Source organism: Nicotiana tomentosiformis, chromosome 9 (assembly GCF_000390325.3).
Source record: "Nicotiana tomentosiformis chromosome 9, ASM39032v3, whole genome shotgun sequence".
Lineage (NCBI taxonomy): Eukaryota > Viridiplantae > Streptophyta > Magnoliopsida > Solanales > Solanaceae > Nicotiana > Nicotiana tomentosiformis.
The window spans coordinates 83,031,767-83,103,855 of NC_090820.1; the positions used below are offsets into that span (position 1 = coordinate 83,031,767).

The 72,089-nt window shown below is 39.8% G+C and overlaps 2 protein-coding genes across 5 annotated transcripts; both read left to right on the plus strand.

The window, feature by feature from the left end:
- Positions 1 to 17,380: 17,380 nt before the first annotated feature.
- LOC138899099 (uncharacterized) lies at positions 17,381 to 17,863 on the plus strand. The gene has a single exon (XM_070185216.1). The coding sequence runs from the start codon at positions 17,381 to 17,383 to the stop codon at positions 17,861 to 17,863; it is 483 nt and encodes a 160-aa protein (XP_070041317.1).
- A 7,702-nt stretch (positions 17,864 to 25,565) lies between these two features.
- Positions 25,566 to 38,593, plus strand: LOC104117114 (OVARIAN TUMOR DOMAIN-containing deubiquitinating enzyme 7). Of its 4 annotated transcripts, XM_018777941.3 has the most exons (13): positions 25,584 to 25,738; positions 25,985 to 26,314; positions 26,416 to 26,522; positions 26,783 to 26,858; positions 30,129 to 30,278; positions 30,442 to 30,503; positions 33,350 to 33,434; positions 33,546 to 33,692; positions 33,813 to 33,933; positions 35,518 to 35,651; positions 36,041 to 36,138; positions 36,725 to 36,866; positions 37,942 to 38,593. In XM_018777941.3, the coding sequence occupies exons 4-12, from the start codon at positions 26,838 to 26,840 to the stop codon at positions 36,852 to 36,854; spliced, it is 948 nt and encodes a 315-aa protein (XP_018633457.1). In that variant the 5' UTR covers positions 25,584 to 25,738; positions 25,985 to 26,314; positions 26,416 to 26,522; positions 26,783 to 26,837; the 3' UTR covers positions 36,855 to 36,866; positions 37,942 to 38,593. The 4 variants fall into 4 exon arrangements, with proteins under 4 accessions (XP_009626399.1, XP_033517424.1, XP_009626398.1 ...); XM_009628104.4 differs by lacking the exon at positions 25,985 to 26,314 and having other exon boundaries at positions 25,566 to 25,738; positions 35,527 to 35,651; XM_009628103.4 differs by lacking the exon at positions 25,985 to 26,314 and having other exon boundaries at positions 25,569 to 25,738.
- The last annotated feature ends 33,496 nt before the right edge of the window (positions 38,594 to 72,089 follow it).

The window sequence follows — 72,089 nt, forward strand, 5'->3', positions numbered from 1 at the left end:
TTTGTTCTTTTCCATACTTGACTCGTGTTTCTTACTGTGCAGGCCATTGGTATGTTTCGAGTCGATTTTGGCCATTGTGAGGCCGAGCTCCAGAAGGTCTCAGGTGAGAGAGATGCCCTGCGGCTTCTTTGCAGTCAAAAGGACGAGGCTATAAAGGACCTCCAAGCGGATTTGGCTAAGGTCCGTGAAGAAGGGGTCGAGCTTGATAAGCAGGTGAGCCTCGTTCTGTTAAAGTATGGGTCTGACTCAACCGTGGAAGCTAACCCTTCGTTGTCTCAGTTGCAGCAAAAGATCGAAAAGATCGGGTTACTTCGAGAAGAAGTCGATCAAATCCGAGCTGAATGCAATCGGTGGAAGGAGACCCTCGACCGCCTGGCAGCGGAAAAAGAAACCATCTTAACAAAATTATTATCGGCCGATGTTTAACTTCGAAGTGTCAAGCAAAAGGGGTCGGTTCAAGCTAAGAAGATCGAGGAGCTTGAAATACGACTTGCTGAGGCTAAGGCGGAGGTTGAGTCGTCGAAAATCTTGGCGGATAAGTCCATTGCTGTATATCGGGCTGATGTTGAGGCTGCTCAGATGGAAGCCCTGAAAGTGGCGAAGACCGCCGATACTCGAGCTCATTGGGTTGCCAAACTTGCTAAGTGTAGGTCTCGGAGGGAGACCCTCGAGGAGATACACGCTCGAGGTTTCGACCTTGCCGAAAAGGTAAAAAAGGCAAAAGAGCTCGAAGCGGAAGATGAAGCCTTGGCTTCTGACGATGATGATGATGATGGTAGCAAAAGCGGATCCGAGGACAAGGAAGAGCTAGACTAGGAAGCTTAGTTTCTAATTCTTGATGTTTGTACATTAATCTCGTAGGCAAATTTTGTATATACACGTGTAATCAGGTCGACTTGTTTTTGTTTTGTGAAGACTTTTAATCGAATGTTGACCTTGTAGTTTCTCTGATTGAGCAGATTTGTAGCCCCTGGGTTTGCTTGTTGAGTCGATGATTCAAACTTTGAAGAACATAATCCGTAGATGTAATGTAATGGTTGAGTGTGGCCCGTAGGCTTAATATTCGAGTGATTATTTCGAACTTAGAATGAAAGTAGCCCGTAGGCTTAATGGTCGAGTGAGAGCTTGCTCGAACTCGGAATAACAGTAGCCTGTAGGCTTAATATTCGAGTGAATGTTTTGAACTCGAGATAATACGGCCCGTAAGCTTAATTATCGAGTGAGCGCTTGCTCGAACTCGGAATAATAGTAGCCCATATGCTTAATGGTTGAGTGAATGTTTCGAACTCGAGATAATGTGGCCCGTAGGCTTAATGGTCGAGTGAGTGTTTGCCCGAACTCGGAATAACAGTAGCCCGTAGGCTTAATGGTCGGGTGAATGTGTCGAACTCGAGATAATGTAGCCCGTAGGCTTAATGGTCGAGTGAGTACTTGCTCTAACTCGGAATAACAGTAGCCCGTAGGCTTAATATTCGAGTGAATGTTTCGAACTCGAAATATAGGTAGCCCGTAGGCTTAATGGTCGAGTGAGTGCTTGCTCGAACTGGAATAACAGTAGCCCGTAGGCTTAATATTCGAGTGAATGTTTCGAACTCGGAATATAAGTAGCCCGTAGGCTTAATGGTCGAGTGAGTGCTTGCTCGAACTCGGAATAACAGTAGCCTGTAGGCTTAATATTCGAGTGAATGTTTCGAACTCGGAATATAAGTAGCTCGTAGGCTTAATAGTTGAGTGAATCTTAATTCTGGTTGAACAATAAATCTCAAGTCATTGCACATGTGTTTATGTTTGGGCCAATCTATATGAGCATGGTTCATTTTGATCATTTGGCTCTTACAATTTTTCCTATTGGAATCCTATTATTGTGAGATGACTTTATTATATCTGAACTCGATATATTTGAGGGCCCCGATGCCCCCCGGTATTCGAGGTCTGTCGGAAAGAGGCCTCGGATATTGTTGAAAGTGCAGCACGATCGATGGTTGCCTCATTAAAAACCTTGCCGAAAACCCCATTTGGGAGAAAATCGATCTAAGGAAAAAAGAGTGCAACGCGTGCTCTTGATTGGAAGATCTTCTTCAGCTCTCGTTCGAACTTCTGCATGGGTTAGTTAGATGAATATGGAAATGTCGTGCCTTAACAGTAGTACCGTTTTAGATGTGATACATTCCAACTTCTTGATAGCTGTTTGCCGTTTATGATGCCGAGCATATATGATCCTTTTCTAACGTTCTCGAGCACCTGGTATGGTCCTTCCCAATTTGGTCCCAATTTTCCTTCGTTTGGATTCCGAGTATTGATGGTGACCTTTCTTAACACTAAGTCCCCGGGCTTGAAATGGCGGAGTTTAGTTCTTCGATTATAGTACCTTTCGATTCATTGCTTTTGGGCGGCCAGTCGGATGAGGGCAGCTTCTCGTCCTTCGTCCGATAATTCAAGGTTGGTGTTCATGGCCTCGTTATTTGATTCTTCTGTCATGAATCGAAATCTGGGACTATGTTCACCGACTTCGACTGGTATCAATGCTTCGGAACCATATACTAAGGAGAACGGGGTCGCCCTCGTACTGGATTTTGACATTGTTCGGTATGCCCAAAGGACTTCGGGCAGGATTTCTCTCTATTTTCCTTTCACCTCGTTCAATCTCTTCTTCAGGTTTTGAAGAATAGTCTTGTTCATTGATTCGGCTTGACCGTTCCTACTGGGGTGGTATGGTGTTGATAATATCCTTCTTATTTTGTGATCTTCGAGGAATTTTGTGATTTTGCTGCCAACGAATTGCTTCCCATTGTCGCATACTATTTCGGCGGGTATCCCGAATCGGCATATGATATGATCCCAAATAAAGTCTATGACTTCTTTCTCTCTTATTTTCTCGAACGCCTGCGCTTCAACTCACTTAGAAAAATAGTCAGTCATAAATAAAAGAAATTTGGCTTTACCTGGGGTCGACGGCAGAGGGCCAACGATGTCCATCCCCCATTTCATGAATGGCCACGGGAATAGGACCGAGTGAAGTTGCTCCCCGGCTTGATGGATCATTGGTGCAAACCTCTGACATTTATCACATTTACAAACAAATTCTTTCGCATCTTTGCCCATATCGATCCAATAATACCCCGCTCTGATCACTTTTCGGACTAATGTGTCGGCGCCAGAGTGATTGCTACAAGTGCCCTTGTGTACTTCCCGGAGGATATAATTGGTATCTCCCGGACCCACACATACCGCCATCGGTCCATCGAATATTCTTCGATATAGTGTTCCATTCGCAGCCAACGTAAATCGAGCAGCTTTAGTCCGTAGGGCCCTGGAATCTTTAGGGTCTGAAGGGAGCTTTCCATTTTTTAAGTACTCAATATACTTGTTTCTCCAATCCCAGGTCAAGCTAGTAGAATTTATTTCGGCGTGCCCTTCTTCGATTACCGATCTTGAAAGTTGGACGACAGTCCCCGAGCTCAAATCACCTACCTCGACCGACGATTCCAAATTTGCTAGAGCATCAGCCTCATTATTCCGTTCTCGGGGGGACATGTTGTAGGATCCATTGTCTGAAATGGTGTAAGGTGATAAGCAGTTTGTCCAGATACCTTTGCATCCCACCTTCTCTGACTTCGAAGGTTTTGTTTACTTGACTCACCACCAGCAAAGAGTCACAGTGCGCCTCAATGACTTCTGCTCCCAAGTTTCTAGCTAGTTCGAGACCTGCAATCATGGCTTTATACTCGGCCTCGTTGTTAGTTAACCTGATAGTTTTAATAGCTTGCCTAATAATGTTACCCGTGGGGGGTTTTAAAACTATGCCTAACCCAGACCCCTTTATATTCGAAGCACCGTCCGTAAAAAGGATCCATACCCCGGACGATATATCTGATTTCAAAAGGAGTTCCCTTTCGACTTTGGGTATGAGGGTTGGCGTGAAGTCAGCCATGAAGTGTGCCAAAATTTGAGACTTGATGGCCGTGCGAGATTGATATTCGATATCGTATCCACTGAGTTTGATGGCCCATTTGGCCAATCGGCCTGATAGTTTGGGCCTATGTAAGATATTTCGGAGTGGGTAGGTGGTTAATACGCTTATGGGGTGACATTGGAAATACGACCTTAACTTTCTAGATGCGCTTACCATGGGCAAGTGCCAATTTTTCTAAGTGTGGATACCTAGTTTCCGCTTCTCCTAAGGTCTGACTCACATAGTAAATGAGAAATTACGTACCTTGCTCTTCTCGAACTAGGACGCTGCTTACGGCGACTTCCAATACCGCCAAGTACAGGTAGAGCTGCTCGTCCGCTTTCGGAGTATGGAGCAGTGGCGGGCTCGAGAGGTATCGTTTCAATTCCTGTAATGTTTGTTGGCATTCTGGTGTCCAAGCGAAGTCGTTCTTCTTTTTGAGTAGGGAGAAAAATTTGTGACTTCGATCCGATGATCTTGAAATGAACCGGCCTAAGGCTGCAATTCTTCCCGTTAACCTTTGTACACCTTTCACGCTGTCCACGATGGTGATGTCTTCGATGGCCTTAATTTTGTCGGGGTTGATCTCAATTCCCCGATTTGAGACCATGAAGCCGAGGAACTTGCCCAAACCGACCCCGAAAGCAAAGTTTTCGGGGTTGAGCTTCATGTTGAATTTTCTCAGAATCTTGAACGTTTCCTACAAATGGGCCAAATGGTCCTCTGCACGTAGGGACTTAACTAATATGTCATCAATATAAACTTCCATCATTTTACCTATTTGTTCTTCGAATATTCTATTTACTAGACGTTGATAAGTAGCTCCTGCATTTTTTAGCCCGAAGGGCATTACGTTATAACAATATATTCCATATTGGGTCACAAATGAAGTTTTTTCCCGATCGTCCGGATTCATCTGAATTTGATTATACCCGCAATAGGCGTCGAGAAATGTGAGAATCTCATGGCCGGCCGTGGCATCGATCATACGATCGATGTTGGGCAGTGGGAAGGAATCTTTGGGGCATGCTTTGTTCAAATCCTTATAGTCCACACACATTCTAAGTTTGTTTCCTTTTTAGGTACAACAACCACATTGGCTAACCATTCGGGATATTTTACTTCCCGAATAGACCCTATTTTGAGAAGTTTGGTTACCTCGTCCTTTATGAATGCATGCTTTTCCTCGGACTGGGGCCTTCTTTTTTGTTTCACCGGTCTGAACATAGGGTTCAAGCTTAGTTGGTGCGCCGTTATGTCCGGCGAGATCCCTGTTATATCTAGATGGGACCAAGCAAAACAGTTGATGTTATTGATAAGAAATTGAATGAGTTTCTTCCTGAGTTCAGGGCTCAAACCCATTCCCAGGTATACCTTTTGTTCGGGCCAGTGTTTAATCAGTACGATTTGCTCCAGTTCCTCAATTGTTGATTTGGTGGCATTGAAATCATCGGGGGTTATGAAGGATCGAGGGATCCATCGATCATCATCGTCCTCTTCAACGTTTTGCTTACCTGGTCGAGTCGAAGCCGATGTCTGTGATTGCTATTTGGCGCTCAGCTTTGAACCTGATCCTTTCATTAGTGAAGGTGAGGATATTGATTTTGCTTCTTTAATGGAGAACATTTCCTTTGCGGCCGGTTGTTCCCCATACACTATTTTGATACCTTCCGATGTTGGGAATTTGAGGACCTGATGTAGGCTCGAGGGTACGACTCTCATGTTGTGGATCCCCGTTCTTTCGAAGAGGGTGTTATATCTCATATCACCTTCGATTACGTGAAACTTTGTTTGCTTGATGGTTCCGGCTACGTTTATCGGTAGGGTGATCTCGCCTTTAGTGGTTTCACATGCCATATTAAATCTGTTTAGAACCAGAGGTGCGGATATGACCTGATCCTGCATGCCGAGTTGTTCTATGACCCTCGATCTGATGATATTGGCCGAGCTACCTGGATCAATTAACACACACTTAATCTTAGTTTTATTCATGAGTACGGATATTACCAGTGCGTCGTTATGGGGTTGGATGATTCCCTCTGTATCTTCATCACTGAAGGATAAAGTCCTTACGGGTGTATGATCTTGGGTTCGAGATCGCTTCACAATCGACGTTTTAGCGTGTTTAAGCATCGGTCCCTGGGGGACATCGACGCCGTCGACGATCATGTGAATGACGTGTTACAGTTCTTCTGGCTCGTTTCGCTTACCGAATTCCTTGTCTCTAAAATGGTTCTTCACCCTATCGCTCAGAAATTCCCGAAGGTGCCCTTTATTAAATAAGCGGGCCACTTCCTCTCTTAGTTGCTTGCAATCTTCCATTTTGTGACCATGGGTGCCATGATATTCTCACATTTGATTGGGATTCCTTTGGGCAGGATCGGTTTGCATGGGTCGAGGCCATCTGGTGTCTTTGATACGTCCGATGGCCGATACGATAGCGGATGTACCAATGTTGAAATTATACTCCGATAGTCGAGGGATTTCTATAGGATCTGTATATTTATCAAAGCCGCTCTTGCTCATAAGTCCCCGAGAATTTTGCCCCCGATCAATCCTTCGGTTGTTCCGAATCATGTCACATGTTGAACTGTTGTTCGTCCGATATGTGTCGTACGGTTGGTATCGATCTCTGTTCGACCTTTGCTCTCTGTTGGCTTCCCTTTGATTTTTAGTGGTTGTGTGGTTCTGTCGTACGGGCCCATATGGAACTCCCAATTGATCATCTTCGACCCTGATTTTTGATTGGTACCAGTTGTGTACATCTGCCCAAGTTATTACAGGGTACTCGATCAAATTTTGTTTCAGCCGACGTGACGCTGTCGAGCTTAGCCCGTTCAGTCCTTGGGTGAAAGCTTGTACGGCCCAATCGTCTGTGACCGGTGGCAAGTCCATACGCTCTATTTGAAATCGGGATACGAATTCCCTCAGCATCTCGTTACCCCTTTGCTTTACTTTGAAGAGGTTCGATTTTCTTGTTGCAACCTTTATGGCACTAGCATGTGCTTTTACGAACGTGTCTGCTAACATGGAGAAAGAATCAATGGAATTCGGCGGTAAGTTATGATACGAGATCATCGCTCCTTTTGCGAGGGTCTCTCCGAACTTTTTCAACAACACGGATTCGATTTCATCATCCTCCAAATTGTTGCCTTTGATGGCGCATATGTAGGAGCTGACGTGTTCGTTAGGATCGGTCGTACCGTTATATTTGGGAATTTCGGGCATACGGAATTTTTTGGGGATTGGTTTTGGGGCCGCGCTGGAGGCAAAAGGCTTTTGTATGAATTTTTTTGAATCGAGCCCTTTTATCATTGGCGGAGCCCCCGGAATTTGATCGACCCTAGCGTTATACGTTTCCATTTTTTTGTCGTTGGCTTCGACTCGCTTCGTGAGTTCCTCAAGCAATTTAGCAATTTCAGGAGCAATCCTCGATTCCCGCTCGTTTGATTTCACTACGACGAGTTCCGTTCTGGGTATGACTTCTCGAAGAAGCGGATTGGAGTTCGGCCCGCTTTGCGTATGGGTTCGGCTCTGCAACTGAGCTATTGCTGCTTGTTGGGCTTGCAACATTTCAAAAATCATACGCAAGCTGACCCCGATTTCTCCCGTGTTGTATGTGTCTCGGGCTATAGATCGAGCACCGCCCTGAACGCTCCTCTCTGGTTCAGAACGTTGATTCTCTTCTAGAGCTATTTGCGAATTGATATCCAGTGGTACTTCGGCTCAAATTTTGGGTTTTTCGATTCGAGCCTCGTTATCGTTGTTAGGTAGCCTTCCGGCCCCGGGCACCAAGTTGTTGGTTTCATCTTGAAGGCCGACTTCGAGGTCGATAGGTAGAGCCATGGCTGATTCGAAGTTGTAAGCTGGAGTGTATTGTAGATTTATATCAAACAATCACCGTTACCCTTATCCCCACGGTGGGCGCCAAACTGTTTACCCGAAAATTCAGATAACGTTAAATTTAGATATGGTTCTAAGGGTATGCAAATTTCTTTGATATAAAATGACAATACATGTATTTTTGCTGTGAGAATGGAAAATGATGGAAGGGAAGACTGGAAAATATTAGAAGAGCAAGCACAATGAAATCTTAATCTCCCTCCCTATTGCAGTCTATCTCCCTTTTTATAGTAGAGGGTCACTACTTTATTTGTAACAACATAAAATAATACATATAGTGGAGAACCCATGATAGTTTGTCTCTCCCTTGATTCTCGCCAAGATTCTCTCCCTTGGAGAGGTTGTAACGACTTTTGTCTTGCGAGCTTGGTACTGACTCGAGCTTGGTGCTAGATCGAATCCCCAGTCTTAGTTCGAGCTCGGTTTTGCCTTGGAGCATCGATATTCGGGGCTTGTGTCGGTCGTCATTACCCTGTAGTCTGATCCGGATGCGAGTTCGATAATGATATCGAGTTTTGCAGTTGATTGGTCTTATGGCTCGAAGCTCGACGTTTCTACTTCGGAATTCGTCTGAGCTCACCATGCGGATACCCTTTGATTGAAACGTTATTGTCTCGACCGGTCTTTATGACTGAGAATCGATTTTGACCGTACACACTTACAGGATGCATTTAGAACAGAATAAACAAATGAAAATACAAAACATTACCAAATCTAGGTATTGAACAAAATCCTGGACCTCACTTTTTAAATTGCTCAAATAATCCTAGAAAACTCAAGAGCTTGTGAACTTAATAAATTATACGGAAAAGTGCCTAAAATACCCCTTTACTATATGAAATAGGACACGCTAGCCCTCCGTTAAAAGTTGGTCTCTAATCTGCCTTTGCCGTCAACAAATAGGCTCGTATTTGCCCTCCATCACTAATGGGAGACTCATAAAGCCACGTGGAATATATTTTTGCATTTTAAAAATCCAAAACCTAATTAAAAAAGCCACATGTATTTGTGAGGGCAAGTTAGACCCGGTTCGAATTGTATAAGGGCATATATGAGTCAATTATAATAGTCATTTCTCAAATACTTCATCACTCCATATCAGTTTACTTAGACACCTATTTGACAACACCAAACTAATTATCACAGCAAATAAACCCAGTCATAGATACAAACATTCAAATGAACGGTAATGACTTCATTAAATCCTAGTAGCTCAAAGGGGTCGAATCACAACAAAAGACAATGTCAGAATGTTCTAGTAGCTCAAATGGGTCGAATAGGAGGTGTCGTTCTGGATTTGCTGCCAATTATTTCATGACATGGACTCCTTTAAATGGTGGGAGAAAGTTTTTTAAGTGCCCGAAGCATGAGGTAAGTAAATTTTTTGATCGGTTCTTTTAACTATTCTGATTTGCTTGTAAATTTGTTTTTATTTATTTTGGTTTTTAGGATGAAAAATATTCCTACTGGGAATAGCAAGATGAAGAGCTTCCTCCTAGAGTTTCAAATCTCGCATGCAGTTTAAAGAAGGAAAATAAATCTCTAATCCGTGAAAGAAATGCTCTCTAAAGGAAAGTTGCCGATCTTGAGAATGTTATGATGCTTGTCGATCATGGAGGAATAGAAGCCTTGGAACTGGAAAGAAATGTTCTAATGAAGAAAGTGACTTATTTAGAGTACTCAGTTGTGCTTGATGCTAAATTTCGGAAGAAGATGTCGATTTTCAGGTGTGTGATATTGGGATGTTTTGTTTTGTGCTTTAGATCAGGGGGAAATGATATGTAATGGTAGTGTTATTGTGGTTTAATTGTTGTCTTTTGTTATGTGATGAAGCATTATATTTTTGTACAATGCTTTAATGAAGTCATTGTCGTTCATTTGAATGTTTGTATCTATGACTAAGTTTATTTGATGTGATAATTAGTTTGGTGTTGTCAAATATGTGTCTAAGTAAACTGATATGGAGTGGTGAAGTGTTTGAGAAATGACTATTATAACTGACTCATATATGCCTTTGTACAATTCGAACCGAGTCTAACTTGTCCTCACAGATACCTGTGGCTTTTTTAATTAGGTTTTGAAATTTTAAAATGCAAAAATATATTCCACGTGGCTTTATGAGTCTCCCGTTAGTGGTGGAGGGCAAATATGAGCCCATTTGTTGACATCAAAGGCAGATTAGAGACCAACTTTTAACGGAGGACTAGCATATCCTATTTCATATAGTAAAGGGGCATTTTAGGCCCTCTTCCGTAAATTATATTTGCCTCGTGATAATAAATTTATAATTCATTCCAAAGAATCACTAATATATAACAGAAATCAAGTTAGGATAGAAGAACAAGATCTTGAAATTCAGTGTTTAATTTTAACTGAATAGCTTACCATATAACTCAATATCCATTCATGTTTACTTCTAACTCTGTGTGTGAGAGAGAGATATTTACTTGATTAAGATCAATATTCGTCAAGCAAAATGATTTTATTCGGATGAGATTATATTGTGAATTGAAAATAAAACTCTTTAATAGAGTCATCTGCAATAGAAATTTATTATCATGAGGCAAGACATTGGAAGAAGCCGTAAATCGACCATTAATCACATCGCAAATTAAAGATCAATTAAAACCTTTAGGGGGGGAAGTATCTCCAAAAAGGACTCAAACTGTAAACATCTCTAAAGTTATTTATTTAATTAATAAAGTAGGAATTTATGTATACTGGTTTAAATATCAAAAGCATCTAAAATTATAAGAACAAGCCGATGGATTAATGATTATCATCGACTCAAGTAAATAAAACCTCTTCACCGAAATTCAAATATATTCATGCACAAACGCCTCCCAGACACATATATCAGTAGAAATACAACTTTCGAAAAAATTGCTATCTTAATCTTAACATAAATCACAAACTGAGTCGACTAAAAAAAAAATAGGACCTGATATAACTTGATATTAGACTTATAGTGATAATTGAACCAAGAAGAGAAGGAAGATGTGCAAATCGTAGAGCACGAAGAATACAAAGAGAAATTTACGGTGTTAGGGGAGAGGACGAGTCATTTATGACTGAGCAAGATCTTTTAATAGAACTTTGATTCCTCCAAAAAATTAATATCCAAACCAAAAACTACTCTCTTCGACAATAGTTTTGAATTGTGCTTGAACTCAAAATAGCAAACTCATTGGCCACATAGCTATTTGAATTAGCAAGGATTTTATTCGCATTCAGTTACAAATCAAAGGACGTATAAAATTATAAAATTCACATTCCATTATTTTATTAAATTCGATTGATGAAGTTTTTAAAAATAAATTATAGTAGTTATTTTGCATATTTCAAATAAGGAAAGTATTTTTATATGTGGAACATTTTGAATTGATTTTAAAGTATTAAATATCAGGACTTCAAATAAGAAAACATTTAATAAGTAGAATTATAATTTAAAGTCCCTATATATTAGGAAAAAATAAAATGGCAATTTTGTCTAACTTCAAATATATTTTTTAAAAGGTAAAAAAGACAAACGACATTTTGCTAAGGGCCTTCGCGCTTTTAATATATACTAGTTTTCGGGTACGTGCGTTGCACGTGTTTATCGAGTAAATATAAAGAATAAATAGTTTTAATATATATATATATATATATATATATATATATATATATATAGATTATTATAAAGTAAACGTTAACGTTAAAATAAATGTAATATTTGTTTAAATGATGCAAATAAATGTTATTTCATTGACACAGCAGATGAATTCAATATCTTCGAAATGACCTATTTAGTTAAATTAGTAATACAATATTTATAGTATAGTAATTACATAAAAATGTCATCTATGAAATTGCATGCTTGATTCTTATCGTTAACAATTTTGGCCTAAAGTTTTCTCATAATAACTGACATTATCCAAAAGTAAATTAGTATTGCATAGCGATTAAAAGTCTAAAAGCCGAATTCATATCATATGGTGTTATATTTTTCACAAAGTTGCACAAAAAATATAATGAACTGCTTATTAACAATTGAATACTCAAAACACCTTTACATAGCTTTTTGTTTTCTTTCTAAAAAGTTATAGCACTATTTTCGTTAAAAACGAAGATTTATAGATATTAATAAAGAATATAGCAACTTGCTAACTCTACATATTGTGTAATCTATTTTTTATGAGTTAGAAAATTATATTGTGCACCTAAAATATTCAACTGAAATGAAGAAAAAAATACTATCAATCTGATTAAAAGGCTAAGACAAGTCTTTCAAGTTTCAGTTATACGATTAAAAAAAAACATATAATAATACCTTGAAGATCTATAAGAAAACATGAGAGGCCATATTCCAATATTTCTTTCAGCAAAATTGCTAGCACGCGTCTATGCAGTATAAAAGAAAAGAGAGTAGATGAAATTAAAATTAATCTTCTCTATTAGGGATATACTAAAATTAATATTATCATTGGTAGTGTTAGCTCTATTTATACATAAATTTATGTTAAGATTATTGTTAATAGAGGAATAATAGATGGTAAATATTTTGAAGAAATTTTTGACAATCAACTTTCACTAACCGACCTTATGAATTACACATGAATGTACATATATCAATAAATATGTACAAATAAAGATATGTATATGCTAATATACCTCTAAAGACTAAAACCAGAAAGCTCTAATATTTCCTTGCCTTCAGTAGTAGGAAGTAATATAATTAATGGCATGAATTGTTGTGCCATGGATCAACCAAATCTATGAAAAATGAGAAAATAATTAGATCATTAATCGCACATCTATTAACTATGTGCAACCATAATCTATATAAATTATTGTATAATTAAAAAGAACACAATCGCAAAAGAGAAATCTACGGAGAATGGTCTTAAGGTGGGTTTTCATTTTTCCGCCCATAGCTGAAATTCTTGATAGACATATGCATTTTTCTAACCCTAATAGGATTTTATTTGCAACTAAAATCCGAAGATAGTATTTAATAACAACTATATTTCTTAAAAAGAAAAGAATAAGAGGAAATAATTTAATTTTTATGACTCTTCACGTTAGAACTGTTGTTAATTTATGAAGCTAGCTTCACCTTATAGTATTAAACAAATACTTAACAAAGTTGCCAACAAAACTATAGGAATAGGAGTCCTGACATGGATAGAAAATAATTGAAAGCCTTTTTTTTCTTTATGTTGATTTAAATAATCAAAATTTAATACATAGAATTCAAAGTGGCATGTTCATAATTGACTTCAAAATACTAAAGAGAATGTAATATTTTCTCTAGATTTGCAGCACGTGAAATAGGAGTTTAATGTTTAATAGGAGACTTGGTTCAATTGCGTTAAAAAATAACTATGGATAATATGAATAATAACAACTGTGAATACTAATCGATTATAATTCCATAATACAAAATAAAAACTCCTAAACCTACAGAACAATATGTGGAAACAACAATTTCCTAGTTTTCCTTTAAAGAAATGTTCATAATATAAAGTTAAATCAAAATTACTTTTACAGTTTCAAATATTATGAGCTCCAGAAAATACTTGATAAATAAAATTTATGATAGTCTTATAATTGCAATTGAAAAAAAACAATTTACAACCCTTCTTTATCTAGTAATAGAATTGATAAATTTCAATAAGAAAAAACAGTAAATAGTTTTGTGGCCTCACTCTTTGTAACATAAACTTTTATAACCGAACAAAGAATACTACTAAGCGTAAAAGGAGTCGAAAGTTCTCGAAGGATTTGATAACTATATTTACAAACTTTATTTATCAGTTATTCTTTTACAAGCAGAAAATTAAATAAGGATGGATTTAATATACAAAATTTAGTTGATTTTAAAGTCTTAAATATTAGGAAACTAATAAATGACTATTCCTAAAAATTAGGAAAATAGTTAAATGACTATTTTATCTAGTGTAAAATCTATTTTTAAGGGTAAAAAAAGGGAACGAATGTAAGGCCCCGTAAAATTTTGCAAAAGAAAATAATTTTTCGTGGTGCCGAATTGGTTTTTACGTGTTGAGTATTATATTTGGGTTGAACAATGCATCGGAAAGTAAAGAAAAATTTTTGGCGAAAAAGTATATTTCTGCAGTCCATTATGCGACCGCAGAACCACTCTGCGGACCGCATAATGGCTGCAGAGTGAGGCAGTTAATTGGATCAGTTGGAAGCAGCTATGCGGTCGACTATGCGATCGCATAACTGTTATGCGGTGCATTATGCGACCGCATAACAGTTATGCAGAACGTATAGTGACCGCATACACAGACAGTCCTTTTGGCTATTTTGTAACTAATTATGCGACCGATATGCGGTCCGCATAACAGTTATGCGGACCGCATAGTGACCGCATACACATACCTTGTTCTGGAGCTCTATTTTTTGGGTTTTAAAAATCCGACCCTATTTCGTTAAATACACTCTTTGGGCCATTTTTGAGACATAATCTGATATTTTAGAGTGAGAGAGAGTGCCCTAGAGTGAGAAGGAGTTCTTCAATAATTTTTCTTCTATTCTTGCTCAAGTTTTGGAAGATTAAGAAGGGAAGCTCACTAGGTCTTCATCCTAGAGGTAAGATTCTACACCCTAAACCTTAATTTCGAATTTTTCTGAAAATGGGTAACTAGCAAGATAATTTTTGGGCACGAGAGTTATTTATTTTACATGCATGTGTTATCAAAGGGTGTAGGAAGATTGTTGAGCTAGAAATGGTAAAGATTGGGTTGTGGGAAACCTTATGCACATATAGTGTTTGATAAAATGCTCAAGTGAGCTAGAACCATGATCATCTTCCTAATTTTGGTTCAATTTGTTATATTTCTAAAATAGATTGAAGTTCCAAAGAATTTCGGAATATTTAGAGTGTAAGGAAGCTCAAGTGAGGTATGTTGGCTAAACTCTTTTCTTAGAATTGAATCCCACGATATTCATGTAAATTATGTAAGTCCCAAGTGATTCATTATGAAATTAGCTATTCTGAGTAGGATTGGGTTGAAAGATATATGTTCAACAAGCATCCCAAATGCTCTATTCATGTTATGTTATCAATTGAGGATGCGTTAAAGTATGGGATGTGCATTAATAATGTTTCGACTTTAAGTCAAGTTCAAATGAAGGCTATTATGCCAAATTTTGTGAAATACCTCTATGTGCATTAGACTCTAAATTGTTCGCATGTATACTACACACTTTGATTTGAATTGTGCTTGTTGTTGATGGTGAGAATGATATTTGAAATTGATAAGGTGAGCATGAAATACTGAATGTGGTTAACGTGCCAAGAATGATCTTATAATTATGGCGACTAATGCCAGTGAAATGAAAAGATGTGAAAGTATTATGAAATGCGATGATTGATATAAAAAGGTTGATGTCTCAAATAAGACAGCCTAGCCGATCGGGTCGTGATCAGACACCATGCCGCACACATGGTGGTGATTGTGCTGGAAATTATAATTGAAATGGTAATTGTGGTTGATGTCCCTAATGGATAGCCTAGTCGATCGAGTCATGATCGGACTCCGTGTTAAATACGGTGGTATTGATATTGAGAGAAATTTTGGTTGATGTCTCTAATGAGATAGCCTAGCCGATCGGGTCGTGATCGGACTCCATGCTAAGAGTACGGTGGTACTGATTTTTATAAGTAATGGTATTGTGAATAATGATATTGTGAATAATTGTATTGTGGACAATGGTATTCGATACTAAAAATCTCCTAATGTGAGATATAGAAATTAATTTGAACAGTGTCTTGATTCTAAATTGAGGTTTGATGTTGATTAAAGCCTCCTTTGATATTATGATAATCTTGTTTGTATTATTTGTCATTCTATTGAGAAGGTGTTTAGTTATACATACTAGTGCTATTCGACAGTACTAACGTCCCTTTTGCCGGGGGCGCCGCATCTTTCAATGGATACAGGTGGTTCCACAGCAGGAGATATTGATCAGTGATAGCAGTACACCTTCTTCCCAACTAACTTGGTGAGCCCCACTTCATCCCGGGATCATGTATCTTTTGCACTTTGTGTATTCGGTTTGAGGTATAGCCGAGGCCTTGTTGCCGGCATTATCATTGTACTCTTCTTTATCTATAGAGGCTCCGGAGACATAGTGTGGGTTGTGTATTGGTGTTGGGAAAATACAAACTATGTTATGTTGTGGATGTATTACTTGTCCATTTGAGACTTTAAAAATGATGAAACTATTGGAGATGAATTGGTATTGTAGACATGAACACATATTCGTCTAATTAATGATAATATGTATTATCTCTATTCATGGATGAGTTTGGGTAGAATAAAATCTAACAGGCTTGCTCGGTCGGGTTTACTCGGTTGAGCGTCGGTCGCGCTCCTTAGTTTTGGGGTGTGACAAACTTGGTATCAGAGCCTAAGGTTTTAAAGTGTCCTAGGATGTCTCGGAGCCGTGTCTAGTATAGTCCTTATTATCGGTTTGTTGTCAACCACATCTATAATTAGGATGCTACATGTGCATTTAGGAATAATACCCTTCTTTCATGTTCTTGATCGTGTGATAAAGCTTGTTGTAAGATTGTTCCTCCTTTAACTTCCGAGTTGCTCTAATTTTCAGTACATGGCACCTAAGAAGAAGGCAAAAACTGGCCAAAGAGCCAATGTTACCCCAGGAGTGACAGTTGATCGTATAATTGATGATGCGAGTGAGCACCCGAGGAGTGAGAATATTCCTCCAGTTACTACACTGCCTGACTCTACAACAACTGATCAGACTGCACATGTCCCTACACCTACTGAAGGTGCAACAGTTCCTCCAACTGATATACCAGTTCCACCTCCAGTTCCAGCTTCTGATTCTGGTGTTTCTGATGTTGATCTTAGGGGAGCCATACAGATGTTGGTGTAAATAGTGGCTTCTCAGACCCAGAGGTCAAATGTTGCACCCACTTCTTCCAGTTAGCCAGGGGATTCTACTGGTTCCAGGGTGAACAGGTTTCTCTAGTTGGATCCTCCAGTGTTCACGGGTACTAACCCAGAGGAAAATTCCCAGGATTTTATTGATGAGATGCACAAGACTCTCAGAGTTATGCGTGCTACTGAAACAGAAGCAGTGGAATTGGCCTCCTACCGCCTGAAAGAGGTGGCATATTCTTGGTTTGAACTATGAGAGGAGTCCCGTGAAGAAGGAAGCTCTCCGGTGAAGTGGAGTGAGTTTGCCGATGCCTTCATTGATCATTTTTTGCCTGCTGAGACTAAGGCAGCCCGTGCTGCTGAGTTTGAGAACTTGAGGTAAGGTAGCCTGAGTGTGTAGGATTACCATATGAGATTCGCGTACCTGTCTAAATATGCTATTTACATGCTGCCCAATATGGAGGCTAGAGTTCGCCGATTTGTATAGGGCCTTAGTCCCTTGGTAATTAATGAGGCCGCTACAACAACCTTGAATTCAGATATGAACTATGGAAAGATGGTGGCATTCGCTCAAGCCACATAGACCTGCAAATTAAGGAACAAAATGGAGCGAGATGGTAGTAATAAGGCCCGGTCTACGGGAAACTTTGGTGGTTCTTCAGGTGGTGGCAAGTCAACATTCAGAGGAGGATCGTCAGGGCCATCACAGTCCTTTGCTCAGTCTTCAGCTAGTGCACCGCCATCAGGGCCTAGTCAGCAGCAGCAGTGGAGTCGTTTCAAGCCCAGTCAGGGCAACAGGGTATCCAATCAGCAGGGTCGTCATGGTGGTAGATTCCAGCAGCAGAGGAAGCCCCCATGTCCTAGGTGTGGAAAGATGCACCTAGGAATATGCTACATGGACCTACTCATATGCTACAGATGCAGATTGAAGGGTCACATTCAGAGGGATTGTCGTTCATCCCGTCAGGGTGCGAGCAGGGGCATGGCACAACCAGCCAGTTCTGCAGCTACTACATCCGCAGCACCTCCTCCAGCTCGAGGCACTCCAACACCCGCAGGGCGTGGTGCAGCTAGGGGTGGAGCATAAAGTTCGAGAGGATCCGGCCGTTTCTATGCTATGAGAGGTCGCCAGAATTCAGAGGCTTCTCCAGATGTTGTCACATGTATATTGACTGTCCAATCTCATGAAGTATATGCTCTTATTGATCCCGATTCCACTTTATCATATGTCACACCTTATGTTGCTATGGAATTTGGGATAGAACCAGAGCAGCTTTATGAGCCATTCTCTGTATCTACTCCGGTTGGTGAGTCTATTTTGGTCGCGCGAGTTTATAGGGATTGTATTTTTATGTTGTGTAATCGGGACACCATGGCCGATCTTATTGAATTGAGAATGGCTGATTTTGATGTGATAATGGGGATGGATTAGCTTTGTTCATGTTTTGCCAAGCTTGATTGCCGAACCAGAACTGTTAGGTTCGAATTTCCAAATGAGCCAGTTATTGAGTGGAAGGGTGATGATATGGTGCCAAAGGGTAGGTTTATTTCCTACCGTAAGGCCACAAAGATGATCAACAAGGGATGTATATACCATTTGGTCTGGGTTACGGACACCGATGCTGAGGCACCTACACTTGAGTCTGTGCCTGTTGTGAATGAATTTCTGGGAGTCTTTCCGGATGAACTCCCTGGGATCCCACCAGACATGGGGATTGATATGATGCCAGACACGCATCCTATATCTATTCCACCCTACATAATGGCACCGACAAAATTGAAGGATCTAAAGGAACAATTGAGAGATTTGTTAGAAAAGGGTTTTATCCGGCCAAGTGTGTCACCTTGGGGCGCACCGATCCTTTTTGTAAGAAAGAAAGATGGGTCACTGAGAATGTGTATTGACTATCGGCAGATTAATAAGGTAACAGTCAAAAATAAGTACCCACTGCCAATGATAGATGACTTGTTTGATCAATTGCAAGGTGCCAGGTACTTCTCCAAAATCGATTTACGATCCTGGTATCACCAATTGAAGATCAGGGAGCGGGATATTCCGAAAATAGCTTTTAGAACCCGGTATGGGCATTTTGAGTTTCTAGTAATATCTTTTGGGCTAACAAATGCCCCAGCAACCTTCATGGATCTTATGAGCTGAGTTTTAAAGCCAATCCTTGACTCTTTTGTGATAATGTTTATTGACGATATTCTTGTATATTCACAAAGTCGAAAAGACCATGTCGATCATCTGAGGGTATTCAACAAACCCTGCAGCAGCACCAGTTATATGCAAAGTTTTCAAAGTGTGAATTTTGGCTTGAATCGGTTATATTCTTAGGTCATATAGTCTCTAGTGAGGGAATTAAGGTTGATCCTTAGAAAATTTCAGCTGTGAAGAATTGGCCGAGGCCTACAACTCCAACAGAGATTCGCAGTTTCTTAGGCTTAGCTGAATATTACAGAAATTTTGTGGAGGGGTTTTCTACTCTTGCCTCTCAATTGACTAAATTGACGCAGAAGACAATTAAGTTCCAATGGTCAGATGCTTGTGAAAAGAGTTTCCAAGAATTGAAAGCAAGATTGACTACGACACCGGTGTTGACTCTACCAGAGGGTATAGATGGATTTGTGGTATATTGTGATGCTTCAAGAATCGGGCTTGGGTGTGTATTAATGTAACATGGGAAGGTGATATCTTATGCTTCTAGGCAACTCATGAATCATGAAAAGAACTATCCAACACATGATTTAGAACTTGCAGCAGTGGTATTTGCATTGAAAATTTGGCGTCATTATTTATATGGAGTCCATGTGGATATATTCACGGACCATAAGAGCCTTCAATATATTTTCAAACAGAAGGAATTGAATCTGAGGCAGAGAAGATGGCTTGAATTACTCAAGGATTATGACATTGATATTTTATACCATCCGGGGAAGGCTAATGTTGTGGCTGATGCTCTTAGCCGAAAATCTATGGGTAACTTAGCACACTTGGAGGCATATCAAAGGCCATTGGCCAAGGAAGTTCACTGATTGGCTAGTTTGGGAGTTCGTCTTGCGGACTATAGTGAAGGAGGGATAGTTGTGCAAAACAGGGTTGAATCATCACTTGTTGTGAAAGTCAAAGAGAAGCAATACAACAATCCATTGTTGGTACAATTGAAAGAGGGAATTCATAAACATAAGAACATGGCCTTTTCTCTTGGCATAGATGATGTTACACTGAGGTACCAAGGGCGACTATGTGTTCCAAATGTGGATGGTCTCCGGGAAAGAATTTTGACTGAAGCTCACACTTCTAGATATTCCGTGCACCCAGGTTCTACAAAAATATATCATGATCTTAAGGAAGTCTATTGGTGGAATGATATGAAGAGGAATGTGGCGGACTTTGTGGCAAGATGTCCGAATTGTCAGCAAGTGAAAGCCGAACACCAAAGGCCCGGTGGGTTGGCACAGAACATAGAAATTCCAATGTGGAAATGGGAAATGATTAATATGGACTTTGTGGTAGGATTACCGCGCACTCCGCGCAAGTTTGACTCAGTTTGGGTGATTGTGGATCGACTCACGAAGTCAGCACACTTTTTGCCGGTTAAGTCTACCAACACAGCGGAGCATTATGCTCAGTTGTATATCAAAGAAATAGTCAGGTTGCATGGCACCCAGTTTCCATCATTTATGATCGGGGAGCACAATTTACTGCTAACTTTTGGAAGAAATTTCAGCAAGGTTTGGGTACTCAGGTGAATCTTAGTACAACCTTTCACCCGCAAACTGACGGGCAGGCAGAGCGGACTATTTAGACACTTGAGGATATGTTGCGCGCTTGTGTTCTAGACTTCAAAGGTAGCTCGGATGATTATTTACCACTCATAGAATTTGCATACAACAATAGTTATCATGCTAGCATTCAAATGGCACCGTTCGAGGCTTTATATGGTAGGAGATGTAGATCTCCCATTGGGTGGTTTGAAATTGGGGAAGCAGAGTTGATAGGGCCAGACCGTGTACATCAGGCTATGGAAAAAGTTAAAATCATTAAGGAGCGGTTGGAGACTGCTCAGAGTCGTCAGAAATCCTATTCGGATGTTCGTCGTAGGGATTTGGAGTTCAAAGAAGAAGATTGGGTATTCTTGAAAGTTTTCCCCATGAAGGGTGTAATGTGATTTGGTAAGAAAGGGAAATTGGGTCCGAGGTATGTCAGACCGAACAAAATCATTCAGAGGATCGGTGAGGTGGCGTACAAGCTTGAGCTACCACCTGAGATGTCATCAGTACACATGGTGTTTCATGTGTCTATGTTAAAGAAAGTAGTTGGAGATCCGACACTTATTGTTCCGGTTGAGACTATTGAGGTAAATGAGAAATCGACTTACGAAGAGATTCTGGTTTCTATTATTGATCGCCAAGTCCGAAAATTGAGAAATAAAGAAATTACCTCCGTGAAAGTGTTGTGGCGCAACCAACAGGTTGAAGAGGCTACTTGGGAGGCCGAGGAAGAAATGAAGAAAAATTATCCTTATTTGTTTGAATAACTATATATTTATAAATTTATGATCTAGGAAAATTATAACACTTACTTTCTATGAATTTTGTATCAACTGTACAATTGGCGTTAAGGGTGTTCCTTTCTGGAAATACATTGCTTATGAGGCCATAATTGGTGTTGTTTTGTATTATGTTACGTTGTTGGATTACCTATATGTTGTTATGATGTATTTCTGGGGCTCTCTGACAGGTGGATAGGCCTAGTTACAAAGGGAACTCTGGCAAAATTTTTGGAAATTTAGGGAGTTAATCAAATTTAGGGTTGCTAGTGTATGGTATGAAAAACTAAGTTGCATAAGATGCTAATAACAGATTTTGCCCCTCATTCGAGGACGAATGATCCTAAGTGGGGTATAATGTAAGGCCCCATAAAATTTTACAAAAGAAAATAATATTTTGTGGTACCGAATTGGTTTTTACGTGTTGAGTATTATAGAAATTCTTCGTGGCGAGCTTGCGAGCCGCGGCTCAAACTTTTTGGGTTGAACAATGCACCGGAAAGTAAAGGAAATTTTTTGGCAGAAAAGTGCATTTTTACGGTCCATTATGCGATCGCAGAACCATTCTGCGGGCCGCATAATGGCCGCAGAGTGAGGCAGTTAATTGAGTCAGTTGGAAGCAGCTATGCGGTCGACTATGCGATCACATAACTGTTATGCGGTGCATTATGCGACCGCATAGTGACCGCATACACATACCTTGTTCCGGAGCTCCATTTTTTGGGTTTTTAAAACCCGACCCTATTTCGTTAAATACACTATTTGGGCCATTTTTGAGACATAATCTGATATTTTAGAGTGAGAGAGAGTGCCCTAGAGTGAGAAGGCGTTCTTCAATAATTTTTCTTCAATTCTTGCTCAAGTTTTGGAAGATTAAGAAGGGAAGCTCACTAGGTCTTCATCCTAGAGGTAAGATTCTACACCCTAAACCCTAATTTTGAAATTTTCTGAAAATGGGTAACTAGCAAGATAATTTTTGGGCATAAGAGTTGTTTATTTTACATGCATGTGTTATCAAAGGGTGTAGGAAGATTGTTGAGCTAGAAATGGTAAAGATTAGGTTGTGGGATGATGGAATCCTTCATAAAAAGGACCTTGAAACCTTATGCACACCTAGTAGGATTGGGTTGAAAGATATATGTTCAACAAGCATCCCAAATTCTCTATTCATGTCATGTTATCAATTGAGGATGCGTTAAAGTATGGGATGTGCATTAATAGTGTTTCGACTTTAAGTCAAGTTCAAATGAAGACTATTATGCCAAGTTTTGTGTAATATCTCTATGTGCATTAGACTCTAAATTGCTCACATGTGTACTACACACTTTGATTTGAATTGTGTTTATTGTTGATGGTGAGAATGATATTTGAAATTGATAAGGTGAGCATGAAATACTGAATGTGGCCAACGTGCCAAGAATGATCTTATAAATATAGCCACTAGTGCTAATGGAATGAAAAGATGTGAAAGTATTATGAAATGCGACGATTGATATAAAAAAGTTGATGTCTCAAATAAGACAACCTAGCCGATCGGGTCGTGATCGAACACCATACCGCACACATGGTGGTGATTATGCTGGAAATTGTAATTGAAATGGTAATTGTGATTGATATCCCTAAGGGATAGCCTAGCCGATCGGGCCGTGATCGGACTCCGTGTTAAAGACGGTAGTATTGATATTGAGAGAAATTTTGGTTGATGTCTCTAATGAGATAGCCTAGCCGATCGGGTTATGATCGGACTCCGTGCTAAGAATACGGTGGTACTGGTTTTGTAAATAATGGTATTGTGAATAATGGTATTGTGGACAATGGTATTCGATACTAAAAATCTCCCAATGTGAGATATGGAAATTAATTTGAACAGTGTCTTGATTCTAAATTGAGGTTTGATGTTGATTAAAGCCTCCTTTGATATTATGATAATCATGTATGTATTATTTGTCATTCTATTGAGAGGGTGTTTAGTTATACATACTAGTGCTATTCGACAGTACTAACGTCCCTTTTGCCGGGGGCGCTGCATCTTTCAATAGATGCAGGTGGTTCCACAGCAGGAGATATTGATCAGTGATAGCAGTACACCTTCTTCCCAGCTGACTTGGTAAGCCCCACTTCATCCCGGGTCATGTATCTTTTGCACTTTGTGTATTCGGTTTGAGGTATAGCTGGGGCCTTGTTGCCGGCATTATCATTGTACTCTTCTTTATCTATAGAGGCTCCAAAGACATAGTGTGGGTTGTATATTGGTGCTGGGGAAAGACAAACTATGTTATGTTGTGGATGTATTACTTGTCCATTTGAGACTTTAAAAATAATGAAACTATTGGAGATGAATTGGTATTATAGACATGAACACATTTTTGTCTAATTAATGATAATATGTATTATCTCTATTCATGGATGAGTTTTGGTAGAATAAAATCTAAACAGGCTTGCTCTGTCAGGTTCACTCGGTTGAACGTCGGTCGCGCTCCTCGGTTTTGGGGATGTGACAACGACATTTCGCTAAGGGTTCTCGTGCTTTTAATATAACTAGTTTTAAGGTACGCGCTTTGCGCGTGTACCCTATTTCATTGAGTATAATTTTTAAAAATAACGTGACTATTATTGAATAATATATTTGAGTTATTGGACAAAAATTAAAAAATATTAGCTCTTAATAATGAATGTTGATTCAATCTAGCTAGTTCACCAAATAAATAAATCTTGTGCAATAAAAGTCTGTTATGCCATATTCTGATTTATGAGAAGTTTGGGAATATATTACGAAATTATTATTAATTTTGTTAAATTGTATTTTGAAAAATTATTACTAACACGAGATTTTGAAAAAGAATTAAATTGGATTATTTTGCTAATTAATTAATTCAAAGAGTGGATTATTTATTCTTACCATTAAAAATAATTATTTATTTATTTTTTTGCATTGGGGATTTTTATTTTATAATAATAGAGAAAATATAGATAATTTTTTTAACTCCTTTCGTTTTCAAACAATACTTTTCTTAATATTTAAAAACTATATTTAATAATAAATAAATTTATTAAGTATAAACCTCTCACTATCCCTTAAAATTCTAAGTTATTACCTATAAAAGAATGAATTCCTAAACATATTTGAAAGGGAAATTGCCGTAAGAAAATAGAAGGAAAAGAGAACATACTCCTAGTTCTCCCACATAATATTTAGTTTGAAATCCTAAATATTAAACTTTCTACTAATTTTAAAAGGAAAGATTTCATAACCAAAGTTTTAGTTATGAGTCCTACATACTTCAAACAAGGAAAGATTTAATAAATAGTAGTATTTTAATTGATTTGAAAGTTCTATATATTAGAAAAATATTTAAATTACTATTTTGTCTAGTGTGAACTCCATTTTTTAAAGGGTAAAAAAGGCGAACGACATTTGGTTAAGGGTCTTCGTGCTTTTAATATAGTATATATATATATATATAAAGAGAGAGAGAGAGAGAGAGAGAGAGAGAGAGAGAGAGAGAGAGAGAGAAGTTTATGTAATTTTAAGTTTTAATTATATTTTAGTCTACTGGATTTGTTGTTGTTGTATATTTTTATTTATTTCATGAATACACTTGAAACAAGTGAGTTGCATATGGGAAAAAATCTTTATTTTTTCTCTAAACACTAAAGAAAATGAGCAATTATTACAAATATTATTCTATGTTAGGCGTGCCCTAGCAAATATTGAGAATTTAAAACTTAATTATATTATTTCATTGATAAAGATAAAAACATAAGTACTAAAACATAATTAAAACACAAGTAAGGGATACATTTGGATGGTTGTTACCAATTGTATTGTATCGTTACTTTAAATACAATGTTTGTTTTAATTGTTACTTAAATTTATTATATCGTATCGTTAAATCTGTTGTTACGTAACTATGAAAAGTACCAATTTATGAAACGACGAATTTGGTGTGGTGGCGTCGTTACATTGCTTTTCCCTCATCTTACCCTTTTTTATTATTAAATAATCATATTTTATTTTTTACCCTATTTTTTTATACAATAATTCTACTCTGTATCCTATTTTTTTTGTTGATAATATTGCAAGTTTATTTTTTATATTGTTGGCGAGTGACATCATAAAACGATAATAAACGATACACTATATCTAAATATTATATTCATTAAATAATATAGTACAATACAACACGATATATTATAAAACTAACCATCCAAACAAGGACTCGGGATCGGGAAAACCATAAATAGATAGACCGCGACAAACCCTCTATTTCAGGCCACGAATCGTTGGCGGACTAACTGATTTATTTTTTGAAGTTGAGAAATAACCAATCGAGGAAGCGAATTTGATTTAAATAGAAGAGATGGCCAAGGCAAAGCATCAAAAGGCCAAACCCAACAAACAATCCCATGTACGTTCCTTCAAAATAATATAAACTCCTTATCTCTACTGTTTTCGCTCTTTGTTAATCAAATTTATTGGTGAAATCATAGTAGGTCTAAAAGATATGGGTTATACCACTTACCACATGTAAATACCAGATAAAAAACAGTCTAATTATGATGAATTGTACAGATGATTCATATAAGGGATTTCAATTAGTTTGGGATTTAAACACATTTGATTAATTTCTATATTTTTTTTCATGCCACCTTAGGCTAAGAGATTTTAGCTCACAGTGATCCAAGGGTGTGGCCTACCCTGGGAGGAGAACGGTGAGGTTTCAGGTTCAAATACTAGTAGAGGCAAAAGCATCAAGTGGTTTCTTTCATTTGCCTAAGTTTAGGTGGGCAGAGTACCTGGTACGTGTGTTGGTGGGAGGTAGCAAATTGCCATAAAAAAGTGTTGAGCTAACATTGTGTGATTCTGTCCGCTTTGGACCAAGCCTACACAGTTTTCCCCAAAAGGCCTCAGTATTCACACCTTATATGTAGCTTCGCAATCTTTGTTGTCATACACCAAACAAAAAGATTCTACTTCAGATGGTGTAAGTATGGAAATTGAGTGTGCTGGTTAATAATGTACTGAGGCTATGTGCTTTCTTTGTCTTTGTTACTGTCATTGAGCTGAATCATGCATATGCAACAGGCTAAAAAACATGGGAAGCAGGCTGATATTTCTGAATTTCGAGCTCAGCTTGATGCATTGGGCTTAAAAATTATTCAAGTGACGGCAGATGGAAATTGTTTCTTCAGGTTTGTACTTAGTAAGATTAACCCTTTTCTACATATTGGTCTGTATCAGAATCCGCGTGAATGCGTATGTAAACTCGATGCATGTTCATCATTGGTTTAGAAATGCATAAGATGCGACCTTAATCTATATTGAGGTTGTATATCTAAGCAATGTATTTTTATACTTAGCAAGTTCTTGAGGTTTCCATGCCACATGTAATAGTAAAGAGTGCTTACTTGAGCTTCTGAATAAAGGTTAAGCAATCATTGTATTTACGCAGGGGATTAGCTGATCAATTGGAAGGCAATGAGGAGGAGCATGAGAAATATCGGGATATGGTTGTAAAGTTTATCAGGGTACGTGTTTCTTCAGATGAATGATTTTCCTTCAGTACGCTATCAGGTGACGTGGAATTATCTCCGTGCAATCTTGTCATTCAATGCAAGATACGCTCAGGATACACCTAGGAACAATATTTGGTAGCTATCATGTTGGTGTTGTTTGTAGTTTGGTTATGAATATCCTGTTGTATTAAAAAAATAGGGATAAAAGGGATATTGAGGTTAAAATTAAATTTTGAAATAGAGGGGTTACCGCGTAATTAGCAAAACCTGAAAATTACAACGAATAATAAAGCCTACGATGCTTGGGATAGGAAGTAGGAGGAATTAGAAGGTCTGAAACTCGGAATGAATTAGGGATCTGGAATCATGAAATTTCAGGCTACCAGCCAGGGTTTCATATGAGATTCCGAAGGAAGAGGGCAAGGGGGAGGAGCAAAATTGAAGTTGTCTTGTTTCGAGATTTCGAAGAGGAAGTTGATTTAGGTTAAAAAAAAATAGTAATACAAGAAAGAACACAATCTGGCTTTATTCTCAAAGTTCGCATCTTTTGATGGTAACTGTATTTGAAATGAGCTCCGTAATCAGTATTCGTATCCAAACTATATAGCTTAAGGTGTTGTTTACAAGTGGTAGGATTTTTAAGCTTATTAATAGTTGAGAAAACCTTAATTAAAACAATCAAACTTCACTAAGAGGATTCATATAATTAATCCCAATTAGTTTGGTATTAAGGCACAAATGATTGGTATTGATAGATGGATTTTGTGAAAAGTTTATATAAGGATGTAATGTCTAACTTAGTTGAGACTCTTACTGGGATGGGGTCAATTACAGTTCTACTGAGAAGTAACGTCATTTTGGCAAGGCAAGAAGAAGTAGCTTAGAAACTTAAGTTTCTTCTACAACTGTTATTTTTAATTTTCCTTTTCTTTTTTTTTCCTCTCTCAAGTGTCTGCCTTTATTTTCCCCTTAGGGTTTTGGCCTAGTGGTAAAAGCATAACGGGTAAAGTGTGGGTTAGACGGACATCACGAGTTAGAATCCTACGCAGACAACAAAGCCTGGCATTTAAGTGGAGAAGGGTAGAGGGGTCAGACCCGTTATCCATTGAGTTTAGAATCATGCACCAGCTGGCCTCAGGGATTTCTTGGTTATAATAAAGAAAGAAAGAAAAGAAAGTGTCTACATTTGCTCTCTTCTCTGAGCTTATTCCCAATAATTTGTCAGCAAAGCTGCTGACACTGTCAATATTATCTATATTATACTCTGGCATGAAGGCAGGAAGGACTGAGCCATGCTTGTGACATATGTACTATGTACTACTTTTGTCATATGGTTCTATCCTATGACTAATGTGAAGGGTGGTCGGGGAGAGGAGCGTTGGAATCTCTGCTCACAGTCCAATATGTCTGCACATTAGTCATAGGATAGAAATATTGCAGGGTGGGCCGGGGAGAGGAGTGTTGGAATCCTATGACTATATGCTATGTTCTAATTACTATTGGAGTGTTTTCTTCAGTTTCAACTTAGACTGCAAAATTATTTATCTATTGATTTTTTTAGGACATTTGGTATCAAGTGTTCTTTTTTGGTCCGTTTATCTAGCCACGTCTGGGCAGATAACGACTTTTTGAACAAATAATTGTTCTGATAGTTATGATGTTAGCCAAATGCTCTCGTATATGAAGATATTACTTGTTTCCAACAAGCTCTTTTGATTTAGAAATGCATAGCAAAAATTGCTAATAACCTTTACTGCAACCTCCAAGGCATTACTTTTCTCTTTAGTTTTTGTATATCCTAGTTCTGCTGTTACCTCCAAGATTCCTAGAGAAGTTCCCTGGAGATGCCTGGAGGCAAAAGGTGTATCGGTTCCCTACATTATGGCGATTAAGGACATGTATGATGGGGCTAAGACTCGGGTTAGGACAGTAGGAGGCGACTCTGAGCAGTTTCCGGTTGTAATGGGGTTACACCAAGGTTCTGCGCTCAGTCCGTTCTTATTCGCCCTCGTGATCGACGCGTTAACACACCATATTCAAGGGGAGGTGCCATGGTGCATGCTATTTGCCGATGACATAGTTCTGATTGATGAGTCGCAAGCCGGTGTTAACAAGAGGCTAGAGGTTTGGAGACAGGCTCTTGAGTCTAAGGGTTTCAAGTTGAGCAGGACGAAGACGGAATACCTGGAGTGTAAATTCAGCGCTGAGCCAGGGGAAGTGGGCGTGGATGTGAGGCTTGAATCACAGGTCATCCCGAGTAGAGGCAGCTTCAAGTACCTTGGTTCGGTTATCCAGGGGGGAGGGGAGATCGACGAGGATGTCACACACCGTATTGGGGTAGGATGGATGAAGTGGAGGTTAGCATATGGAGTCCTGTATGACAAGAGAGTGCCACCAATACTCAAAGGTAAGTTCTATAAAGCGGTGGTTAGACCAGCCATGTTGTATGGGGCTGAGTGTTGGCCCGTTAAGAACTCACATATCCAGAAGATGAAAGTAGCAGAAATGAGGATGTTGGGGTGGATGTGCGGGCACACTAGGATAGATAAGATTAGGAATGATGTTATTCGGGAGAAGGTGCACGTGGCTCCCATTGATGACAAGATGCGGGAAGCGAGGCTTAGATGGTTTGGACATGTTCAAAGGAGAAGCCCAGATGCTTCGGTACGGAGGTGTGAGCAGCTGGTAGTGGAGGGCACGAGAAGAGGTAGAGGGCAACCCAAGAAGTATTGGGGAGAGGTGATCAGACAGGATATGACGAGGCTCCAGATTTCCGAGGACATGACACTTGATAGGAAGATGTGGAGGTCGAGTATTAGAGTTGTAGGTTAGGATGTAGTTGAGTCTTGACTTACTTCGTACCATTGTAGGACTGGCCACGTAGGTTTTTTTGTCTAGGGTAGCTAGTGACAATGTTGTGTTTTACTACTTCGCTTTTCAGTGCATGTCCTATTTACTAGCTATCGTTTTTTGCTTTGCATCTTTCTTCTGCATTTCATGGCGTTCCTATTTTTTCTATGATTGTTGTGGTGATACTAATGTTGTCTCCTCTTGTCGTTTTGTCCTTTTGTTTTCTTGAGCCGAGGGTCTTTCGGAAACAACCTCTCTACTCCTTTGGGGTAAGGGTAAGGTCTGCGTACACACTACCCTCCCCAGACCCCATTAGTGGGATTCTACTGGGTTGTTGTTGTTGTTGTAGTTCTGCTGTTACATCATGTTCTCTAGTACTTAGAACACCGAAACAGATTTTTAAGGTACTAATAGTGGAGCTATATTTAACAGAATAACCGTGATACATTTGAGCCTTTTATTGAAGATGAAGTACCATTTGATGAATATTGTGAGTCCATGGAGAAGGATGGCACTTGGGCTGGACATATGGAATTACAAGCAGCTTCTCTTGTTACTCATACTAATATATGCATTCACCATGTACGTCTTCTCCCCCCACTTAATCCCTCTGATACTTCTAAGCAGTTCTTGATTCTTTAGAACAGCTAGATCTTTAAACATCAAAGTTGCTCACTTCATAGTGCTCTGACCTGATGTTCAAGGGATTTTAGATTGACTATTTTTTACGTTCAATGTGGTACAGCATATGTCACCTCGCTGGTACATACAGAATTTTGACAACCGTGAATCTCGGATGCTTCATCTGTAAGTGTTGAAAGAATATGAGATTTCATCTTTCACTTGCTTATGTGTTTATTTGTCCAGATATTGTTATTCTTCTTAATGTCATACAATATTTCATTATCATGTTAGTCAAAACTTGCTATAGTTTGAGTCAATAGGAGTAAAGTAGAGCCCCTCCAGCATGTTTTTCTTTAGTTGTTTAACAGGAACGTTTCTTAGCTGGGTTAGGTTGTTGGAGGACTGATACGAGTCATTTTCATTAATATATTTATTTAGGGCAGTTATAATTGGCATTTAGCAGGTTTACCATCAGTGTTGTCAAAGGCTCATGCTTAAGCCCTGAAGCTCAAAAAAGCTCAGGGACGGCACTTCCCTGGCTTAAGCTACGTTTATATGTAGGCAAGGTACTAAGGCGTGTGCCTTATTGCCCATACATTCTATCTTGAATCCAACAATATTAAACACAAATATAATTGGCAAAGAGATGTTAGTTGTTACGGAAAAATTATGAATGGTTTTGTTACTTTTTTCTTGCATTACAGATATATTTTTATTGTTTCTCTTCATTGCGCCTTTTTTTGCTAAAGCCCACATTTTAACTGCGCTTTACGCTTAAAGCCCTGGTAGACCTGAACCGCTTTTTAAAGCTTTTCGCCTTTGACAACATGTTGCATTTGCGTTGCAATATGAGAATAGTCTTATGGGAGATTAGTTTTAGTATATTAGTTGTTGGAGGAGACAGAGGAACTAGATGCGTAATAGACAGTCTCGTACCTTATTGAAGTTAAAAGTTGTTTTGTTTTTACTTATAGTTTACATTCTCTTGGACCAGTCTAATATTGTATTTGCTAACGTCATTCATATAGAATAAAAGAGCGTCATGGCAGTAATTCAGGAGGAGGATGAGAAAGTTCGGTATTGTAATATCTATGACATGTCCCAATGCTCGACATCTTCTTTGAAGCTTCTTTTCTTTCACAGACCTAGTTGAATGTTTGTAACCTTGTTCCTCCATCATGACTCTCCTAGTTGTCCTTATGTTTGCTGTCTATTTCTTCACTTCAAAGTCTTCTTTGGGTTTTGAGGGGGAGGGGGGGTTGTGGAAGGCAAATTCTCCTTTCCTCCTAGTAAAAGCTGAAGCTTGGAGGTGTATGTAGATCATTTTCTTTTAGTTGATACTAGTGTTCTGAATAAGGTGAGGAAGTTTGAGACGCAAGGCATCCCAAGTAGAGGAAGTTTCAAGTACCTTGGGTCAATAATACAAGGTGATGGGGAGACTGATGAGGATGTCAAACACCGTATTGGAGTAGGGTGGATGAAGTGGAGGCTCGATTCCAGTTTCTTGTGTGATAAGAATGTGCCACTGATACTTAATGGTAAGTTATACAAAGCAATAGTTAGATCGACTATGTTGTATGGGGCAGAGTGTTGGCCGGTCAAGAACTCTCATGTCTAGAAGATGAAAGTAGCTGAAATGAGAATGTTGAGATGGATGTGCGGGCATACCAGGTTAACTAAAGATTAGGAATGAAGTTATTCGGGATAATGTGAGAGTGGCCCCTGTGGAAGATAAGATGCGGGAGGCGAGGTTGAGATGGGTCAGGCATGTTAAGAGGAGAAGCACAAAAGCCCCAGTTAGGAGGTGTGAGAGGTTAGCCTTGGTGGGTATGAGGAGGGTAGAGGTAGGCCTAAAAAGTCTTGGGGAGAGGTGATTAGACCGGGACATTGCGCAGGGAGCTTACTGAGAATATGACCCTTGATAGGAGGGTGTGGAGGTTGAGTATTAGGATGGAAGGTTAGTAGGTAGTCGATCGTTTCCCTTTGTCTTCCTCTGTTCGTTAGCATTAATGTTAGTTTGATATCATTTTATTCTTAGATTGCTATTATTACCTACGTTTTAGTTGCTACCTTGGCTTCGGTATTCTTTTATCTTGTTGTTGTTACTACTTGTTGCCATTACTTCTTTTCATCTTTTCTTTAGCCGAGGGTCTATTCGAAACAACCTATTTGCCCCTCCAGGGAAGGGATAAGGCTGCGTCCATCTTACTCTCTCCAGATCTCACTTGTGGGAATTTACTGGGTTTGTTGTTGTTGCAGTATTCTCAATAAGTTCATGACAAGTGATGTAATTTTTCTAAATACTTGGTCCTGCTGCATGGACATCTCCCTCTCTCCCTTTTTTTTCTTGTGCATGCCTACAGATGTTGTTTTATAGGAAGGGGATTGGAGAAAACACAAGAAACTCATTTTAAATACTATTTTTTCCCCTTTTTTAATCTGTTATATTTTGCTTTGCTTTTCTAGTAGTTGTAAACTTCACAACTTTCTATCTCTTTGGTTGTTTGAGAGATTTAAGGTTATATTCAGTGTACCACTTCGTTTCTCTTCTTCCAAGGCAAAATGTAAATCTTTTATGGATAGACGCAGTCTTGTGAAATAGCTGACAATCAAGTTTTATAAGCAGCTTAGACCTTCCCCTCCCCCCTCCTTCTCAACTGTCACGTGTCTTTCTTTCTCCATTGTGGAGAGTCTGCTGTCTCTAGCTTTTTGCTGTACTGTGATTGACCGACCGTTTTGGTCCATTTTCATTAAATAACAAAGAACAGTTCCAAATCATGTAGAGGTTAACCTCCACCTCGTCTTTCTTAATAAAGAATTGATTATCAGAAGGAACTAATGATTATAGTGGTGTGCCTCTTGAACCCTCTGAGATTATTGTCTCTACTGAAGCAAGTGCCACTTATTTGGGTTAAAATGGAACAGCCTTTGGCATTTCTTTCTCTACTTCTTAGCCCCTTCATCATTACTTCTTACCCCTTCTTGCATTTTATACATGTTAGCTGCCTGACTTGCTTATTTACTGTCAGTTCTTATCATGACGGAGAGCATTACAATAGCGTTCGGCTGAAGGAAGATTCTTGCATTGGACCTGCTAGTCCGATTATTATCAAGGTTTATAGCACTTCATTTTTTAGTTTTTATTATGGGATTAGCAATGTCCCTTCTGTAACAACGAATTAGGATTTCTTGCAAGAATTCTAATAACCTTCAGTTATTTAAAAGGCTGATGCTGATCTTTCAGCAAAATCTCATGAAGCTATAGCTGCTTCCAAGTCTAAGAGAGACACTTCTGGGAATGTTGTTCAAGTACGATCAGTCAAAGTGGTTATGGCTGGAAGTGGGTGTGATGACATAGTAAAAGTGGAACAGGTCATTTGCCGATATCTGTTTCCTTGGTCTACAATGATGTGCAATTTGTCTGAGTGTTAAAAGAAACCTACATGTCTCTGTACTTGATATCTACTTCTTTTTTTATCTGCTCTTCTCTAGGTTTTACAACAGGTCAGTGGTGATGTTGATGCTGCAATTGAATATCTAATCGCAGAGCAAGGGTCCGAGGACCAGTTAAATGCAAATGATAACATTTCTTGTCTGGCAAGCAGTTCACAAGGTAATGATCACTTCAGTCTTGCTTTTAAAGTGATTCTGCCTATTGCCTTTCTCTGAAATTAGAGTCATGGTAAATTCTGGTTTTGTAATCATCAGACTCCCAAAAACATGAGTTTTTGACAAATAAAAACTAGAAACTGGAAGGCTTGTTATTCAACACGACTTATATACTCGTGTCAACCTTTGCATATGTAAATATTCAAATTTTAATGAATATTATTTGGCCCTCTTTGTTGATATTGCTTGTTTCTACTGTTTCTTATTATCTTTCTTGAGCTGAGGGTCTATCGGAAACAACCTCTCTACCTTCCCATGGTAGGGGTAAGGTCCCCAGACCCCACTTGTTGGAATTCCACTGGGTAGTTGTTGTTGTTGTTGTTGTTTTAATGAATATTATTGAAAAAACACGGACTTCTGTCCATATGGTAGTGGGTTGCCCAGGATTTACCGTGAAACATCTTTGGTGACACATTTTTCCTTTTCCCCTTTTCCCTACTTCCATTGGTTTTGAGCTTTGACGCCTGGTCATCTTATCCAAATTAACTAACCTAGTTTAAAACTACTGATTTTTTAGCTATGTGAGAAAAATCAAACTTAATTTCTGGACTAGAAATAATTGAAACAAATTTTAAAAAATTTGGTCAAGGAGGAACCTGTTTGGCTCTTAAAATAGTAACTAGTTCAAACAAAAGGGGACAGATTAAGTACTATGTAACATGTAGTCAGAATTTCACTTTATAGAAGTTAGAGAACCATTCATTTTACTCCATGCTTTGCTAGTCGACCTTCTTGACCTTATTGAAAAAGCCAAAGCAAGTTTCCTCTCTCTTTCTCTCCTTCCCTTCCCTTTTATTTTCTGGGCGGAGGAGGGTGGGTGGTTCTTTTGTGGGATATTTCTTTGGATCTATGTTCAACCTCTTCCTACTGCTTTGAGAAATCCGTTTGCAAATGCCTGCATGAGAGGTAAGCTAGATGTGCCCATCTGAGGTACCAAGAGCTGTGGGATTTAGGTAGAAAGCTTTTGCTCCTATACACGGTAATATTTGATGTGCCATCATATGCACAATAGCCCCTTTTAGGTGACAGTACATTTTTGATAGCTTGGGCTATAGATATGACGATGAAGCATGGTTTTATATCTACTTTTCACTATTGTCATAACTCTGTCGTCAGGCGGATACTTTTTCTGCATTCTCTTTGATAATGGTTCTCACACTGGGGAACCCATCCTTCTCATGCTTTGGTGATCACTGAGCTGGAATATGTATTCTTAGCTCTGGTTCTCTAAAGGTGTCCCCTTGCCATTCACCAGGGACTCCAGGAATATTTAGGGCTTGCTAGGTTGGGAAGAAACACCTTAACGTTATGAAATCTACTTAATGCTACCAGGATTTTGTCACAGAGCTAGAGACAGTGGTAACACATGTTTTGTTGTCCCCATTAATTGATAGGCAAGATATATTCCACAAACGTACACATGAGATACCTGTCTATTGCATCTATCATAGACGGGATAAACTGGTATAGTTATGTTTATGATTTTGTTGCCAGCACCTCGTCTTCTTATACTTTTCATTCTTTTTAGGGTCTCCAGGACAGCATGATAAATCCTGCGATGAACGCGATTTTAAATCTGAAGACCCACCTTGTGAAAAAGGTTCTACTGACTGTAGTGTCAAAGGAGCTTCTGATAGAAATACCACTCAGGAAGATGAAAAGGTAAAACAGCATGAATCTTGTTGTATCTTTCTAAAAATATATACTCCCTCCATTTCAATTTATGTGTCTTACTTTCCTTTGTAATATGTTTCAAAAAGAATGTATCTTTCTATATTTAGTAAGTAGTAACTATTTAACTCCAATATTCCACATGGCATATTTAAGACCCCAAGATTTAAGGGAATCTCGGCACATTACGCACATCTTTAGTTTAAGACCACACGATTTGAAAGTCTTCCTTATTTTTCTTAAACTCCGTGCCCAGTCAAACTAAAACATATAAATTGAAACAGAGGGAGTATTAGTTTTGTTCTTATGTTCATGTCTAATTGGAAACTGGGATTTAGTTACCGAGACCATCAAAACTTCGTCTTCTTTTGATGATGTAGAAAATTCCAAGAAATAAGGCCTGTCTCTGTGGTTCAAAGAAGAAATATAAGTCTTGCTGTGGATCAGTTGCTGGGAAACGTCCCACTAGCTATGCAGTGTATGGTTGTCGAAGATCACCTGTCTTTTTGGTTATTCCTGTGTATTTGTTGAAACCTTGTTGAAGTTTAGTTTGTTAATTCATTTTTGCGGTAAAATTGTGTACAGCTTAATGCCATTAGCTTGTTGTAACTTGTGCGATGCTACTGTAGTTCTGCTTGTTCTGCATATGCTTATCTGCTTCTACTATTATATGTTTGCACTATGTTGTATTTGCAATAAAGTCTAAAAAAAAAAGAATCTTAGAGAGCTTTCTATTTGAAAATCTTGAAAACTTTTTGCTTTCTAAGTTCGTTGATACATAGAGGCTGCTATATTGGATTTTGTGGGCTCTCCAAGTTATGAAGTTTGACAGCACAAGTATGATAATGTAGTGGTAAAGCTAAGAAAACACGAAGTACCTATCTTTCCTCCCATTTTGTTTTGAATTGAATAAACAAAATCCCTATATGCCGAGTTTGAAGACAAAATCGTCATGTTCATTTAACTTTTAATTCAGCCTCCTCTGTTTCCTAAATGACTTGATGTTCTGGGCACTTGGATTTCCAATTCTCTTCGCTTTCACATGCAATGGATATTTTTTTCAGCAACCAAACAATTGATTATGGCAAAGGTCGAAGAGACAAAAAGCAAGGCAAGAAAGTTCCACCTACCAATGTTACGAGTTCAAAACAATCTGATGCAAGGCCACCTGACTTGGGCGCGCTTTGTATATAATCAGTTTTTGAGGTATTTTCTTGCTATAATTGGTTCTGTCCATGCTCTACTATTTCGTCATTCTTTTCATCTTTATGGCCACTGATCAGTATATTGGTCGGTATGTAACCTCAAAAGTTGAGGCAACATTAGATTTGCCAGTGTTGTCTAACTTGTTATCCTGATAGCTCAAATCTTTTGTTGATTCCCTAGCTTGTTTTATCAATTAGCACAACATTATTTGCAAAGAGCTTGGATCATGAAACCTCATCTTGTATACTGTTGGTTAATTCATGCATAACTATAAACAGAAAAGAGGACTCAAAGCAGATCCTGGTGTTATCCATGGGTACTGGGAGCTCCTCTATATCTAATGGGAGGGAGGAGAGGGAAACCGGATCAAGAGTTGGGAAGGATATTTCTACCATGGAGGGAAGTCAGAAAAGAAAGGAAAGCGAGGACAGCTAGAGTAAATAGGGGGAGGGGGGAAAGAATGTTGAAGGAGGCACACCGGTGCATGACAAGGGAGGGAAGCAGGTATGGTGGAGGAGATGATAATTGCTGGGTGAATGGAAAGGGAGATAGAGAGATAATAAGAAGAGATTGATGACTGCTTGTCGGGACGAGGCTTGAGTGAACAGGGACAAGTTGAAGGAATAAGAAAAGCAGAGAAGAGAAACGGGAAAGATTTGCTAATCCTTTTACATGTAAGGGGCTTAAGTATCATTTCATGTCCTTATGGGGGATACTAATTCCTCCTTTCCCTATATATTAGTACCCCATCTCACGGGTGCCAGACGGAACTGATAGCATCCATCTGTATTTTGGTTGAAATAATGCTTTGATTAAATGAGTGCTAATATTCATTTCTTTTATCCAATTGAAACCATTGATAAATTTAGTAACCCGAGTTCGTATGATGGATGTGTCAGGCCTGTACTCATTGGCTGCTTAAGAACAAATATACCGCGTAGGTTTTCCATGCTCAAACCATCTTCCCCTCTGCTTTTGAATTTGTGGATAGGACGTTACAACTTTCCTATAGTGACTCTAAAAAATGATTTCTGGAGGCTTGGTCTCATAAAATACTGTACTTTCTATTTCGTAGGTACTGATTATTCTGCATTCCGCTTTGGAGGTCCATCAGATGCTACTTATAGTACTTTGTGAACTAAGGACTTGATTCATTGAAAGTGAGAGAACGTGGAGGTAAAGTATCCAGGAGGAATTTGAATCTGCTGCTTATTGATTTGTGCGGAATGAACGTCCAATTCATTTTCGGAATACCTTGGTTTTGGATGGTGCAATTCGTGGGTCCAATTTTACACTTCAACATATGTGGTTTTTGGTCCTATCTCAATGACTTAGTTCCTTTGGTTGTTTGGAGCGCGGAGTGAGAAATGGAACAAACGGGATCATTTTGAAGAACAGTGGACTTACGCAGCAAATCCAGCATTTCCTCGAGATATTGAACTAAATAAAATATGTGAGTATTGGGAGTAATTGAATTGGTTGCCAATAGAAAGCTTGTTGTTGCCTTAACGGCAGTTTTTTCCTCTTAGACTGGCGGTATTATTAGCTTTTTTAAATGGTGTCCATTTTTTAATCCTTTGTTAAGTTTTGCTTTAATGCACTGCTGTTGCGTCAGTGAAATACGAAACTTGGAATGTTTCCATCGAGTCATTGGTCTAGTTGAAGTTATTCCTACAGAATTTATCTTCCGATATCCACCAATAATTCTAAGATTTAAGTTATATACATTTAAGGGGTAAAAGTTTTTTACACTATGTTTTGTAGGTTACACTTTCATGCTTTCTATTAAAAAATTACCCGTACTTGGCTCTTTTATAGTGTAATGCTTTATAAACTGTTATGTGTATTTTTGTTAAACTCATATTTCAGACGCGTATTAGTCATGTATTCAAAATAAGGAACTTTTGTCTTATCACCTGTTGTTTCATCGAACAAATGTGTCATTTAAAGCCTTGTTTAATTAAGTTACAAGCTCATTTAGTATCCACAGGTTTCTTGTCTTGTGTTTTTACCTTACAAATGTTGGTTTGAAGGCATCAAATTCACATTCGATTTTGATAGTTTTACGGGCTAATTGAAATGATGGTGTTACTGAGAATTTCTACACAAACAGAAAGTGCACTCGGTCAGTGGTAATTTGGATAACGTATCTTTTCTTTCGTTTATATTTGTGCTCAATTTAAGTCATGTAACGCACATTGTATAATATAAACTAACAGAAGCATAGACCATCTTGCTTTTCTGATAAGAATTGACGGTTGGAATGGTACTTCCAATTTCTCACTTTACCTGACCTAGTGATGCACTAAGGACTCCAATCTATCTGAGGGGACAAATAAGCTCACTGAGCAGTCTAACAACGTGGAAATTTCAGCAGAGACAAAATATTTAGATAGTTTCTTTTTATATGCTTCATCTTTGGCGAGACTTGCGCTTCTAGAAAGTAAGACGTATTTGGTAAAATGGTTTAAATGTGTGCGATCTGATCGGACACTATCGATATTGATTTTTTTTTTATGATTGGAACAGGAACATAGTATAGCTTGCTATGCAAGGACGAAGCTACAATATTACATATGGGTTCGAATGAAATCAATAACTTTTTCTTAAACTCTATATTTCTATTAGAATATAAATTTCAAATTCTGGCTTAACCTCTGCTGCTATGTTTGAGCAAAGATATGCCCTTGGTAGTTTAGCTTAAAGGTGGCTATCGGCCGGGCTGGCCCGGTTCCAAACACATTGCACTTCCGCTTGGGTCGAGGCTTTCACTTCGTCCTAAGACGGATCAAAGAAGAGTGGGGAACCTCTCGCTGGTTTTTGGAATTCGGGACCGACTCGATGTATAAAGGACTAGACAGGGGTGAGCTGGCTAGGGAATAAGTCTGTGCCGGTTAAAATTTTCTTACCGGTGAACCGAACCGGTACCGACTGGTAATGTCACGTCAATGGGTTACCAGTTACCTGGACCGATTCAACGACTATATTTTATTTTATTTTTAAAGGTAATTAACCGTTGGCACCCCTCAGTTCTTTTGCTCAATGGCTAGAATTGCAGAAACACCCCCTTTTGGGTCTTTTAAAAATAAAAATTAGTAACACCGTTGTTATTTACTAATGAACCCTTTTAAAAATTATAAATAGACCCCCCTCTTCTTCATTTCTTCACTCATCTCTGAATTGTCATTCTCTCATTTCTCTCCTAAATTGCTATTAATTAACTTTGAAGAATTGAAGTTTAAAAGAGTCGGAGTAGTAAAGAGCAAGTTCATTTGTGGTAACGACTGAGTTGCAAAATTCAATGTCAAGACTTTCAAAACTCATCAAGCGTTCAATTTATTGCAGAATTCGGTGCACTCGTTGCAACTCTTTCTCTTATATAATATTTATTTGCATATTTAATTTTATTAGTTTTAAATTTTATTAGTTAAATTCTCACAATATATTTAATGTTGCAAAACGAGTTTATAGTAAGGTTGCTAGCCGGGGTAATCGAAAAAATAGGAAAAGAGGTGCTAGTTCAACTTCTAATAGTAATATAAATGACTTTACACATGTTTCTGAAACATCACCTGATAATAATATATATTATGAATAGTTACAGGAAGATTATGGTAGAGAAGATAATAAATTAGAAATCAAAAATAAAACACCACCTACACCTAGCAGTGTTGGAGTTGGTCAGCCCCGGTCTAGTCGGGGTGGTGGCCGTGGCACTAGTAGACTACCTGTGGCCGCGGCTACTAGTCATCGGAGAAGGAGAAGTAGAGTTTAAAAATTTTATGAAGAAATAGAGAATTCCGGTAGAGTTAGATGAAAAATTTATAAAAATAATTTTAAATATAAGACTGAAAGAAATTTGGGGGGGGGGGGGAGGGTGGTGGTGGTGGTGGTGGTAGGGTGGGGGATATGACATACTTACTAGACACATAAGAGAAAAATACCCTATAGAATGGGAAATTGATTTAGATGAAAATCGCAACTCTAAACCCAACTACGGGAGGACTTTTGAAATATAATAAAATGAAGGACCGTGAGGAGCTAGTAAAAATGATTGCTTTGTGTTGTCTATATTTTTCTTTTGTTTCTTTATTATATTTTATTATGTATATCCAAAGGATTCGACCATACATATGTCACGACCAAAACTAACCCCTGTCGTGATGGCGCCTATCGTGGAACTAGTCAAGCCGACTCATTTCCAAAACAAACTGATATTTTTATTTTAAAGATAATTTCAATGCCATTTAACATAAAAACCTTCGTAAAGGAATTCAAATCAAAATAAAAGTGCAGAAAAGAAAAGCCCGACATCGGGGTGTCACTAGTCATGAGCATCTACTACCATTTGTCTGACAATATCAAGACTAACATAGCCTGGAGAATAGTTTAAATATAACTAAAGGAAGATATGAGGGAGAAGATCAGGGGCTGCGATCGCCAAGCAGCTACCTTGCTATCCCCGAGAAAATCTGCAACCAGAATAATCAACAACCGCTACCGTGCCCAGCTACACCTGGATCTGCACACAAGGTGCAGGGAGTAACGTGAGTACGCCAATTCAGTAAGTAACAACAATAAATAAAGACTGAGCAGTAGTGACGAGCAATAAAGCATATCAAGTTCATATCACAAAAATTCAATAAAGTACAACATGCTTTAAAAATCAGTGTTTGAATCAAATCATCTCGTTTAAACCCGGTTCCAGTAAAAATTATTTAAAGATATTTTTCAACAGTTTTTCAAACAAAGGCTCAATGCAAAGGTGAACAAAAATGATGAAATCATAAATAGCCCCTCGGGAAAAACATAACTCATATACAGCCCCTCGGGCAAACCTCACAGTCACTCATGCCTCTCGGGCATACCTCACAATCACTCTTGCCACTCGGGCATACCTCACAATCACTCATGCCTCTCAGTCACTCAGCACTCGGCATTCGGCACTCGACACTCGCACTCAGTAAGTACCTGCGCTCACTAGGGGTGCGTACAGACTCCGGAGGGGCTCCTTCAACCCAAGCGCTATATCAAGCCAAATCATGGCATAAATCACTCATGACCTCGGCCTATATCGAATATGATGCGTGCAACCCGATCCCATAAATATCCTTACAAATCAGGCCCTCGGCCTCACTCAGTCATAAACCTCTCAAGCCACTCGGGCATTTCAGTAAAAACAGGGCATTCAGCCCAAAACAACATTTATATGCATCAAAATAGAGTCATAAAACTGAGTTATGCAGTAAACAAGTATAACCATGACTGAGTATAGATTTTTAATCGAAAACAGTGAGAGGATAGTAAGAAAAGGCCCCTAAGGGTCCAAACAGTACTAACACAAGGCCCAAAACATGGCATTCAACCCAATTTACACAAACTCTTTCTAAAACATATAAGTATCATATGGTATCAACAAAATATGCAACTTTACAGTTGCTACGGGACGGACCAAGTCACAATCCCCAACAGTGCACACCCACACGCCCGTCACCTAGGATGTGCGTCACCTCAAAATAGTAAAATGATACGAAATCCGGGCTTTTATACCCTCAGGACTAGATTTACAATCGTTACTTACCTCAAACCGGTCAAATCTCTAACCCGCAATGCTCTTGCCTCTCGACTCGACCTCCAAATGCTCCGAATCTATTCACAATCAGTACAATACCATCAATATACGCTAATGGAATGAATTTCACAAGAAAAACTATCAAATTAGCCCAAAACCCGAAATTGGTTCAACTCGGCCTCCGGGACCACATCTCAAAATTCGACAAAAATTACAAAACTAGGAAGCTCATCCACTCACGAGTCCATACATACGAAATTTATCAAAATCCGACATCGTTTGGTCCCTCAAATCCTTAAATTAAACTCTCCAAAATCCTAAGCCCTAACCCCTCATTTTCACTAATTACATGATTAAACAACGGAAAATCACCATACATACGAGTATTAGGGCTCAAGCAACTTATCTCACTAATAGCCCTTAAATCACCCTTCAAAAACCACTCCAAAAGCGCCAAAAACCGACCTGAAAATGGTGGAAATGAACCAAATTTGAGAAGGGTTCTATTTATGGTTTCTGCCCAGACTTTTCGCACCTGCGGACAATTTCTCGCTTCTGCGCCACCGCACCTGCGGTCCAAACAACCGCACCTGCGTAAGTCACTTAAATGCCCAGGCTCCGCACCTGCGCTCCATTTTCGCATCTGCGACCATGCAGGTGCGAAAAATACCTCGCACCTGCGGCCACTGCCTGACTTCCTCACTTTCACTTCTGCGTCACCCATCTGCATCTGCGGACTCGCAGATGCGACCTATCCTACGCACCTGCGGATCCAGCCTACCTCGACATTGTCCGCACCTGCGACCTCTTGTGCGCTTCTACGGCCTCACAGGTGCGGGAACTTCATCGCACCTGCGCCTTCTTCCCAGCTCCTCCAACCTCGCGTCTGTGACATCTCGCTCGCTTCTGCGGGCTCGCACCTGCGATGAGATATCCGCAGGTGCAATTATGACAGTTGAGTTCCAACTTCAGCAAATCCTCCAATATCCAAACTTGTTCCGTTAATCACCCGAAATCACCCCTAGGCCCTCGGGACCTTAACCAAAAATACCAACAAGTCATATATCAACATACAAACTTAGTCGAACCTTTGAATCACTCAAAATAATACCAGATTACCAAATTACCCTCGTATTCAAGCCTAAAAACTTCTAAACTTCCAAATTCGACATCCGATGCCAAAACCAACCAAACCATGTCCGAATGACCTCAAATTTTGCACAAACATCACAAATGGCACTACGAATCTACTCCAACTTCCGGAATTCCATTCCGACCCCGATATCAAATTTTCCATTGCCGACCAAAAATCATCAAATTTTCAATTTCGCCAATTCAAGCATAATCCTACCACGGACCTCCAAATCACATTTCGGATGCACTTCTAAGTCCAAAATCACCTAATGGAGCTAACAAAACCATCAGAATTCGAATCCGAGATTGTTTACACATAGGTCAACATCCGGTTGACGTTTCCAACTTAAGGTTCTTAATAAGAGACTAAGTGTCTCATTCCACTCTGAAACCACTCCGGACCCGAACCAACTAACCCAATATATCATAATATAGCTTAAGAGTATAAAGGAAATAGAAATAGGGGAAACGGGGCTATAACTCCCGAAACGACCGGCCGGGTCATTATATCCTCCCCCTCTTAAACAACCGTTTGTCCTCGAACGGGTCTAGAAACATACCTGGAGCCTCGAATAGGCATGGATATCTACTCCGCATCTCCCGCTCGGTCTCCCAGGTGGCCTCCTCCACAGGCTGACCTCTCCACTACACCTTCACTGAAGCTATATCCTTTTACCTCAACTTTTGAACCTGCCGATCCAAAATAGCCACCGGCTCCACATCATAAGTCATATCACCCTCCAAGTGAACCGTGCTAAAATCCAAAACATGGGACATATCTCCAATATACTTCTGGAGCATGGAAACATGAAACACTGGGTGCACACTCGACAAGCTGGGTGGCAAGGCAAGCTTATAAGCCACCTCCCTTATCCTCTGAAGCACCTCAAAAGGCACAATGAACCGGGGGCTCAACTTGCCCCTCTTCCCAAACCTCATAAAACTCTTCATGGGTGATACCTTCAACAAAACCTTCTCCCCAACCATGAAAGATACATCACAAACCTTCTTATCCGCATATCTCTTCTGCCTAGACTGCGCCGTGCGAAGCCGCTCCTGAATCAATTTCAACTTATCTAATGCATCCTGGACCAAGTCTGTACCCAAGAGCCTAGCCTCACCCGGCTCAAACCATCCAACCGGAGATCTACACCTACTCCCATATAAAGCCTCGTACGGAGCCATCTGAATACTCGACTAATAATTGTTGTTATATGCAAACTCCGTGAGCGGCAAGAACTAGTCCCATGAACCCCCAAAGTCAATGACACAAGCGCGCAACATATCCTCCAATATCTGAATAGTGCACTCGGACTGCCCGTCCGTCTGAGGGTGAAAAGATGTGCTCAACTCAACCTGAGTACCCAACTCTCGCTGAACTACCCTCCAAAACTGCGATGTAAACTGAGTGTCCCTATCTGAAATGATGGAAACTGGGACACCATGCAGGCGAACAATCTCTCGGATGTAAATCTCAGCCAACCGCTCTGAAGTGTAAGTAGTACCAACTGGAATGAAGTGCACGGACTTGGTCAGCCGATCCACAATCACCCAAATAACATCGAACTTCCTCGAAGTCCATGGGAGCCCAACTACGAAGTCCATGGTGATCTGCTCCCACTTCCACTCTGGGATTTCTAATCTCTGAAGCAAGCCACCCGGTCTCTGATGTTCATACTTAACTTGCTGACAGTTGAGACACCGAGCCACAAACCTAACTATATCCTTCTTCATCCGCCTCCACCAATTGTGCTGTCTCAAATCCTGGTACATCTTCGTGGCACCCGGATGGATGGAATACCGCGAGCTGTGGGCCTACTCAAGAATCAAATCTCGAAGCCCATCTACATTAGGCACACATATCCAGCCCTGCATCTTTAACACATCGTCATCACCAATAGTCACATCCCTAGCATCACCTCTCTGAACCCTGTCCTGAAGAACACATCCCTATGAAAGATAGTCACATCCCTAGCATCACCTCTATGAAAGAGATAGAAGATGTGATGCGAGATTTTAAGGTAAGTAAGGTAAAGGTGAACAACGTACGAGATACTCAGGTGAAGAAGGTTGTGAATAATCTATACTTCAGATAGAGGGTTAGAAGTGATGGGATTTACTATCCAGGAATGATAGCGACATCGTTAGTGGCATATCTTTCAGCCTATGGTTTCTACATATCGAGAGGTCTAGTTAAGAGAGTAAAGAAGAGTTAGAGATGATGTGATATCTCGCTTGATGTTCCAGAATGACATAAGGAAATCTATGGTGCAAGCAAGTTGAAGGAAGGTTGCGAGCAGTATAAATAGATACGTATAGTTCGCAAGCTAAAGTAAAGTAAAGCGACAAGGATTTATGATAGGAATAAGGATAAGAAAGGGCGAGTGAGAAGGTGACAAGAATGGATAAGTCCTCAGGATTAATCCCATGAAAACAAGAGAGTTGATGATTTTTCTAAGTTATAGAAAGCTCAGTATAGCCTTACTGAACTCAAAGAAGTCTAAGACTAATGGCATTTAGAAGAGATGGAATGTCGTCCTGATCGTACAATGAGGATGTGATTGTGATAGATAAAGGATGACGTTTGAGCCTTCGATTGAGTAATGACTTGAAGAGGATTTCATGAATTGTACGGGATTAAAATACCCATGTAAGGTGAGTCATACTGGGATGTTACAAAATACGGTTATGGAAGTATATTATTTCCCCTAGGTGGATCAATCTAATTACTCATGATGTTCCCGATGAGACGCAAGCCCTAGCGGCAGTGTTACATAAGAGATCAAGTTATCAGTGGTAGATGATGGATCAACATTAAGGTGAATCAACAATAGATGAATAAAAGTTCAACAATATGAGATGAGATCAGGCTGTAATACTTAAGATGAATAGTAATGAGGAAGCATTAAAGGACTTAGATTTATATGTATGGGATAGGCAACGAGAGTAACCTGGAGTTTGGTAGCAGACCTCAGTAACAATGGGAGGCCTACTTAGATGTAGTAAACCCATAGACGCCTAGAAGGACAGCTTGTCATAATTTTATATATGTTCACAAAATGAGGCCTAGAGATTGGCTAAAATCTAGAGGAAAAAGGAGAGAAGAGTCGCATAGGCGCACGTACAAGGACAAAGTCATACAGGCTGCATGATGGAAGGTAGCAACAGTTACGAGATTGGAAGGATTCCAACCACAAGTCGAGGTATGAGAAAGAGGCCTAGAGGGGGAATGCCTTGGCCTTTGGATATATTCACAGAACAATTGCCTAGATGGCAAGGAGAGAATACTAAAGTATTCGGAAGACATAGGTTATGAAAATGATAAGTGCATCAGTTAACATTCGAGGACGAATGTTCCAAAGGGGGGAATGATGTTACGCCTCGCATTATTACGTCAATGTTAAGCTCTGCAATAATTTATTACGATGATGTTACGCTCTGCAATAATTTAATAGGACGATGTTACGTTCCGCAGTAATTTATTACGATGATGTTACATTCCGCGGTAATTTATTACGACGATGTTACATTCCGCGGTAATTTATTATGACGATGTTACACCCTGTAGTATTGTACGTTGAATTTGTCGTAAAATAATTAACATCAGTTTAAGGACAAGATTATTTAGAGATTATAAGCATTATGCTATTTCAAACAAACGATAAGTAAGTGCCATAAAGGATAAAGGGTACACGAATTAAAGAAAATGAGTTTCGTTGAAGGTTGTCGATTTGGGATAAAATAATATCCGAGCTATAATACCCGATACTTATGGACTAGTACCATACAAGGTACCATATGACATTGATAGTATGATGTATAAAGTATATTAAAAATGAGTAAAATTTTAAGTAATTTAAGATAATTCTTAATTATGCGGGTAATTGGTTAATTACCGGGTAACGGGACATTACCTAATTACCTAATAAGTGGATAAAGATTTAAATTTTCCACCCCACCGCCACGTGGCAGTTAGCCACTATTAATACATATGACTAAGTAGTCATATGAGCTTAGGTGGCTATCTAAGGTGAATAGGACTTTAACGTGTAATCCATTCAAAGTCTTTACAAAGTTTGGTTTCATTACAAAGTTGGTCTCATTTTGGACATAGAATAAGAAAGAAAGAATCAGATACATTTTCTCCAAATTCTAAGCAACTCAAAAAAAGACGCTAAGGTTCAATCCAACAAAGCTTCCAACGAAAATTCTTGCAACCAAACAATTCCAGCGAGAATTGTAAGAACCGTAGCAACGTAAACTTTTGCGGTTCTAAAGGAGTACGGTGCAATCTTTTCCTAGAATATTATACGGATTTTTTCCTACTCCAGGTATGTTAAGGCTATCCCTTCTTTCTTTTTGGCATGACCCAAATAATACTGAAAGAAACGAGCAAACACACATCTTCTATAAACGACTCTATTCATAGAAATATTAGGGGTGTCTATATTCTTGATTCCCCATGTGAATTATTATTATATCTTCTGTTCAAGGGTCTCAAAAAAATACGTATTTGATAAAATTTATCCGACAGGCATATTATTTTTATGACATTCCGAAATAATCTTATTAACGTTTTTCTTAAGGCATATTATTTTTATGACATTCCGAGAAAATATTATTAATGTATTTCTAATGCATTTTATGAATTTATACATATACATTGACCCATGACCAGATGGCGTTATATACACGTATATATGTATATTATATGTATATGGGATATGGGAAAAGGTTATGGCGTTATATACGCACCACCACCTGATCAGCTGGTATACGTTGATGATTTGCCCACAGTGGCTGAAATGATATGATGGGATGCCCTTAGAGGCTTGATGATGTTATGAATGCATATACCTATGCATGGTATGACATTTATACACATGCATGACATTATAAAAATAAAATGATTTACAGAGCTATGCAAACGTACATGTCGAGTCTTTTACTCTATGTTTCTCTCATGTTTATTATTTACTGGTTTTTATTCCTTACATACTCGGTACATTATTTGTACTGACGTTTCTTTTGTCTGGGGACGCTGCGTTTCATGCCCGCATGTCTCGATAGACAGGTCGAGAATCCTCCAAGTAGGCGATCAGCTTAGCAGAAGATATTGGTGCACTCCATTTACTCCAGAATTGCTTGTTTGGTCAGTATGACTTAGATATGTGTTGTTTGGTATGGCGGGGCTCTATCCCGACCTTTATGAAAATTATGCATTCTTAGAGGCTTGTAGACAGATGCCATGTATATGAAAGGTTGTATGGCCTTGTCCGCCTATGTTCAGTGTACGAGTGATCGTTTTGGGTCTTATAGGCCAGTATGTCATATGTATAAGTTTATTCCCTCATGCTTTACCCCAGTTCATTTACCTATGATGGAATGATACAAAAGATACGTTATGTTGGTACTCGATTGAGTAAGGTACCGGGTGCCCATCGCGGCCCATCGGTTTGGGTCATGACAGTTCTCCAGTCAGTTGGTTTGATCCTGGGGAGGCTAGGTTGTTGGGAATTGATTTGGTCCGTGATGCCTTGAAGAAGGTGAAGTTGATCCAGGAGCGGCTCCATACAACACAGTCTAGGCAGAAGAGTTATGCTGATAGAAAGGTTCGTGATGTTGCATATATGGTAGATGAGAAGGTTTTGCTCATAATTTTGCCCATGAAGGGTGTGATGAGGTTCGGGAAGATGGGCAAGTTGATCCCTCAGTATATTGGCCTCTTTGAGGTGCTTGAGAGGATTGGGGAGGTAGCCTACAGACTTGCATTGCCACCTAGTCTATCGGGTGTTCACCCAATGTTTCTTGTTTCTATGCTCTGAAAGTATTATGGTGACCTGTCATATGTTTTAGACTTCACCACAGCTCAGTTAGATGGGGATTTGACTTATGATGTGAAGCCGGTAGCTATATGACACCAGATTTTGGGAATGGTTGAAGCAGTTTTATGGTTATATTCTCAGATATTTCATGATATTATTCCGATGCTGAGTTATTGGACCATGTTTATTCGATTTCATTGTTATTATGTGACGGTTGGATTAGCTAGCGAGTTGGGTAGGTGCCATCATGACTAGTGGATTTTGCGTCATGACAAGTTGGTATTAGAGCACTAGGTTGCTTAGGACTCACGAGTCACGAGCAAGTTTAGTAGAGTCTTGCGGATCGGTACGAAGACGTCTGCACTTATCTTCGAGAGGCTACTGAGCTATTATAAAACTTCACTTTCTTGCATTCTTATCGTGCAAATTTGTATTTCCGAAGTTTGAAGCTTGAATCTTCTATTCTCTCACAGATAGTTAGGAAACATGCGATCGGATCAGACGGACGACCACCAGTACCACCGGTTAAGGCCATGAGAGGTCGGGGCTGTGGCCGTGATGCGGCTTGTACTACAGCTAGAGCAGCACCTGGGGAGCCACCAGTTGCTCCGAAACAAGTCCGAAACTCATTCAAGCCCTTGGGGCTCCAAAACAAATATCCACATAAGTCTACAAAATTCATACAAACTCGATCGCGTAATCAAAATACAAAAATAACGTCTAGAACTAGGAATCGAACACTAAACGCATGAATTTCAAAGTAAAGTTCAAGAACTACAAGAATTGCAACTAAGCATACGAATCCTATCAAATCAACTCCAAACGATACCAAATTTTGCACCCAAGTTATGCATAGAATAACTGACCTATTCCAAGTCTCAAAACCAAATTATGGACCTGATAGCCAAAAGTCAATCTACGGTGAAACTTCTAAACCTCAAACTGCCAATTTACAGAAAAATAACATCAATCAAACTACGGACTTCCGAATTCGATTTCGGGAATACGCCCAAGTCCAAAATCATCATACAAATCTATCGGAACCATCAAAATATCGTTCCCAGATCTTTTTCACAAAAGTCAAAGTTTGGTCAATATAAACAACTTAGGCTTCTAAGCAAAGTATCAAAGGGTCCAAATATGGCAACAGGGATTTATCTATCACTAGGGTGGTTTTTGCTATTCACTCAGAAATCCTTCTTCTTCTCAAGACTAGCTATCCTTAGATCAAATGGCCTCCCAACTGGAATGAAATCTACACCCTGGCTGAGAATGTGAAACATGTCACCACCATCACTCAAGTGACATGGGCTAAACCTGAGGTTCAATTTGTGAAAGTGAACGGTGATGGTAGTGCCTTTACAAAACCGGGAAGAATTGGAGCTGGTGTCATTGTCAGGGATCACCATGGCCAATTTATCCATTCCATAGCCTCCCCTCTGGGCACTGGCACCAACAACCTAGTAAAAACCAATGCTGCTACCATTGGAGTCAACTCGTGTATTGAGAATGGTTTCACTAGGATCCACCTAGAGGTTGACTCAGCACTTTTGGTACATTGGGTCAACAACACATCCAATTCTCCATGGAATATTCAGATGCAAATCTAACAGCTGCAACAGCTCTACCAACAGTGTGAGGAAATCAGATGCACACACACATTCAGGGAAGCAAATTGCCATGCTGACTCTTTATCCAAACTTAGCCATGATCTTCCACAGCTTACCCATTTCAATAATATTCTGGACCTCCCCTCCCATATCAGAGTCCAAATTATATTGGACCAAATGGGCACCCCATCCTTCAGGTACAAGAAGACAACCACTATACAAATTCCATCAAGCATTACCACCAACCTCACTTCATCCAATATCTATGGATGATCACCACAAATATCTGGGAGCTGACCTATCTTTCCAAAGGAAATCAGAGCTTTCAGCACACTGTCATCATCACAATAGAAGAACCATCATGATAGTATAGGAATTTTTAGCTAACCTTTTTTTTCCTTTTTGCAGGAATAGCAGAAATGTCTACATCATTGGTGGAAATCCAATGTGTGGTATTAGCATCCTTGATGCTCATTCTATTGGATATCCCTCAATGTAGATGGACATTTCCTGGTACTTCAACTGGAATTCAACACCTCCCAATACCTACTAATAACACCCCAATCACACTCACAGAAGTCCATTCAAGCAAGATGACATACACTAATCCACATACACATAAAGTGCATCTCCCTACCACAACACCTCCCACATTCCATCATACTTACAAGCAAGCTCACCACTCCCCTGAACATCTCGCTCACTGCTACAATACACACAATAACCTGGCAACAGTATCTGAATGCAGCAGCACCACCTCTTACCACTTTTTGGGACCCAGAAACACTACCAACACTCTAGCCACTGAGGACACCAGCTCTCAAGGATCCACCCGGTTCTTATTTACTTTTCTGGAGGTGTCCAAAACCCCTGAAGATGATCATGAACCTTCTGATCAATTCTCCACTACACCAACCACCCCCCTCCAAAGCACACACAATACCTACACCACAGATCATAGTTAGCTACAACACTCATATACCAAATGCACCACTCACACATGGTACACCCTTCATGAGGCCATACCATTCTCAGAAAGAAACATAGTAACCCTACTCTTTCTACATCCACAACACTCCTACATCACATAAAATCCTCCTCCCATCACAACTCCCAGAACACACAAGAACCTGGGAGCAAGTTTTTATCTAACTGGTTTGTATCTTTTTGCAGGTATAACGGACATATCTGGATTGTTGATGCACTTGCAAGGTATGGTATCAACATCTCTGATGTTCAATCTCTTGGGAGTGCATCAACTTTCTTGGGCATGCCAAAGAACCAATGTCACCTTGGCATAAATACTGTCATGCATAGCTCATAGGACCCATCAAAAAATGCACACTGACAGTCACAAAACCACCAGCAAGAGCATCAATCTAGCTCAGCATTGCACACCCAAGAAATACATAGTCAAGCTCCCAGTACCCAGAAGTTCACCACAACAGCTTCAATTCTAGACACAAGTTGCATATCATCATCAGGACTTTGCTAGGGGCACAGACCTAGCTTTCATGCTCTCTTTGTTCACATGTTCTCAACAACAGCAACCTACTCTTGGATCCAGCATCTCCAGCAGTCAGATGTCATCACCTCCACATGCCTGCCTAGAGAGCATCTGTATATTAGATGTACCCTATTGCTCACTCTCCTTTGCCAGAAATAATAGACAACAGCAACTTATTGGCCCAGCTCATTGGGTCCTTTTGATTCCTATCTTCAATTTGGCTTTCTTTGATCTCAATGTCAAAGCAAAGTTGAAGATATCACTTCCTTCAGTCTCACATTTTTTTTATCCTCCACTGGAGGTTTCAGCTATCTCAGATGTAGCATACTTATCTGCTTAGTAAACTTAGGATCATTTGTACTCCTTTGTATAATTGACCTAGGTATACTAAACCATGTTTTTGTATATCCAACTGTCTATCACAATCATATATACAATTGGAATCTTCATATAGGTCTAACTTCACAGAGTTGTTTAGGTACACTTGACTATCAGTTTGTGATGATCAAGTGTACAATCATTTTTTGGGAGGTAAGGTTTATGTCCCCCTCCATTGTTGTACTTTACTTTAAATTTATGAAAATTAACCCTAGGCACAATGCCTAGTGGATTTGCATAAAAGAAGTGGGTCCAAATCAACCCGAAATCTTCCTGGAACAAAACCATTTAACCTCGTAGTCATAGATATACCAACCCCCAAAGGTTTATTGGACATTCCTTCATCTCGGGAGGAGGTAGCGGTTGGAAGAGAAGATAAGGTCATCAAACCATAAACACAGATGTGTGAAGCATCAAAAGGGAAAATGGGGCGCAATTACACAAAATGACAGGTCGGGTCGTTACATATTGACTGCATGAGGAGAGTATAAAATAGCTTATGGGTATTAAGGTGATGTGGTCTTACGGTTTGGGATCACTCAGGGTGGATGTTAAATGGGATACATCGCATCCTGGTAAAAAGAGGTGTTACTTTGAAGGCAAGTCAAGGGAAAATCAGAAGAAGTTGAGTTAGTTTAGTTGTGGTTTGGATCAGCATGATTAAGGAAACGATGCTTACCTATTTTGAGATGTTCAGAATTGGTTTAGAAGGCCATTGGAAGGTCTAATGTGAATGTATATTTTACACTAGTTCGGATATGTTTACTCAGCACAGCATTGTCGACGGATGAGTCTTCAGGCATGGTGGATGTTGCTTCTGTCACTATCTATTTCCTTTGTTACTTCTATACTATGTGGGTTATGAGGCAGCTTGATTATTCACATGTGTGTTGTGATCTTGTGTAGTCTTGTGGTGTTATGTGAGCAAGATGGCTCTCAAGATGTTGATTTGTTAGTGCACCTTAGTCGTGCTTGGGTCTTGTAGCACATGATGCTATCCGTCTACCCAAGGTTATGTTTATGTACTTTGCGTGCTTGTGGTTGTTATACGTGTGTCTAGTGAGTATGAGCATTTTTGTCTCGATGGGTATTCCCTTTCAGATTGATTATGTATGGATCATGTGGCACGCCGCCATAGGTATGATGTTTGGATCGGGTTGCGCGCCACAACGGTGAGATGTTGGGTACGACTCCTTATACTATATTATGTGTTTTGCTTCTCATTTTTGGGATAGGCTCATAGAATTTGTTTTGTTGTTTTATTCATTACACAGACTGGATAGTTCTGTAATCGGGTTCATTTTTCTCATTGGTCATATTCGAGTTATGGCGTGTTGGCGCATTGATGATGACGTATGATATTTTAGACGGTGTTTAATGTGGCTTATTTCCCAAGTAGCTTGTACTGGGTGAGACGAGGTCGTTGGAACTAAAATAGTGCAAATAGATTTGTATAATGCATGTTAGGAAGGAGAATGTCGCTAATCAGTTTAGAATGCGGCAATGGTCCTTGTCATGGAAGAACTCCATAATTTATTAATTTGACGGGTGGTTATGAGATTCTGTACTTCTCTTTCATCGTTGCAGTGTCACAATGGTTGGAACGGGACATTTATGTGTCACGAGGTTTATTGTTGGTACAGGGTTCGGAAGGTTGCAACTATAGTGGTTTGATGATGTTACTATGTTCATATGAGCGATGCAGTTCATTGTGTGGTTATGACTTTGGTGTATATGTATGTTTCGGTATAGCTTGTAGAGGTTGATACAGTGTATGTATGCAAGAAATTAGATCTTATAGGAAATTCTGGATGTTGGAATTTGGTTCTAAGGCTTGTGGGCTAAGGTAGCAGGAAGGATCTTTCGTCTGGAAGGTTTCTCATCGCGATCGCGTAAGGTATTTTCTCTGGGATAGGTATGGGTTGTTGGTGTTCACGATCGCGAAGAAGGAAATTCTAGCGGTCGCACTATTGGCCTTCGCAATCGCGTGGGCTTTTTCACGATTGCAAAGAAGAGGAACCTGGGCAGAATATAAGTTAGCCAATCGGGATTTGGCTCATTTCATCTCATTTCTTCCATTGGAGCCGTTTTTTGGGGCAATTTTGAAGGGGCTTTTTCATCACCCATCACAAGGCAAGTGATTCCTACTCATTGTAAGTTAAATACATAGATTATATATGAATTTTAACATGAAAATTAGTAGAAATTGTGGGATTTTGGAAGAAAACCTAGAAATGATATTTTTGAGTTTTGACCACAAATTGGATATGGAATTGAGAATAAATTATATATTTGAATTCTTCATATTATGGGTAATATTTATCTTTGAGAATTTTCGGAATACGGACACGTGAGCCCGAGGGTTGACTTTGTTGATATTTCGTGTGGAGTTGGGAGTTGTCATTAATTGTTAAATTACGACTCTTTGGGCATATTTTGAATGTTAAATTGTTTTGCATGTTCTTTGACTAGTTTCAGATCGGTTGGTATTGTTTGAGGTGTTACAAACAGCTATAACACATCAACTCTGTTGCGGTGTGGAACTCAACCCCAACATTTAACACAATATCTTTTGCGACGTGCAACCCAATCTCAAATTGAACACAATAATTATTATGGCGTGCAACCCGATCCTAATATCACATCATATCATTATATGTTGCGGCGTGCAACCCGATTCCAATATCATTTCATTTGAATACTGTTGTGGCGCACAACCCATTCCTAATATCAAATCATTAATCATAAACAACTCAACACCACTATATACGAAATCTCAACACAAAAAGGGAAATGAAACAAGCGGAGCAATAAAGAACTACTAGTACAAATGGGGAATAGCCAATACCTCATAATCCCAAACCTTAGCAATACATTAACACCAGAATAACTAAATGGTGCACATAAATGGAATTACCTTAATCTTTTCCATAGCATCACAGACCAAATCGGTGCCTAACATTCTAGCCTCACCGGGCTCAAACCAACCAATCAGTGAATGGCATCGCCTCCTATATAAGACCTCGTACGAGGCAATTTGGATACTCAACTAGTAACTGTTGTTGTAGGCGAACTCTACAAAAGGTAAGAACTGGTCCCATGGACATCCAAAATTTATAACATAAGCACGTAACATGTCCTCCAAGATCTGAATAGTCCGATCGGACTGCCCGTCCATATTAGGATGAAACGCGATACTCAACTCGACCAGTGTGCTCCACGGATCCCCAAAATGGAATGTGAATTGCGTGCCTCGATCAAAAATTATGAAAATGGGTACGCCGTACAGGCGGATAATTTCCTGGATGTAAATCTGAGTGAACCGCTCTGAAGAATAAGTAGTCACCACCGGAATGAAGTGTGCTAACTTAGTCGACCGGTCCACAATAACCCAGATTGTGTCATACTTCTTCAAGGTCTATGGTAAGCCTACCACAAAATCCATAGTGATGCGCTCCTACTTCCACTCCGGTAATCTCCAATCTCTGAGTCAATCCACCCGGTTTCTAATGCTCATACTTCACCTGTTGATAATTCAAACACCGAGATACATAAGCAACAATGTCTTTCTTAATCCTTTGCCACCAAAAGTGTTATTTCAAGTCACGGTATATCTTTGTGACATCTGGGTGAATGGAATAGCGCAAACTGTGAGCCTCATCAAGGATCACTCTCTCAGCCCATCAACATTTGAGACACAAATCCGGCCTTGATGCCGCATAAAGCCATCATCAAAAATCACAACCTCCTTAGCACCTCCCTACTGTATCGTATCCTTCAACACCAACAAGTGAGGATCTTCAAACTTGCGATCCTTGATTCGTTCCAATATCAAACATTGTGCCAAAACCAAAGAAAGAACTCGGCTAGGCTCTGAAACATCCAATCTCACAAATCGCTTGGCCAAAGCCTGAACATTCATAGCTAGTGGCCTCTCCACTATGGTAAATATGCCAAACTACCCATGCTCTCTACCTTCCTACTCAATGCATCGGCCACTACATTGGCCTACCCCGGATGATATAATATGGTGATATCATAGTCTTTCACCCGCTCTAACCATCTTCGCTGCTGCAAATTAAGGTCATTCCGCTTAAATAGGTGCTAGAGACTCCGATGGTCGGTACAGACCTCCCATGGAATGATGTATAGATAATACCTCTAAATCTTCAGTGCGTGAACAATGGCTGCCAACTCTAAGTCATGCACATGGTAATTCTTCTCATGAACCTCCAACTTCCAAGACACGTAGGCAATCACCTTACCATCCTGCATTAATACCACGCCAAGCCCAATACACAATGCACGGTGTAAAATCCTGAGCCTGTAGGCAACGTCAACACTGGGGTTGTAGTTAATGCAGTCTTGAGCTTCTGAAAGCTCAACTCACACTCGTCGGACCATGTCAAAAGAGTGCCCTTCTGGGTCAACTTGGTTAATGGGGTTGAAATAGATAAAAATCCTCCGCGAATCGGCGATAGTAACCCGCCAAACCCAAGAAGTTCCAAATCTCTGTAACTGAAGTAGGTCTAGGCCAGTTTTGAACTGTCTCCATATTCTTAGGATCCACTTTAATGCCCTCGGAAGATACAACATGGCCAAAAAATGCAACCAATCCAACTAGAACACACACTTTGAAAACTTGGCATATTACTGACGATAACTCAGAGTCTGAAGTACGATCCGCAGATGCTGCTCATGCTCCTCTTGACTGCGAGAGTAAACCAAAATATCATCAATGAAGACGATCATAAAAGAATCCATATAGGGCTTGAACACTAGGTTCATCAAATACATAAAGGTTGTTGGGGTATTAGTCAAGCCAAATGACATCACTAGAAAATAATATTGACCATACCATGTCCGAAAAGCTGTATTATGGACATCCGAGGCCCTAATTTTCAATTGATGGTTGCCAGATCTCAAGCCAATCTTGGAAAATACCATGACATCCTAAAGTTGATCAAATAAGTCATCAATCCTCGGTAACAGATACTTGTTCTTGATAGTGATTTTGTTCAACTGTTGGTAGTCTATACATATCCTCATCGTCCCATCCTTCTTCTTCACGAATAACATCGGTGCACCCTAAGGCGAGACACTCAGTCTAATGAATCCCTTATCAAGCAAATCCTGCAACTACTCTTTCAATTCTTTCAACTCAATTGGGGCCATACGATATAGTGCGGTAGAAATAGGTTGAGCGCTCGGAACCAAATGAATGCAGAAGTCGATATCTCTGTCGGGTGGCATCCCTGGAAAATCTGTAGGAAACACCTCTGGGAACTCGCGCACAACTGGTACTGAATCATTGAAGGAACCTCTATACTAGGATCACAGATATAGGCCAAATATGCCGGTTACCCTTTCTCGACCATACTCTAAGCCTTCACATATTAAATGACCCTGCTAGTAGAATGGCCAGGAGTCCCTCTCCACTCTAATCGAGCCAACCCCGTCATGGCTAATGTCACAATCTTAGCGTGACAGTCTAAAACAGCGTGATAAGGTGACAACCAATCCATGCCTAAGGTCATGTCAAAATCCAACATATTAAGAAGTAGAAGGTCTACCATAATATCATAGCTTTCATTAGTGACCAAACAAGCACGATATACCCGGTCTACCATAATAGATTCTTCAAAAAGCATAGACACATAAATAATAGCACTCAAAGAATCACGAGACATATCTAAATATGAAGCAAAATAGGATGACACATATGAATATGTGGAACCCGGATCAAATAGAACGGATGCATCTCTATGGCAAACTAGAATAATACCTATGATGACTACATCTGATGACTCTACCTCGGGTCTAGATGGGAATGCATAAAAATGGGGATGAACGCTACCACTCTGACCTCCGCCCCTTGGACGGCCTCTAACTCGCTGGCCTCTACCTCTAACGGCTTGACCACCACCTCTACTTGCCTAACCCCTGCCTCTAGTTGGCTAAGCGGGCAGTGGTGCAAATGGTGCCGAAATTATGGCATGACTACCCTATTTTGGTTTTCTACTCAATTTAGGATAGTCTTCCTGATATGTCCTGCATTGCCGCACTCAAAGAAATCCTGCGGCTGGCCTAACTGCTGAGTTTGAGATGATCTATGATGACCCGAATGTCCACCGTAGTAACTTTGTAGCGGTGGTGCACTAACAGGAGCTGAGGGTGTACTAAATATTGGCTGCTCGGGATGAGAACCATAAGAACCATGACTGCCCGAAGCACCGTGTGCTACCTGAAGCGCTGACTGAATCCGCTTGTGAGGATGGCCTCTACCAAATAAACCCCTGCCTCCAGTTGAGACACCACTGAAACCACCAAAATAAGGAGGCCTCTTCTCAGTTTTGCCTCCTAACCCTGACCATGAATCCTCTTGATTCGTCTAGCAATCTCTATTACCCGCTGGAAAGAAATAGCATCCACAGTCTCCTTGGCCATCTATAGCCTGATACCAAAAGTAAGCTCATCTATGAATCTCCTCACCCTCTCCTGCTTAGTAGGGATTAAAATAACGTGATAGGTCCACAAATATGGTCTCATATTGTGTAACAATCATGCTACTCTATTATAGATGCTCAAACTAGCTGTGGTACTCCTCTCTCAAAGAGATACACTTGCATTTCAGAAGCAGGCATAGCAGAGTTGCATAAAAACACAGAATATGCCAATCAAGAGGTTCAACAAAACTTAGAGGGCAGGTCGCTATTATAAGTCCAATACTTAGCAAGAGATAACATATTGGCAGCAAACATATTGAGCGTTAACGGAATTAGATTTTTTGTTAAGATTAAAGGTGCACAATGCCAAGACGAGTTCAAAGTAAAGCACTAACTCAAAGGGTTAAAACCTAAGGGTCCAAATTATTCAAGTTAAGCGTCACAATACTAGAAAACCATGAAACAGACCAATGTCAAAACTTCATAGTGAATAATGCCAGTTAGGACAACTATTCTAAAAGTGTCAAATAATCACTGGAGGGTACATGATTTAGCAGTCCAAAACATAATGAAGCAATAAAACTAACATGGAGCGGATCATAGCTAACACGAATGCCTTAAGCACATTAAAAGCATGAGCTAGTCATTACAATGATTCAGGACAAAGCAGGGAAACCGATTCATGTTAGGCAGTAAAGATAAATATTCAGATAACAATCTACTAGTCTAAGCGAGTTTAAGGGAGTCCAAATTATTCAGGTTAAGCATGTATAGATGCATACTTCAGGACTGGAAATTTTTTAGGTGAAATCAATGCTAAAGGAGTTCAGATCATGAAACAAGTTCAATGCCACAAAGTTGCACTCAAAGATGGTCTAGAAAATATTTAGGTCACAAAATTTAAGAGATATGAATATACGAATCATGAATGCAGAAAAACGAAATCGCAAAAGCTAAGAAACATACCAGTTATCAGTTGACAAATAGATAAACAAGGAAGAACAAATTCCACAGTATTCTGAACACCAACAAAGAGCAATAGAACCTAAGATCTTAGTGCGTCAGATTTCTCAAGGGCTTCAAACGAACCCCGGGAAATGCTCGCACCAAGAAAAGTTGAAAAAATTGAATTACGGTGGCCTTGGCTTTCAGCCGGCCAAAGGCCAAAGTAGAGAATGAGAGAATAATAGAGTAATAGCTTTGAGTTTTAGTAAAATTAGTGGTAAAAAAGTCTCTCCATTTAAAGGGAATGGGGAGAGTTTATATAGCAGTAGAAATCAAGCAAATGAATCAAAAAAACACTGTAAAATCAACCCAAATAAGGAAATAATAACATGCAGAATCAATAAAAAATCGGATTAGAGAAAAATTAGGTAAACCCTAATTGACAGAAATCGAAAATTGGCCGGAGATCTTGGCTAATAGGACCCATATAGCCTAGCCATGATGCACATGGATGAGATATCGTCCAGATTCAAGCAATTAAAGTTGAACGACCAGATTCTGAGAGATAGTACTTGCCATGTTTTGGCAAGTACTAAGTGATACCATGGTCTTGCTGGTAATACTAAAATAATACATAAAAGGCAAGAAAATCATGGAAGGAATCCATGATTGAGAGGGATTCGGAGAAGAACGAGAGGGTGGCTAGGGTTTTTCTAGGGGAGGCAGGAGTGTTTGAGGGTGGTTGGTGAAGAGAGAATGGGGATTAGGGTTTGGGTGAGGGGATATAAGGAAAGTGGGGGGAAATGTTGTGAGCCGTTGATCAATTTGGGCTGGGATTAAAATAGGCTGGGGTTGGTTTTTGGATTGGGTTGGGGAATTGGTTCGTTTGGGCTGATGAGATTGTTGGGCCAGGGGTTTATTTGGACCTTAATGGTCCGAAATTAATCCTAATTTTGGGCCAGATTTAAAATAGGAAATTGAGGGAAAATAATTTAATAAAAAATAGATAAATAAAAATATAAAAATACTATTTATGCAAATTAATATTTTAAAACAATAGTAGAAGATTATAAAAATGTAAGATACTACTTCGAGCTTGAATAAAATGACGAATGCAATAAAATTGTAAAATATAGGTTATTATTGCAAGATTGGGCAAATAGCTTAAAAATACTAATGTAATTATATAAAGCGAAGTAAAAAAAAATATTTGAAACATGTATTATTGGTGCAAATAATAGTTTTAGGTAATTAAGTCATCACAAAATAATTTGAAGAAGTAATTAATAGAAATTCAAGTAATTTAAATATAAGAAAAATCAATTTTGAAGCACTAAAATTATGAAAAATTATAAAAAAAAATGCTTGTAAACTAAATAATGACATTTTGAAAGTATATATACTATTTGGGAAAATATGAGGGCAAAATTGGGTATCAACATATGTAATAAACTAGTTCTACCCGTATGCTTTAAACCCATAAAAATGCATATGCACTCGTTACGTTGCATATACATTGTCCCAACACATAAAACATGTAATAAATAGACCAATCACATCCTAATTTTCTCAAATCAAGGTTAACCGCTATACTTACCTTTTTTCGAAACCAAATCAACAATCCAACGTAGCTTTGCCTTTAGCACAAGTCTCCAAACAACTCGAATCTAATCAAATAACACTAAAAAAATCCAAAACAAGTTTTAGAAACTATCCTAGTATCAAAAAGGTTCGATCTTTATCATATTTAGAAAAGTCAACAAAAGTCAACTCAGGCTCACATGGTTAAAATCCAAAATTAAGACCAATTCTCGATAACCCATTATTCCCCGAGTCCAAATATGTAATTTGTATTAATATTGAACCTCGAATCAAGGTCGAAATCCCCTAAACTAGCCCTAATAAGTTTTTTCCCAAAATTCCTATTTTCTACACTTTAAAACACTAGATTTAGGAATGAAATCTATGGGAAAATCATGAGAATAAATCAAAGTCAAGTAAAATTTCTAACCTTAGAAGTTGGGATGGAAATCCTCTTAAAAATCTCCTAAATCCGTAATGTAGGTATCAAAAATAGTGAAAAATAGCTAAATCCAATTTTCAGCCCTTTGTATACCTGGGGCGTAAGGTGTTCTCCGCGTTCGCGAAGTACCTGTCGCGTTTACGAAGGTCAATTGTCAATAGACCATCGCGTTCACAAAGGCTTCCCTGCGTTCGCGAAGGCTATCACTCCCCAAGTCTCTGTGTTTGCGACACTAATGTTGCATTCGCGATGAAGAAAGCTCCACCAGTACCCCGAGCGCCCATAGCCTACACGTTCGCATATAGGCAACTGCAGTTGCGAAACCCATATCATCCCAGGCCATCGCGTTCGCGAGCTTCCCTTTGCCTTCACATATAGTTAAACCACCTCAGCCTAAATAACCATTTCGCGAATGTGAGACAAGATCCGCATTCGCGATGCACACCATACTAGCAACATATGAGTTGTCGCATATCTGCTAGAATGGCCGAAAACTATCCTAAAACTCACCCGAGCCCCTAGGTCTCATATAAAACATCTACACAAGTATATAAATCTCGTACGATCTCACTCGTAAGATCAAAACATCAAAATAATATCAATAACTAAGAATCACGCATTAAAACTTAATGATTTCAAAGTTCTTAAACTTATTTTCTCTAACTTTCCACAATAAGCATCGAAACGGCCTCGGGTCACCCGGGATCCCAACCAAATGTGCGTACAAGTACAAAATATCGTACGAACCTACCATAATCGTCAAAATACTGATATGAGATCATTTACCAATAATGTTGACCGCGCTTAACTCCAACATCTTTAAAGTTCAAAAATCAAGTTTTCTTTGTAAAACATATTTAAACTTTTCGAAAATTAAAACGGACCTCGCACGCAAGTCATAAATCATCAAATTAGGCTATTCAAAGTTTCAAATCAAGGAACGGAAGGGTGGAACTCAAAACAACCTGTCAGATTGTTACACTCTAATTCAGCGGCGCATGCAAGAGATGCGATAGTTTAGACCACCTAAGTTGTGAGGATGAGGACCATGAGGAATCGGGAGAGGTTTACGAATCATGAATACATTAAATATTCACTAATCATGTATTTTTTTAATAAAGATAATAAGTCTGGATGGAACTTGCATGGACCTTAATTATTTTATCGGGCATACATGCAATATTTGATGGAAACGTTGTACGACATATCAAACATATATTGTATTTACTATTCATAGCTATACTTTCAGAAAATTACTTTCATAGCTAAACTTGAATTTTATAGCAAACCCATGCAAGAAGAGATTAATTATTTTAAAGTAAAACAAGAGAGCAACAAGCTCTAGTAGCTCAGTTGGTTATAGCGCCCACTTAGTAAGCAGCGGTCTTGAGTTCGACTCTCAATAAGAGCATTCTATTTTTTTGTATTTCTACATTTCACGTTGGTGGTATACAACGAACGAATATAGTCGATACAGGTTGTATCCTTTGTATACACCCTTGTATACGATCGATACAGGTTGCGTCCTTTATATACACTCCTGTATTTTGCCTTGGTTGTATTCGTTGCACGCGTATAGAGTTGATACAAGTTTTATTCGTTGTGTGAACGGATACAGTTGACACATATTGTATTCGTTGCGCTTCTGAATTCCAATGCTACAAGTTGATAATAATTGAACAGTAGTTACAAATGATATTTATGCAAACTATAGTTACTAGGCTCTAAACTATAGTGCTTTATGAAAATTTCTCATCTTTGATCCGTAGAGATACTTTGTAAATTGTAACTATGTCCATAAAACATTAAGTGAATAAAAAAGAATTCACTTAATGTCTTTTGTTTATGCTAGAAGTTGAAACCAAATTTTCTTGTGTACTCACTTCGTTAATCATTAAGGAATGTCATCTATTTCAAATACATTTTTTTCAATAAAAAGGAATAAAGGTATGATTCTTTTGACGCCTCTCTCCATCACCCTCTATCTCTCTTCTCCTTGAATAAAACTAATAGAGCGAATATTATCGAAGCCTTTCTGTATGAGTTTTATAGCATTATATTATAATCCTTTAATGACAAAACTATTTAACTAGTACAGAATTATGTGACTATGATCAACAAAAGTAATTAAACAATATAGCGAAGGTAAGTGTTTAGCTATGTACATATTAAAATCGATGATGACGCCCCACATGATGAAAATGTGCCTCAATTTTAAATTCAACTATCACACAACTATAATATTAAATTGGAAGTTGGATTATCAATGTTTCACATCTGGATCCAGTATTAAATCATTAATACTTAATTAGGGTTTAAACACACGCATCAAGATATTTTGTTCTCTTACTTAGTACTACATCCCCGGTGCAAAACGGACAACAATTAAATTTGTATGTGATTTTAAAGATACGTGGATTAATTCTATACAAACGATAAATTGCGTAAGATTAAACAGATAAAGGACATAACAAATTGTCAAACCACTTAAGGATGGTGATTCCGGACTCAATAACAGCCTTAATGAGATATTTTTCCTCGATCCCGAACTCACAATAACGAAGCACTGATGAACAAGAATAAGAACATTGAATCTCAGAGAAAATAAGAGTATATTGCCTTGCTATGCATGTTACAATGTTGTTAATGAATAATTATACCGTCCTTTATATAGTAGGGGAATTCTACTCTAAGTACCATTCCATAAAAGGTAAAATTTTCCGTTTAACCAATCACCGGATTCCTGCCAATACGTGCCGAGATCCACGCCGTGATATCCGGTTGGTCCCGGATATCACGGCCTTTAGTTGGTCGTGCTCGATTGCCTGATGGTGTTCCCCGAAGTCCTTTGGGATTTGAACCGAACACGGGGTCACGACCCCGATATTCCCAAAGGTGGACGTTTTGCCCCGGGCCCCGGCTCGAGGGGCTCCTTTCCTCGACTCCGATTTCTTGCACTCATGTCTCCTACTCCGTTTACTTTATCGAAAACCAAGGCGTCTCAAGGGTCAAGTTTTACCCGTATACAGATAGTCCCCTCGTTTCTTGAAGAGTATGTTCACGATGAGAAACGACATGAGCACTTTGATCCCTTCTTCAATACGCCGTAACAGAAACGACAAAAAATTTGAAACATCCTGTCAGGCACGTCATAATGACTTCAAATGCATGTCAGCCATCGGCATGTCGTCCCTGGATGCGAAACGACGCTAATCCCCTATAAATACTCCCTTCTTTCGTTCATTTTTTACTTTGGACCAAGCTTCTACCTTCGAATCTTGAAGATATTATTTCTTTTGTTCATCCCCCAACATTTTTACCTTTGTTCCTCAAGACGTTTCAGCAAATTACAAGTCTTTATCTATCTTCTACCCAAACCAGCACGCTTAAGTTCCTCAGCAAGCTTTCACCCTTCGTCTCCCAACCTTCCTTCATACTTTACAAAAACATTTTCTAGATAATAATGGCGAAAACTTCCAAATTTGTTCCCCAAAAGGTTACTTCCTCCTCTTTACAGCCGATCGCCGAAGACGAGGGCCTCTCTCCCGATGTGGTTGTCCTCGAGAGAAATGCTCCTGGCATGGCTACCGATGAACCGACAGTCGAGCCTCCCTTGAAAATGTTCGTCCCCGGGGGGTTTTCGGTCGCGGACGACTTTAAGGTCGAAAAGCCCTCATCGGTTCAAGGCCGCTGCAAGGTGGTGTCTAGGTACATCTGGTCTATGACCGAGGCCGTCCTTCCTATGGTTCGAAAGGACTGTGGCTGGGTGGATAAGGACATAGTAATCCCCGAGCCTGATGACGACATTACTACCCATATGGAGGGATATCTGAGTGTATACACTTATCCCTTTACACTAGGCCCGGTGGACCCGATTATCCTCGAATTCTGCATGAGGTATAATGTATGCCTATGTCAGATTCATCCATCGCTGTGGAGGATCATTATCCTCCTTCGATTCTTTGTGAAAACAATCGACTCCTGCTTGCTCACCATCGATCTTCTACTCCGCTTGTACAGTCCATGAATTTTTCGGGAGGAGGGGGGGCTGATAAAGCTCGTACGTTGGGCTAGCAAAGCCTTATTTTCAAGCATCAACGAGGACCGAGATCAGGGCTGACAGGGACGGTTTGTCCTAGTGAGGACCACAGACCTGATCCCTGCTGAATTTAAGCCATTCCTCGAGAAGTGGAATATATCACGTAAGCATACTTTCTTTTAGATGTCGATTTTTTGTTTTATCTCCCTTTTTCTCACTGGTACTTGTGGTGGTGCAGCCCTTGATCGAGTCCCAAACGCCATTCCTTGGCTCAAGGAGTGGATTGAGGGCATTTGCTCGTAGATGCCTTATTTCGAGCGCTCGTGGAGTGAACTCTCGAAGGGCCGTTGGGAGGCCCATTCTCTTGGTAAGATATCTTTCCCGGATAAGCAATATCAGGCTTCCTTTTTAGCATCACATCCTCATTTCCTTTCTTTTCTTCTTGCAAGCTTGCCTAAGACCATTGAGCTTAGGCCTTTAGTTGGAGGTGAGGACCCGTCTGTCGGTCCTTCCGCTTCGAGGCAGCTCGGGGCTGCAGCTGGAGAGATAAAGAAAATGAGGGCTCTGAGTTTCCCAAGCCGTGAGAAGAAGAAATCAAGGAGTCGGTTGGCCCGTAACCGAAGAAGACCATGCGAAAATGAACAAGGTGGATACGCCGTGCTTGTTCAATGAAGCACATCAGGTGTTGAACCGGGTAAGGCGTCATAAAACTCTTTCATCCTTGGATTCAGTTTTTGATATCTCTCATGCCTATTCCTTTTTATATTTTTGTAGGCCTCAGTACTTCATCATGAAAGTTTTCTCCGATACAGGGCTAAGGTTAACCAGCTCGAGCCGGAGTTTAAGGAGCTTGCAGAGAAGAGGGACATGTATAAGCTTCACAGCGAGCAATGTGAAGAAGTAGTCAAGAGTCTTCAGGCTGAGTTGGATGCTGCTCAGAAGGAGCATGCTGATCTGGTGGAACAGGTAAAGATTTTTGAAGTTAGTGGTGACAAGTTAGCCATGGAGACTTACGGCCAAACCTCGTAGGTCCAGCAGAAGGTTGACATGGTCGACCAACTCCGAGTTGAGATAAACGAGGTCAAAGCCATGGCCGAAGAGTGGAAAGGAAAAATGGACCAATTGGCTTCGGATAAGGAGACTACCCGAGTGGCAAAATAAAAAGCCGAAGCACGGACCCAACAAATCGAAGACCTCCAGTCTCAACTAGGCTCGGCCATTGATGAACGGGATGCTCTTGGTAAGGAGCTCGAATCAATGAGGTCTGTGGCGTAAATGACCAGGGATGATGCTGAAGAAATGGTGGCCCAGTACAAGGCCGATGCGGAGGTAGCTCAGGACCGCCTAAAAGTTACTGTTTAGTACATGAAATGGCTGTCCCGAAGGGAGGCTCTTGAGGAGATCCATGCCCGGGGTTTCGATCTGTCGGTAGAGATCGAAGATGCTAAAAGGCTAGAGGCCGAGGCTAAGAAGCTTGTTGACCCCGAGGATGAGGAAGGTTTTGAGGGATCCGACAAACCCGAGGATGGAGAATAGCCCGACAGCCCCGGTGACGAGGCGGGCTCTGGTGAAGATCAGGCTTAGGTGCCTTAGGGAGTTTTATTTATTTTTGTATTTTGTTCATTTTGTTGAGGCCGTTATCGTTGGCCTTTGTAAAGACTTTTATTGGAATGTATATAAGGCTTTTTTCCCTTTGGCAACTTTCGAGTTTGTTTCTTTTAGCTTTCTCTTTGAGATTGCAAAGATTTCAAATGTCTTAGCACGGAATAAAACGTAGTAATAAGGTCTTGTTCGGAGGTTCGAACAAGTCTCGTTCTTGACGTAATTTTGTTTGAAACCCGTGGGGGCTTGGTATGACAGGAAGCTTTCCCCGAAGTGCTTGTTTAGATGTTTTTACATTATAGTTTTGCCGAGGGTAGCCTTTGAACCGGTTTGGGATATTTTAAGGCCTTATGTTTTGATTACGGGCTTTGGACGTCTTCGAGCCATTTCTAGGGTCGACTTTTAAGTTCAGGTACTGTCTAATAGGATTTGTACCTCCGTGCTTCGATACCCGAGCCGTGCAAACTTTCTTTGGATGATAATCCCCGAGTGGGGGTGGCCGTAGCCTTTTAAGTTTAGGCACTATCTAATAGGCTTCAATACTCCCGGGCTTCGATAGGTCGAGCCGTTCGAATTTGCTTTGGACGATAGTCCCCGAGTAGGGGTGATCTCTTGGATCCGGATAGAGGCGGACCTTGGGCTCGATACCTTTAAGGAACAAAATGTAATAGTCATAGGGGGAAAAATATGTATCTGCAAACTGGAAACTTTCTTTCATTCATGTGCGCAATATACAAGATTATAAGTGTGTACAAGCTTCGTGTTATGGCTTAAGTGATTTATGCGAGTATGGTTCATTTGGCCGTTTGGAAATTACAATAAATCCTATCCACCGAGCCTAGAATGTTCAAGCACAATGTTTCCTTCCTTGCTAAAATCATTACCCGAGGATGATGGCCCCCAGTATTTAAGGTTGATCTTCGAGAGGGCTGGGATATTGTTAATGTGACCCTCGATTCCGGTTCTTAACTGGTATTCGATTCTAAGTTAGAACGATCCGTTGTTACCTCGTTAAAAACCTTGCTGGAAAACTCATTTGGGACAAAACCAGTTCAAGGGAAAAAGAGTACAACACATGCTTTCAGGCCTAATAGCTGCATCATTCTTTGGCTGTTGCCTTCAAGTGTTAGTCTGATTCGAAATATATTTAAAGAAAATAAGGAATGGGGCCGTACCTTAGCAGTAGTATCATTTTAAGTGGGTTATGTTCCAGTTGTTTGGTAGTCGCTCACCGTTCCCTGCTTCAAGTTTTTATGAACCTTTACCGGTAATCTCAACAATTCGATATGGACCTTCCCAATTCGGTCCCAGCTTCCCTTCATTCGGGTTCCGTGTGTTTAATGTCACCTTTCTTAACACCAAGTCCCCGATATCGAAGTGTCGGAGGTTGTCTCTCTGGTTGTAATACCTATCGATCTGCTGTTTTTGGGCAGCCAATCGGATGAGGGTGGCCTCGCGCCTCTCGTCTAATAGTTCCAGGCTCGTGCTCATGGCCTCATCGTTTGAATCATCGGTCGCATATCGTAACCTGAAACTCAGTTCTCCTACCTCAACCGGTATTAGCGCTTCGACACCGTAGACCAATGATAACAGGGTGGCCCCGGTACTAGATTTTGAGGTCGTACGATATGCCCACAGGACTTCGGCCAAACTTTCCTTCCATTTTCCTTTGGCGTCGGTCAACCTCTTAAGGTTTTGGAGTATGGTCTTATTTTTAGACTCTTCCTGCCCATTCCCACTAGGGTGATAGGGTGTTGATAGGATCCTTTTGATCTTATGGTCCTCAAAGCATTTGTTCAACTTACTGCCGATGAAGTGCAAACGTTGTCGCATACGATCTCGGCCGGCATTCCGAACCGGCATATTATGTGGTCCCAAATAAAATCAATAACTTCTTTTTCCCTCACTTTCTCAAATGCCTGGGCTTCAACCTATTTAGAAAATTAGTCAGTCATGAATAATATAAATTGAGGCTTACCAGGTGCCCATGGTACGGGATCGACGATGTCCATTCCGCATTTTATGAATGGCCAAGGTGACAAGACTGAATGCAGTAGCTCCCCGGGCTGGTGAATAATCGGTGCGTGCCTCTGACACCCATCGAATTTTTGTACGAACTCCTTTCATCTTTCTCCATGTCGATCCGGTAGTAGCCAGCTCTGAATATCTTACAAACCAGTGATTCGACACCCGAATGGTTCCCGCAGGTGCCTTCGTGAACTTTCCTCAAGACATATTTGGTATCTCCCGGTCCCGGACTTATGGTGAGTGGGCCATCAAACGTTCTCCTGAATAGGGTGTTATCTTCAGACATGCAGAACCTAGTCGCCTTCGTGCACAGAGCTCTCGATTCTTTATGGTCCGAGGGCAGCTTCCCGGTCCTCAGGTTGTCGAATTTATCTCGGTGTGGCCTTCTTCTACTACCGATTTGATGAGTTGTACGGCCATTCCTGAGCTGAATTCATCGTCATCAACCGACAATCTCAAGTTAGCTAGAGCATCGGCTTCACTGTTTTGATCCCGGGGTATATGTTGCAGGGTCCACACCTTGAATCGATGTAGTGTGACCTATAGTTTATCCAGGTACCATCGCACTTATTCCTCTTTCACTTCGAACGTCCCATTGACTTGATTCATCACAAGGAGGGAATCGCACTTAGCTTCGACCACCTCAGCCCTCAGGATTTTAGCCAGTTCGAGACCTGCAATCATGGCCTCATACTCAACCTTATTGTTAGTCAATTTTATGGTTCTAAGAGATTTCCTAACTACATTACCCGTCAGTGGCATTAACACGATGCCAAGTTCAAACCCTTTTGCGTTTGAGGCACCGTACATAAAGAGGGTCCAGATCCATGAGCAAGTCTCTGAGTTCAACAACAATTCACTTCTGACTTCGGGTATTAGGGCCGACGTGAACTTGGCCATGAAGTCTTCCAAAATTTGGGATTTGACGGCGGTTTGGGTTTGATATTCGATGTCGTACCCGCTGAATTCTACGGCCCATTTTGACAATCGTCCTGAGAGATCGGGTCTATGCATTATGTTTCATAATGGGTAAGTAGTTACGAAATATATGGGGTGACATTGGAAATACGATTTTAACTTCCGGGAGGCGCTTAGCAAAGCGAGCACCAATTTCTCCAGGTGAGGTACCTAGTTTCGGTCTTGCCTAGAGTCCTGCTAACATAATAGATAGAAAAGTGCATACAATCCTCTTCCCGGACTAGGACTCTACTGACCGCTATCTTGGATACCGCTAGATACAGGTACAACTTCTCGTCTGCCTTCGGAGTATGAAGCAAAGGCTGGCTCAAAGGTACTACTTGAGTTCTTCCAAAGCTTGTTGACACTCCGGGGTCCACGAGAATTTATTCTTCATCTTCAGCAATAAGAAGAACTGATGGCTCTTGTCAGAGGACCATGAAAAAAATCGACCCAAGGCGGCTATGCACCCGATTAGTCTTTGAACGACCTTGACATTGTCCATGACAGTGATGTCTTCTATGGCCTTGATCTTGTCTGGGTTGATCTCGATCTCCCAGTTGGACACCATGAATCCAAGGAACTTCCCGAACCCCACTCCGAATGTGTATTTCTCCGGGTTCAGCTTCATATTATATTTCTTCAATATGTTGAAGGTTTCCTGCAAATGTTTCAAATGGTCTTCTGCTAGCAGGGACTTTACTAAACATGTCGTCAATGTAAACCTCCATCAATTTTTCTATTTGTTCTTCAAACATCTGGTTTACTAGGCGTTGGTAAGTGGCAACGGCGTTCTTCAATCCGAACGGCATTACATTATAATAGTGATGAAGGAAGATTTTTCCTGATCGCCCGGGTCCATCCGGATTTGGTTATACCCTGAATAGGAATCAAGAAAGCTGAGGATCTCGTGGCCGGCTATTGCATCGATCATGCGATTGATGTTAGGCAGAGGAAAAGAGTCCTTAGGGCATGCCTTGTTCAAGAATTTGTAGTCTACACACATTCTTAATTTATTTCCCTTTTTAGGGACTACTACTACGCTTGTTAACTAATTCGGGTACTTAACTTCCCGAATGGAACCTATTTTAAGGAGTTTAGATACCTCGTCTTTGATGAATGCATGCTTGACTTCGGACTGAGGCCTCATCTTCTGC

Excerpts from the sequence above, each read along its gene's own strand:
- LOC104117114 (XM_009628103.4), top strand. The coding sequence starts at position 25,691 with ATGGCCAAGGCAAAGCATCAAAAGGCCAAACCCAACAAACAATCCCAT. Across the intron at positions 26,523-26,782 it reads GATGGAAATTGTTTCTTCAG|GGGATTAGCTGATCAATTGG; the intron begins GTTTGTACTTAG and ends GTATTTACGCAG. Across the intron at positions 35,652-36,040 it reads CCACTCAGGAAGATGAAAAG|AAAATTCCAAGAAATAAGGC; the intron begins GTAAAACAGCAT and ends TTGATGATGTAG.
- LOC138899099 (XM_070185216.1), top strand. The coding sequence starts at position 17,381 with ATGGAGCGAGATGGTAGTAATAAGGCCCGGTCTACGGGAAACTTTGGT.